The sequence below is a fragment of the Callorhinus ursinus genome, unplaced genomic scaffold (genome assembly GCF_003265705.2).
Source record: "Callorhinus ursinus isolate GAN/ISIS: 27379988/994484 unplaced genomic scaffold, GSC_fseal_2.0 scaffold13, whole genome shotgun sequence".
Classification (NCBI taxonomy): Eukaryota; Metazoa; Chordata; class Mammalia; order Carnivora; family Otariidae; genus Callorhinus; species Callorhinus ursinus.
In genome coordinates, this window is record NW_027397075.1 from 21144516 (window position 1) to 21215875 (window position 71360).

Sequence of the window (71360 nt, forward strand, 5' to 3'; positions counted from 1 at the left end):
GTTTTCTTTAGTAGGCTAACTTTTTAAACATTCCACAAGAGGAAGTGCCTGCGGGTTCCTTTTTTAGAAGCTTTGTGGGTTGATTTTTTTTCTTTTCTTTTTTGTACATTTTTAATTGCAGTTTTAAAGTGAATCGTAAGAGAACCTCAGCATTGTGCACGATAAGAGAATGTGTCAGTATTTCAGGGTTCTACATTTTATCTGTAAAATGTGACTTTTTTTTTTATCACAACAAAAGTAAAATGTTGCTTTGTACCTGGTGTCTTTTATTAAGAATTTACTCCCCCCATTTCTCACAGAGATAACAGTCGGGAGTCATTGTCACAATATAATAGAAATGTTAGCAACCAGATTCATGTAAGGACTAAGTAGTCCTCATGAATTGCATAAGACTCTGTACTGCTCATAGTACACTCCATCCTCTCTGTAGTTTGCTGAGTAGTGGAGGGGGAAGGCTTCAAGAGTAGTTTCCGACAATAACTGGGAAGGCTTTTTCTTTTTTTAAACAATGGAATTGGCATAATTGGGAATGAAGATAAAACTTGGAACCAAGATAGAGAAGATGGAGTGTATGTAGAAGGGCTGTTAAAAATGTAAAACTTGGTTGCATTATTTGTGGAGGCTCAAACTTGTGAAGGTTCAATACCATACTTTTTCCATTTGTTCTGCATTTTGATTCTGAAAAGAAAGCTGGCTTTGCCCATTTCTTATTAAAAAAACTTGTTGTAAATCCAGTTGTCTAATGGGATCTATATGAAGTTAGCTATGTCTGTATGCCCTTCTCCCACAAAATACTGTATAACTAGTGTGCTTGTAGTAGTTTACTCCACCATCTTTGTAAGCTAATGACATTGTGAGTCACCCATTTATATCTTAATTTTTAATCATGTCAGTTCTTGAATGGGTATCTCCTTAGCCTGCTGATTTCTTTTTCTTTCTAAAGAAAGTGGGTGGAGAAATTAATTTAGACGTTTGTTTGCAATAAAAAGAATTCATTTTACTCTCGTTTTGGGATTCTCGCCATCAAGGTTCAAAATCCCTTTATAAAACTCCCAAGAGGAGAAAATTAAGTGTGTGCTTTCTGGACAGCTTATTCTTTACTCTGTACTTGGAACATTTAGGTTTTAAAAACTTAAATGTATACTGACAATTGACTTTGAATTATGAAGTAAAGTTGAATTCTTCCTTCCCCTCCCCCCCAGATGACTTAACATTTTAATGAGGGGAAATGGTGTACTGGCTGGGAGAAGTTAACACTCCGTTTACCATCTTTACCAAATGCTAATGGCTGTCCTCAACCGAGTATCTTATACGCACCTATCTAATACATGAAACTCTGGGAACAGATGCTTTTAGAAGCCATCATGCGAGCCAGTCGTTGATTTCACTACTGCACAACACTGCTAACTTAACGTAGCTATGTGACAACATTAGATCCCCTAATTGTAATTCTATTGGGTTTGCACAGAACACTTAATCTTAAAGGACCCTCACTGATGTGAAGTGAGGAATCAGGAGTCAAACTGTAGAACTAAAACTCGACTTCAGTCTAGTGTTTTGTTGGTGTTTTAGGTTGCTTCTGCTAAGTTTAGGTTTGTTTATATTTCTGTTTGCTTAGATTTTTGTTGTAGCCATTTTAAATCAGATCTTTAACTTCTTCATACTCCCAGGAATTTTGCTACAAGCTGAGCTGGAGTTGAGTTTTAGATGGTGGTGTAGGTTTAGTTGATAAATTTTTGGAACAAAGGCTAATCCTGTAATTACCGTAAGGACACTTAATGGTACAAGGCAGTGTCTCAAGGGCTTTTGGTTTTTAGCAGTTAGCTTACTGGTAGCAACTGCTGGCATGAACTCTTTCTCGGTGTACCTTATAATTATGAGGATTGCATAGACTGACCCGGGGGAAAAGTTCAGCCTTTGTTGCTAATCAGTGTTTTAGGTACCTTTGAAGAATCTTGGATCTATTTTCTAGTTTAAAATTGCTTATTTACAGAATTCATATTCTAATCACAGTGGGAGAGAGTAATGGCCAAATAACACGTTGGTAGACTGTCGTGCCTTGTGTAGCCCAGAAAATTTTGGGAAGAAAGGTGAATAGATGGAGATACTGTCCAGGAAAACATTAAAATTTCCAGAAGCAGTCTAAAGATAGACCTAATATGTATGGGAAGAAATAATCTTAGTGTTTTAAGAAATTCAGAAGAAGGGAGTGTAGCAGATAGCAAGCAAGCAAAAGGGAGGAAAATAAGGAATGCCATTTGGCAGAGTAAGATCTGTCAATGAGAAACTTGGTTTAGTCTTTGCCCCTCCTCTTGCCTGCCTCTCGCCTGCCTCTCTGTGGCAAGCAGAACACCAGATAAACTAAAGACGTGGTTCTGAGCACGTCTCAGCTATGCCCGTGAGACTGCAGTTGCTTTGAGTGGTGCTTTCCCCAGAAAGTTTTGCAGGGAGTCGAACCGACCATCCTGAGTCAGGTGTTGGGTCAGATTGGTCAGCTACAGTCTGGTGCAAACAGCATGAATAGGTTAACCAGGAAAGAAGGCAAAACACTGCAAGATAGAAATGAAGTAACCCATGCTGTCCCGTAGAACATTTTCTTTGTTGCTGGTAGGTTACATCTTGTCACTCTTGTCTGGCCTTTGACAGAGGGCTCTGGCTTGGACTGAGGAGGCCAGGACTAACCTCTGGCCCTGATACCCAGGTCTGTCACACAGTAAGATGAAATCTTAGAATGAAGCATGAGTCAAGTCAGTCTGACATTGAAATGACGAAGCCATGTTAAATGCACAAAACAAGAAGCTCACATTTGCCTAGGATAGATCCTGTCCAACGATAAGGACAATGAAACTAGAGGTCCTGAGCACTAATGAGGTGTTGAAGCTTCTTAAAAGACCGTTGTCTTTAAAAAAGTACTTAAAAATTTTTCCAGGAAAGTATTATTTTTCACCTTCTGGAGAGTTTACATTCATGGACAGATTACGCTCTGTAATGTTTGCATCAGTTTGAGTTGAATGATTTTTCTATAAGGTTAATATAAATTGGCTTTTTATCCTAGGATCATTTAAGTCCCATTGCACAAATAAAAATGAAGTATTTCATAGCTTTTTAAGCAGTGGTATAGACTTGTCTCACATACAAAGACCTGATGATAGGTCTGTGGGAGTCTGATACCTTTAAAAAGCTGAAACCAGAATAAGCTGCTACTGAGGAAGGTGTAAATCTCTTTCATAGCCCAGGTCTTAGTTTCTGATATTAAACATACATGTGCATCTTAAAAACGTTTCCATAATTCCCTCTTCACATGTAACTATAAAATGTGTTTTAAAAAGTGGGTGGAACTTGTAGCAGAGAATGATTCTCCGCTCCCACCCCCCAGAATATTCCATGAGATACTGTGGAAAGATGAATACGGTATTTTCTGTAAAGCCATTTTCTCCTAAATTTTTTTAAATGGTTTGAATCTAAACTTTGTTGTTCATGTTTCTGGGGCTCTGAGAGAAACTTGGTTTCAGTTTTAACATTTTCAGTAATGGTAAAAGCAAAGATATGTAGTGTCCCAGCCTTGGCAATAGGTTGCAGTAGTTACACACAAGAATTAAAGGATATTAAGTTAGGGCTTTGAGAATCACCTGCATTGGCTCTCTCTAAACAGCAATTTGGATTTATTAGTCATTGGAGAGCAGTCTCTTCAAATTGTTAATTGCCTAAACTTACTTAAAACTACAGTGCCCTTTTGATGTGTGGAACCTTTTGTTGGGATGATTTTTAGATTTGAATCTTTTTAGCCCTACTGTTGTTCAGCTGCTTCACTAACCTTTACTAACCTTGATATTTAAAATAAACCCTTCAGAACTATTTTGGAAGTGACCTAAAAGTGTGCTGATGTGGGGGTAGGACAAAAAACCCAGGATCCCCAGTATCTTAACATTCCAAAGTTTTTGTATATGTGAAGTCAAATAGTTGAAATAACCTACCTTAATATTTTTACTATGTTTTGCTAAAAACATGCTATTTTACTTGGTCACACTTTGTTGATTTCAACATGTGGGCAGCTGGAGCCCCCCAAAATAAGAGTGCTTTAGATAGGTGGGAAGTAAGGATGTACTGTCCCATTCTAACCAGTTGACTAAAAATATAGGTGATTGAATATATTTAATTAGGTTGTCTAAGGAACTTAATTTAGTCTGTAAGGCTTAGTAGATTGTAAAATATTATATTCATAACGTTAACCTAGAATTATTTTTAAAATGTGACACCTATGTCTCATGAGGTTACGTTGGGGATGTGCTGTCCATGTGGAAAGCTGAAGAAGGACAGGTTTTTGGCATGACGTAGATAACTGGGGAATTTCAGCTGTGATTGTACAATCAGATCAGTATTTGTAAGGGAACAAATAGATAAACTGCTAGGCCAGCACATCCGTAATCACTGGTTAGGTAAGTTATCGAGACAAGGACCTTAACTATGTGCTTAAATTTGTATTTACTTAGTTATTGCCTGGAAATATTACAATTGTTTTCTCCCTTCTCATGCCAGGATTCAACATACACTTGAATCTTGACAAGGAACCAGGGGTTTTGCTTTTAGACAAAACGATCTTTGGGTATGAGAAACAATATTCTATAGTCGAAGGTGTAATGATAATACCGTCGAGGTAAATAGAGCACTGTCTTGACGGAGAAGTGGGCTATTTGCTGCCCCGTTAGCGAGTGCGTTGTGCACCCGTGGTGTAGCTCGGCCTGCGCTGCCGGCAGTTTTGCAGGGATGAGAGGCTAGAGAGCCGACCTGTCTAATAAACGTGGAGCTGTGGCTGATGGCATGTGCTTTCCTGCCATTTCTGTAACAGTCCGTGACCTTAGAGGAAGTCAGGTCAGCTTTGTACAGTAAAATATTCTGTACTTGCCAAGCACTTGAGAAGCAGATCCACAAATTTGCATCCGTGAAAAAATTAAGAAACAAAAGCCAAGAATGATGAGATGAGCAGTATAGTCCGCTAACCTGTGACTTAAAAGCTTTGAAGAATTAGGGCATGCAGAGAGAAGGAGAGGTAAAATCCATACTTTTGAAGAATGGTTGGGGTTTTTTGAATGGCAAGTAACAGGTAGCTATTAATAGAAGGTATCCTTTTGGTTGTCTGTAGTTAAGGGAGTGGGAGCATCGTGGTCAAGTACAGTAAAAGGTTCCAACTTAATATATATATTTTTAAAGTAATAAAGCAAAAAAAAAATGCTGATTTAAATTTCATCTCCTTTTCCTTAGTCTGTCCATGTGAATGTGCTGTGTGGAAGAGTAAAAGGGCCCAACTAAATGTGTTCCAGTGATTCCAATAGGTATTCCAAATTAATTGCTGCTTGTACATTTAACACTTGTTATATTGGGCTTCCAGGATCACCTTAATTAGAACTCCCTTATTTAAAAGGATGGGAAAAGGCAATAACTGGTAACCCAGATTGGGTAGATTGTATAAACAGGAAAAAAAAGGTTTTCTAACTTTCCTTTGCATACCTGAAATGTGAAGTAGTTGGTGGTGTAATGTTAAGCAGTTGGCGGTCCTCTTGCCTAGGTTTAAGATTGTATGCAAAAGGAGCCGAATCCTTGTAAGGTTCTAATGGTTCAAATTCCTTGTTTTAACTTTTTGTGAGACACTCATTTTAATACTTCCCACTTGCAGAGCTTAAATACTTTAAGTATTTTAATGCAGAAAAACGAGTCTAGGATACCTGTGTCCTTGTTTTTCCCAGCCTTCTGCGTCTGTGCGAAACGCACAAATACTTACTAGCTTATAAACACTTGGAAACTAGATTGAAAGCCTTTTGGAGAATAAGGAGATAGGACTCCATTACCAAAAAGGAAAAATCAACTATAGGAAGTAAATTTAAACTGTAAAGACAGAGGGAATAAAAGGCTCAGTGTGACCTCTGATTGTGCCTCCAGAGCATGTAATTTCTTATTGCCCTGAAATCATTTAAAGACTTGGTAAGAAGCTTAGAGGAAATCTGCTATTCTTCCCACCACATACTCCAGAATAATGTATCTTGGTGAAATGAGAGGACCTGGGTGCTATACTGATTTGAAATGTAGCTGTCAGGATTTGAATACAGTTCTGTGTCAACTAAAAATCTAATGGCTTCTGAAAGAGCAGACAGCTTGGTTTCAGACCAAAGGTAAAAATCGTAACTATTTTGTTCATTTGAGGGAAAAAAAAGTTAAAACTAGAAGAACATCGTTTCAAAAGTAAACTTTGAATTCAGATGGCAAAGCATAGGTTTCATTTCCTATGACTTGTCCTCACAGTCTAAAGGGAAGAAACATTTCTATGGAAGCCGATCCATTAAGAAACCAGTGTTTGCAGATTACTTTGATTTACTAAGGACAGGCCATCTAAGGTGGTTTAATAGATTTTATTTGTTAACTTGATCTCAACTTTTAAAAAGGGAACAGTAGAAGCCTGTTTAAATTCGTACCTGTTTATAATGTCTCTGGTAGTTTTGTCAAGATAGAAATACTTGGGGCAATCATCTGTATTCTAGAAAACTGAAGAGTAAGGCAAATGTAGTTGAAAATTATTACTTGCAACACAATCTGTAGTGCTCATGTTACAAGCTTCAGAATGTAATACTTTAAGACCTTTGTAGTAAGTTTTTGTCCCTAAAGCTTCCTATTTTAAGAGAAAAAGATGGAGCTTACTGCATAAAATGAGCTGTGTAAGATGCCAGTATTTGGGTGGTAGAGGATATTGGTATATTGTCCTGAATGAATGACCACTGGACCCTATTAAGATGCTTCCAAAAAATATTCTAGAGGACTATTAAAAATCAGAATTCTAGCAATCGCTTTAACTTTTCTACTTAAGATTTTGTTTACCCAAGTAAAGTACATATATATATATTAACATGAATTTTAAAGGGGTGCCTTGACCCCCATCCACTACAGATTTTTATCTAGGAATAGAAGGATTCAAACCCTATTTGATCCCTAGCTCTTTGCTGAAAAGTGCATAAACAGGAATCCTGAATTTATTATATAGACCTCCTCGCATTATATAATCGAAGCAAAGGGAAACCAGCGATGGAGTAGAGGTACGTAGACTAAAAAGATGCTTGCGAATCAAATGATGGTATCAGGAATAGTTAAAGTTTTTTGTTGCCAAACTCGGTCATTATAAATCACAAGTCCAGAGAAAAGCTTTAGTTAATTTTAAATTCCCTGAGGTCCTTTTACTGTGATGGAAAAGCCAAGTAGTCAAGGAAAAAAAGGGAGGGGTGAGGGAAAGGGGAAATGCATAGAGTACTAGAAGGATTTAACAAAGTATGATAGATAAAGCCACAAGAAGTTTTTAAAACTACTAATGACCACAATTCTATTTTAATCAGCTATTTAGCTGGTATCTACTGCTATATCACCTAGTGTGAAGTTTTGGAATTAATGGAACAATGAAAGAAGCAGTGCAGCTGGAGGCTCCCAAGTGGGCACGGAAGGTAGGTTACTCTTGCGGTCTGTGATGTGGAAAGCATGTTTGGGTGAGGGGAACCTGGACTCTGTCTCTTTGCTAGTGAACATTTAGTAATACAATTCAGCAAACATGCATGGACGGTTTCATGCCAGACACTTGGCTGGGAATGTAAAGATTTAAAACGGACAGAGTTCTTGATGAGAAACTTAGGCTCCACTTGGAGCACAAGTCCGTGACCAGTAAAAATGCCAGCTAGTAGTATGAGTACCTAAATGAGGTGATCCTCCTTCCCAGAAGTTAGTGAGCAGGAGAAGGGACTGGGAGAAGCAGCAGGAGGAAGGCATTGTTAAGTGGAATGGGAAAGTTTGAGCAGAGGCTGGGGGTGCATGGCAGAGGGGATGGGCACAGAGTACACAGTTTGAGCTTGGAGTTGGGTGGCCGAGTATAAGTAGATTGGGCTGGAGGCTACAAGTGGAAGTATGATCTGTTCGGGGGCTTTTTGGGAGGTGTCCAGCAACAATGGCCTAGGGACCTGGAGTGTGTTCCATAGCCCAGTAATCTGTTAGTGCATTTGTAACCTCTTAATAGTTGGGGAAGAAAATAGGTATTAATAACTACATAAACTTATTAAATGATATTTTAAAAGTTATCCAAGTAAGTACTTGTCACCACTTTGTTTTTATCCAGGTCTCCAATTTATGCAGTCATTCTGCTGTGAAAATGAACTAACCTTGTTATTGGTGAAGGCCTTGGAAATTTTTGCCAGCCGAGAGAGTTTTCTCTTACTCAGGGTAAGATGTAATCATAGTATGGGAGAGCTAGGCGGGAATTCAATTAACTTAATCCAATGGCCCAATTTCATACTTTGCATCCATTTGTAAACTGAAGCTGAGAACCTGAATGGCCTGCACAGACAGCTTGTTAAAGATCAGGTTTGAGGAGTACTCCTCAGGTTTCCCCCTACTCTTGCAGATACGGCATTGCCTTTTAAAATACAAATGACTGGTCAATTTGAGTAACATAGACTGGATTCAACTCTGACTTGTGTCAGAGTGTACACATGGTATATGGTCTTGGAAACTGCCTTTTCCTTTCTAACAACCTTTCCTGATTATTGTCCAAGTCCTACCTTTGGTGGCTACTAGATGATGAGGATCCATAGAAATGTCTTGGGGCATGTGCTTGACAGCGACAGCCTGTGCGCCGTGCCCCTTGTAAGGACAGCCACAGGAAAGGCGGGCCTGGGAGGGAAAACGGGACTGAGCATGCACTCCCCACTTACCCCTTGAAAAGTCATAAGAGAACACAATAAAACTTCAGGACAGCTTCACCTTCTCTGGCTGACCATGATGATCAAGTAATAGGAGCATTAATAATGCCAGAATCCTGTCTGGTGGTCTTTTTTCATTATCATTTCAAAATCAGGAACACCTCTCGCTTGTGTTTTGTGGTATATTTTTTTCTTAGGAAGTAATGTTGACATTAAAACAAAAAAAAAATTCATTGCTTTGGAAAGGGAGAGTGTTTTTCCTGAATGAATAAATGCTATGGGCTTGGTTGGGTGCCTTGTTTTTTTGCCTCTTTTAATGGCAGCGAATTGAATTATAAATGACTGACTTATGTTACTAATGTAATATGTGTGTGATCCTCTGGTGGTTTTGCATCAAACAAGTTCTTAAAATACTTCTATACATACCTTGTGTCTATCCACTTAAAAAAATTAAAACACTGCATACATCCAAAGAAATTTAGAGCATTTAAAAACAAGCTTTACTTTTGGGGAGATCACCTACCTGTTGTAAGAAATGGAATAGGGTCAAGCAGTGAGGACATTTTTAAAAATAGCAATTTACAGGGGTGCCTGGGTGGCTCAGGCGTTAAGCGTCTGCCTTGGCTCAGGTCATGATCCCAGGGTCCTGGGATCGAGCCCCACATCTGGCTCCATGCTCGGTGGGAAGCCTGCTTCTCCCTCTCTCACTCCCCCTGCTTGTGTTCCCTCTCTCGCTGTGTCTCTCTCTGTCAAATAAAATCTTAAAAAAAAAAAAAATAGCAATTTACAAAGTTAAAAAAAAAATCCATTAGTGTTATGTCTTACAATAGCACTGACTAGAAACCAGGAAGTATTGCCTCATTTTTAACAGGGTGCAGTAATACAATTGTGATTTTTGTTTTTAAGGTGAGTTTGAAAATCCAGCTGAGATTCGATTCGATTTCTTGAAATGCCATTATTTACACTCTCTTCTCTGCACTAAGTCTGACAAGGCACCAGATGCTTTGCTGGCAGTAGGTCGAGGACTAGAATAAGCTTGTGGGCATTCATACAAATGTTTTAAAAAAAAGAAAAGAAACTACAACCAACACATCTTTTATTTACTTGATTGAAAGTCTAATGGTACATATGAGGTTTAATCGAGTTGCTCTCCATTTTATTCACACTGACTCCACGGAGTTGTATTTTCAAGCATGATTCCGCTCAACTGCTGCTCTTGCTGGGGCTTTGTTTTCTTTCAGGGTCAAGGTGGGTACTTTCATACAAAATCTTATTTTTAATCCCATCTCTGGCAATTCTTTCCTGGATTCTTAGCTTTGCATAATTATACCTACAATGGAACCTTATAAGAAAAGAACACAAATGTCATTTTTAATAATAAAGTTTCTCTAGAAACCAGCCTGAAATTTGTAGTAACAAAATCTAAGATGTTATAGATGACTACCCCAAGATTTTTTGAAAATACAACCATTCTAATTTGGGAGTGCTATCTTGGGGTGGTTTGGTGTCAGAAATACCTAGTTATTAAGGTAGGTTTTACATAAAATGAGGCTTTTTTTAATTACCTCTAGCTTAGTTTTACTTGTAGAACCTCATCTAGTGGAACTATATATATACTGTGTACTCTTGGCTCTGGCTTTATTTTGCTCAAGAAAACATTCATGCATGTGTTTTGTTAGTTGTGAACACATCTTTAAAGCCTTTCCAGATGTGACGTCATGAGCAAGAAATGAGCATCGGGGTTGAGGCCTTCCTAAATAAAGTAGAAATCATAACTTGGTATTGATGAAATGTCATGCATTTATCTGCTTGTTTGACAAATGGTATACAATGTGTCTACACAGACATACTTAAAGAGGTTTCTTCCTCACGGGTTGGGGGGTGGGGTGGGAGACCGATAGCTTGAAAAGAGCATGTGTTTGAAGTAGATCAATCTATCATGATCCTGGAACTTCTTGAATTAGTACACATACCAGCATCCTAAAGTCACCAGGATAAATCCTCCTACTCCAACGTCACATGATCTTCTAATCCTACCTGTCAAAAAGCATAACCACTGTAATTAAATTCTACATTACATATTAGTCCATTTAGAAAATGTTGATCATACGTAGAGAAAAACAAGATACTCACTAGTTAACAAAAAATGTCCAAGGCCAGCCACAACAGATCCTAATGAACCATACAATATTGAATCCCGTGCACAGGGAATGTTTTCAACATCTAAAATTCCTAGGAGCTTAAAGGGCTAGGATAAAATAGAAAAGAACCTGGATTGAACAAGGAAATAATTTCAGGGTGGTTTGGCAAAGATTAGAGTATGTGCTAGGGTGATAGCCACAAATCTTGCTTACCATCTTTGGTCATCTGGCTTTGGCCTACAGTCTGTAAATGGGAAACCTTGAGAATCTGACCAGAAAACCCCAAAACAGCAGGGCAATTTAAACCTAAACCAATTAAATTGTGTTAATACTGCAATTTACTAATTGGTCTGGAAAGAAAAGCATATGCCATTTTATGAGCCCTTTAAACATCTGTATGAAATGATCTGGGAATCTGGCTATCACTGAAATTAAAAAGCACCACCGTTCTTCCAATTTGGGAAGCATAAAAGGGGAAAAGAACTATTCTAACCATGTTTGCTTATAGTGTTCAACTTCAGATTTTATTGGTATTAAAAACGTGTGCAGTCTCTCCTGGTCTGTTTCCTTACGTGTGATAAGAAATTGTACTTGATTTGATTCTTTAATATGACATGGCAGCTACACCTAGGCGGGGAGGGTAGGTGTGACGGGAAAAGCTGGAAATCCAGAGTTGGGTTTCTGTCTCTGCTCTGCCACTAACTGGGATCACTTGTAGGATATATGTATTTTTTTTAAATTTCCGTGGCCCTCCATCTGTAATGAAAGGCATCGGGCTAGGTGATAATTTTAAGTTCAAGTGCTAAAACGAATGATTCTTACATTCTTTCACTGCAGTCTTCATGGGAATTTATGGACTTGATTTTCCTGGTTAAAAAGATACTGCCAGCTTAAGCTTCACATGTTTTAATGTGAATGCCAAATGGAACGGTTTTAGGGGTCTGGGAGGGCAGGACACATTTTTTTAAAGTCACACTTGTTTCATTGGCATTCCTATTAAGAACTTAGAACTAACTTTCCTAAATCTTGATTAAATGCAAGTTTTCAGTAATGCAGCTCTTTAAAAAAAGGAAGGCAACTTGTCCCTTTAAAGGTTTCAATGAATAGTAATACAGCGTGAAGGCGACTTTGCTAAAACGGGAGGATTGTGTAGGATGAGGGGACACTTAGTAAAGGGGAGACGGAGGAGGGGGGATGGGTTAGCCCGGTGATGGGTATTAAGAAGGGCATGTACTGCATGGAGCACTGGGTGTTCTACGAAAACAGTGGATTGTGGATCACCACATCAAAAACTAGTGATGTGCACTGTATGGTGACAACATAAAATTTAAAAGAGTTAAAAAAAAGAAAAGACGTGAAGAAGTGGGGAAAGGACCATAAAAGGGAAGTCAGATTACAGGCTGAATTATGAAGGATGTTCCTGATTGTATGTGTGTTAGTATTCTTTGGCTCAAACTGCTGCCAGAAAAGACAAAGTGTGATTTGGTTCATAATAAAGCAAAAATTTTATTTTGATTATTTTTTTTTTTTAAACTTTGTCTCTCCCTGTTCCGTTCCCCGCCACCCCATCCCTAACATTACTTGGTGGACATAGCTGTGAAAGCTCTTCAACACAAATCTTAGTAAGAGGGGGATTTAATTACGCTTCTAGGCAAGAAACGATCAGCTCAAAAGCCAAGATGAACATAGTCCTGGCAGGCAGGATGGTTGTGAGCCACTCAGTGGACAGCTGGACTCCACATTCCAGTCCAGGGCTAATGCACCCACCTTCAGAGCAGACTTTCTTAGGGCAAGGTCGGAGGTGGTGACTAGTGTCCATTTGAGGTCTTAGAAGCAAGTGAGAGCAACACCTTCCACCACAGGGTAGGCAGTCCTGATGGCTTTCACATTTGGGCAGGGGGCCGTAAGTAGAATAAAAGGAACTATTGGGCTGGCCACCACACACATCACACCATGGCTTTTTCGTGTGGAGTCCCTTCCGTAATGGAGTCCTAGTGTGACTCCCGGATATCCCCAAATCTGCAGACATTTGTGGGGCACTTGGATAAAATGCTATTAACCTCAGTTCTTTACAAAGTAGAAAATACACTTGCCAAATACTGAAACTGCTGCTCAAGTCAGCTAGGAGACCATCTTTCTAGTTCGGAGGTTTTCAAATCTGCTCCCCTCAGATTCTGACTCGGGTCTGGGATGGGCCATGGGGGGGATCTACGTTTAGAAAATTTGAGGGCTTCCCCCCCCCCCCGCCCCATGAACCTATCAGATTGAGGAAACACCTTTTAGATACTGTTTAGGAAAATGTGGGTCGCCTGGGTGGCTCAGTTGTTGAGTGTCTGCCTTCAGCTGGGGTCATGATCCCAGGGTCCTGGGACTGAGCTCCGCATTGGGCTCCCTGCTCAGTGGGAAGCCTGCTTCACTCTCCCACTCCCCCTGCTTGTGTTCCCTCTCTTGCTGTGTCTCTGTCAAATAAATCTTAAAAAAATGTTTGGGATGCCTGGGTGGCTCAGTTGGCTAAGTCTCTTTTTTGGCTCAGGTCGTGATCTCAGGAGCTACAGCTCTGTGCTCAGCATGGAGTCTGCTTGTCCCTACCCCCACTCGGAATCTTTAAATGTTTTGTAAAGGTCTTAAAAAATAATCAGCTTATTTTGGGGTGTCTGGGGGGCATAGTAGGTTAAGCATCTGACTCTTTTGTCATGATCTCGGTTCCGTGGTGGAGCCCCACACGGAGCCCCAAGTTGGGCTCTTTGGCCGAGAAGGCAGTCTGGTTGAGATCCTCCCTCTCCCTCTGCCCCTTAACCCTGTGCGCTCTAAAATCTTAAAAAAAAAAAAAAAAACCCCCTTATTTAAAAAAAAAATGCCTTAACAGAAGTTACATATGCTTTTTAAAATGGAACCTTTTAAAACCCAACATGTGGATACAGGCCAAGGATGCTGCTGCCAAACATTCTCCATTATATTTATCAGCACCAACTCCAACAAAACTGGTCTTATGTCAGTAGTGCTGAAGTTGAGAAATCAACACTGGTCTAATTAAACAACTGCCAGATTTAGAGGTGGCGGGGGGCTGTTGGTGCCAGACCCATTACATCCCTTGTTCTCCACTCTCAGCCTCTCATGTGAGAACACCTCTGAGCGAGTGCAAGTTGACCCGAACCCCCAAAACCTGTCCTTTCCACTGTCAACCCTTTGGTTTGTTCATAAATGAGAAAACCAAGGCTCGGGGGGAGATGTTTTCCAAAGGTCATGCATCTCGGGGGGCAGGCCTAAGTACATGACTGTATCTGCAATTTGTATCAAAAGGGTGGGGGGGCGCCTGGGTAGCTCAGTTGGTTAAGCGACTGCCTCCGGCTCAGGTCATGGTCCCAGGGTCCTGGGGTCGAGTCCCACATCGGGCTCTGCTCAGCGGGGAGCCTGCTTCTCCCTCTGACCCTCTCATGCTGTCTCTGTCTCTCAAATAAAATCTTAAAAAAACTGGGTAGGAATGCACCGACTAAGAGCATACTCTTCCCTTCACTAGTAGAGAATTCTCAGCCTCCTGGTAAAGTTGGAGTTTACAGATTACTTAAAAGCAAGTACAGGAAAACTAACGAAGAACCAGTCCTAAGCACATAGAATACTTTTAGAAAGTACACTGAATTGTAAGACTCTAGAATGAGTTCAAAACATAAATCCCTTTTAAGTACTTCCATTTATGATGTTCATTTCACATTTTTATTCCCTACGTAATCTGCAACCTTAATGTTTAACTTCTGCCGTTAAGCTTAAGCCTTAAACTAAGGAAATTTTAGACTTGTTCACTAAAAGTTTTATGTTTTTTTAATGTAAACTACACCCAACATGGGGCTCAAACTCACAACTCCAAGATCAAGAGTCCCACGCTCTGCCAACTGAGTCAGTCAGGCATCCCATGAAATTTTTAAGCTTAGATTTAGAAAGGCAGCTGTTCCAGCTCACCCTAAGATGCTCAAAAGATTTCTAAGCTGGAATGCCAGTTTAATAATTTAGGAAAATAGACTGATTTAGAGCCGCCCCATTTCCCACTGCCAAAGGTCTCAGCATTAGTGTTCATAGTCTTTCCTCTTGCTGCACAGGGCGAACTGGCCGCCCCCCCTTTTTAAAAGATTTTTATTTGAGAGAACGAGAGCGCATGAGTGGGGGCGGGGGAGAGGGAGAAGACCCCGCTGAGCGGGGAGCCCGATGCAGGTCTCGATCCCAGGACCCCGAGACCATGACCTAAGCTGAAGGCAGACGCTTAAACGACTGAGCCACCCCAGTGCTCTTGGCCCTATTCCTATTTATTTTTTAAATTTTGTTTGACAGGGAGAGCAAGCGAGCACGCGGGAGGCAGAGGGAGGAGCAGCAGGGAGCCCGACGCGGGGCTCCATCCCAGAATCCTGGGTTCATGATCTGAGCCGAAGGCAGATGCTGAACTGATTGAGCCACCCAGGCGCCCCCCGCTCTTCCTATTTAAACCTAGTCCTAACTGCAGTTGATTCCCCTAGAGGAGTTTGCTTCTAGTTACCCTTTTCCTCATTTGCAATATTATTTTTCCTCTCCAGTATAAACAAAAACAAAACTCCTCCTCGCTTGACCCTCCTCCCCTCCACAAACCTCCTGAGCTACTATCCTCTCTGCTCCCTTTCACTGCAAAACTGAAGTCAACCTACGTGTTAAAAGCCTCTCCTTCGCTTAACTCCCTTCAAAGAGCATTCATCCCTATACCACTGCAGCAGCTTGGTCGAGACACTGTAAAATCCACCATATTTCCATCAGCACACATGGCACAGATAATCATGTTTTTGAAACATTTTCTTGGCTTCAAAGAGGACAAGACTTCCTGGTTTTCCACCTCACTGGCCATTCCCGGCAGTTTTGCGGCTGTTCCCTCCTCTGACGACCTCTCAGGTTGAAGAGTTACCCTCGCCCGCTCAGAAATGTAGGCTTTCAATTAAATGCCTTTTACATGATGATGCCTCCCAAATTTGCAGATCACACCTAACCTCTCCCAAGCTTTTGTCTCCTAATCTCTAGCGACACCTTTTGTATGTCAAAGAAGGGCCTTGATTAGAACTATTTTTCGGGCATCACTACTCAACCAATTTGCAGACCAAAAACTTACGAGTCATCCTTGATTTCTTCATCAAACCCATGTCCAGTGCATCAGCAAGTCTGGGATATACCTGAACCAAATACATCTTTGAAACTAAAACACTTCTCATTTCCGCTGCTGCTACTCCCAGGCTACCATCATCTCATAGGATCTTAAAAGCTCTTGATTCCACTCAAGTAACTAGATCATTGTCCTTGAAAACCCTCCATGCCTTACAACTGCTGGGAAGGCCCTGCACAACCTGGCACCCACCCTCCTTTCGTATTCTTTTCTCTTTTCCTCTAGTCTAGGTACACTGGTTTCTCCTCTGGCAAGTCGAGATGGTCACTACCTAGCACATCCTGCCTTTCTCTAGGATCTCTGCCTGGTTGGCTCAGTAAATGAAATTCTCATTTTTGATTCCTGCAGTAGAATGTGAGTTCCACAAGGAATATTTTGCCTGTTTTGATCAAGGCTATATCTTTAGCTCCTAGTTTAGTGCCTCATACTCAGTAGATACTCTACTTTTTGAATGGATTTATTAATCCATCCAGTTATTAATAAATTTAAATAAATTTAAAATTTAGCTATGGCACTTTCCTGGTAGGCATGTACCAAATTTCATATTTTAAGGTTTCCTGGAGAGCAAAGAATGGGAGCAAAGAGTTTTTAAGAGTTAGTTCTATCAGCTTGATAACTTCCATTTTTACCTTAGGTTTGCTGATGCTAATAATCCCTGGTTTGCACTGGAAGGATCACTGAAAAATTCTTTAAAAACTGCAGGCTTCCTTTTCTGACATTACCCTGGGCTACTAGTTCAGTGATAGCTTATGTTATATAAATTTTATAATCTCCTTGGTAATCATGAGTATAATGATTAATCATGGTATAATCTCCTAGTATTTCATGAGCAGTTTGTTTACAAGCCTTTTGTTTTGTTTTTTAACCTCGCCACACAAATTGGGTAGTGCTCAGTTTTAGGGCTTGTACCTATCCATTTCACCAACTACACAGTATTTTGTTTTACTAATGATGGACCAATTAAATAAGTCAATATTATTCTTTCATTCGATTTTTTTTTAATTTTCAACGGCTAAACCGTACTTCTGACCCTTAAATGATGGCAGTTACCTCCTCTCAAAGGTAACAGATACAAGAGAGCTAAAAGCCCCGTTTAACCTCCCCATGTTTATATAGTTATGGTGCCTCTTGAAATAGACAATTTTAAGATAAGGATACACTTGGTTACATTAAGCATATTCCAAGTAGTATGAGGCATTAAAAACAAAAGGCACCAGTAAGTGTTGGAACTGACACAACGTGTTTTGATATTAAATCTGGAGATAACTTATGGAGTGTTTGTTCATATTAACCATTTGATCTTGGCCAGATTTAAGTGGAAAAGTCCTCAGAGAAGCAGTAACTCTGAATGAATAGGAAAAAGTTCCAAGCTGAACAGAGCGTATCCTAAAACCGTAGTTTAGGTGCATTCCGGCACACAGTGGGTCTTGAGTAAATAGTTGTTCATCACTGATCCAATCAATGTTAATATCTCTATAAGGTTTTCTGAAAACTGTTTTCTTCTATTTTCTGAACATCTGTTACTTGTTCAGCACTGAGGTTATAAATTGGGTTCCCTTGAGCCCAAGGGGCAGAAGACAGAAATCGGGAACTTGCTGTAATGATGCAGTTGAGTAGAAGGCGCCGGGGAGGAGAGGGAACAGGTGCATTTCAGTCTGCTCTGGGGAGTCAGGGGGCCCCCTAGGAGAAACCGCCCTCCCTTCGTGGCCCACCGTCTCCAGAGCCTCTACAGAGTAGAAGAGCCGGACACAGGCTAACAGGGGCTAGGTGAAAGGCTTTATCGTCCAGGCCAAGGAATTCGGGTTTTATACGGGAGCAACGGGCTGTGACGACTGGATCTTAAGCAGAGAGGTGAAATGGTGTGGTTTACAGGTTAGCGCACACGAAAGGGAAAAACCTCAGCCTTTACATCCGCTCCTCCCGCTCTGGATATGCATTCCCCGGAACCTAACCACGTTTTCACTGCTCCGCAGCACTTCTGGGTCCCTCCGTTGCTAAGTGCTGACAAGTATACCACATCAGTCTGTCCTCGGGGAGCTCGGAGACCACGCTTCACCTGCACCAGCCCCTTCCAGCGCACAGCTCTCCTGCACGGGGCTTCAGTTCCCTCCACCCCCTAGTCCCGGCGAGGGAGCTAAAGCGTGTCGGGGTTGGGGGACGGGAACCGTCTCTCTGCCCGCAACGCCGGAGAAGCCAAGGACGGGGCCTCGGCCCGAGGTCTGCAGCCCGCCGCCCGCCCCCGGCCCGAGCGTCCCGCCACCGCATTACCTTGCCCTTGGCGGGCTCGCCGGGCTCCGGTGTGGAAGCCATGGGATCTGGTGGGTGCCTGCGGCCCCGCCCCGCCCCGCCCGCGCCGCGAGCCGAAGCCCCGCCCGCCCCGCCCCCGCGCGCCGGCCGCCATTTTAGGGAACGTTTCTGCATCTCCGCAGTGGCCGCGCTGGGCCGTAGCCTGGGCTGCGGAGCCATCTCCTTTGTTCAAACTAACGGCTTTGACGCCTTCTCCACAACGGGCTATCCGCAGCTCGGGGGGCCGGGGCAGAGAGAGGAGGACGGCTCGTGAAACACCCCTGCACCAGGATCCTTGACGGGGCGGGGGCGGAACAGCGCCCTGGCGCCTCGAGCCTGCGCCGTTTCCCGCCCCAGCCCCAGCCCCAGCCCCCTCCTTCCGCCCCAACCGCCATTTCTAACCGTCGGCCGCGGGTTCGCGCCCGCGTGCCTGAACACCGGGCGCGCGCGAGGGGAGGGGCCGCGGCGGGGGGAGCGGGCGCGCCGCCGCCGCTTTGTCCTGCGCGCGGGCCCCGCGGCCGGGTCGGCGGCCCGGCCCGCTCCCAGCCCTGGCCCACCGGCCCGGAAGTTGGCCTGCGCTCCCTCGCGGCCCGCGTCCCCTGCGTGTCCTTTGTCCTTCCGGCTCCAGGACGAGCCCTGGGTGCCGCCTGCAGCTCCACCCGGCGCCGGCAGCCAAGTAACCCCGAGCGCCAGCCCCCTGCACTTCGTGGTCCCACGCCCGCCTCGCCGCCTCCCCTTTTCGGTCCATGACTTAGCGGCTTTAAAAATAGCGCCGCCCCGCTCACCCGAAGGAGACTGGGGACAAAATGGAGGGAGCGCTCGTGGGCGGACGTGCGTCAGGGCGTGCGGGCCCGAGCGGGGTGGGAGGGCGGGTGCGGACGGGGGGTTCGGGGCGGAAGAGGCCGGGCGGTGGATCTGCCCGTGCCTTCTGTTCGCCCTCTGGTGAGTGCCCCGCCGTGGCCGCACGCCTCCCATTCTCTGCACCTTATGTCGCACGGGCAGCCTTTGTGCCCTTCCCGGTGCGCGCCTCGGCATGCGTCTACGTGGCGTGCGCGGCGGCCATGTGGCAGTCCCGGTCACCTGGCTCCGGCTCGCGACCTCGCCTTCGCCTGACCCCTTTCTGCTGTCCGGGTGCCACGCACGGTGGAGGACTCGAGTGTGGCTGACGATTGGGTTTGCCAAGTGAGTTGCTCTGGGGAGCTCGGACAGTTCCTACAGACCGCTGTTGTACGTACTAGGGCCCGGAGGAAAAGGCACCCACCCCTGCGATCCCGCTCGGGGCGGGGGGGCGTACTCCCCTGAGACTCCCGGGCTAATGTGCTTTGAGCTCTTGGTCTGGAAGGTAATATTCCATAAAGGAGGGAGGAGTTCTTGTGAAGTAGTTCCTAATTACGTTGTGAAGGAAGGAAAACTGGAAAAGTACCAGGTGAAACATGTAAATCGTCCTGTTTCTTATTGTGACTTTGAAGATTGTAAACCCATGTTGTTTGTAAAAATTGTAAACTCATTGTCTTTGAAAAGTATTTTTGTGTCATTTCTATTAAAAGTTTTATTTTCACGAAATTGCGTAATACTTGCACGTTTGTTTTTCACAGTTTACAGAGAATGGAAAGTAAAACATTTTTTCCACTCTCCTCCCTCCCTTGTCCCCTAAGGTACACTCACCAGTTTTGATGTGTCTGTTTCCAGACTGTTCTTTTTTCTTTTTTCTTCACTGAAACAATGTTGGTATTTAGGATTAAAAAGCGGAAGTCTCTCCATGCGATCCTTGCCCCTCTTCATGCGTACGCATGTGTCTGTGTATGATCCACATACGTCTAATTATGCACTGTGTGATTTGCATTCAATACTTTTTACCATTTAACACTGTTGCAATTTTTTCATGCAAGTACCTATAGATTTTCTTACTCATTTTAAAGGCCGCTCATCAGGCCTTCATCAAACCTCATCTTCCTTCTGATTGACATACGGAAAATTTCCGTATGTGTGTGTGTTTTTTTTCCCACTAATCTCTCCCCGCCCCAAATCTTGAGGAGCATCTTTAGGTTTCTATCTCTGTGCACATGTTTGAATATTTCTGTAGGATGGATTTCTGGAAGTGGCCTGATCCGAAGGGGTATGCACATTAAAAAATTGAATACCTACTGCTAAACGGTCCTCCAAAATACTACCAATTTACATTCCCAGTGAGAGTCTTTGAGAGTGCCTGTTCTCTTTTAACCTTTTTAACACTGCATGTTATGTTTTAAAATTTCTGCGGAGGGCGCCTGGATGGCTCAGTCGTTAAGCAGCTGTCTTCTGCTCGGGTCACGATCCCAGCGTCCTGGGATCGAGCCCCGCTTCGGGCTCCCTGCTCCAAGGGAGGCCTGCTTCTCCCTCTCCCACTCTTTGCTTGTGTTCCCTCTCTTGCTGTGTCTTTCTCTGTCAAATAAAATCTTAAAAAAAAAAAAAAAATTTCTGCTGATCTGTCGGGTGAAAAGTGCAATCTTAACTGCTTTAAACTTTACTAGTATGGGTGACATTCTTACAAATGTTGATTGGTCATTCTTTTTCCAAGAATTTGTGTATCAGTTTTGTGCATTAAAGATAGTGATTAGTGTATGTGATTTCCTTATTAGTTTATAGCAGCTCTTTACAGTTTTGGCTTTTAACTCAACAGTTATTTCTATTTCATTTGTTAATTTTGTTTATAGAGACTTTCTTTTTAACTTTTTTAAAACTGGAATCTGTCAATTTTTCTTTATGACTTCATTTTGTGTCTTGCTTGTAAGCCTTCTCAGAGTAAGGGACAGGCGGGCTAGGTAGGCAAAGATAGATAGGGGGCTATGTGATCAGGCTCACAGAAATCCCAAAATGTGGAGGTGTGGGGAAACCAGAGATATGGGGACAAATCGGACCACCCTACCCTAGGTGTGTGGGGTGGGTGTCTTTATGATAATCACCTGTGACCAACAAAGAATAACCAGACCCTAAAAAGGAAGTAAACCACTGAAGGTGTTATCAATAGAGATTGTTAAAAGGATTTAAGTTCCCTGGTTAGCTTTCTATAAAAGACCAATCCTAAAGGCCCTCGTCGGCAACCCTGTGGGGACCCCTCTCACTCTTGAGAGCTTTTTCTGTATCTTCACTTAAACTTCTATTGCTTTACTCACTCTCCGTTGTCCGCGAGATTCATTCTTCGACTCCGTGAGACAAGAACCAGCTCTCCCGCATCATCTCGACTCCCATAATTAAAAATGCTCTGATAATTTTGAAATTATCTTCATACACTCCCTTTCTCAATAATTTTATTTATTTACTTTTTAAAAAGATTTTATTTATTTGACAGACACGGCGAGAGAGGGAACACAAGCAGGGGGAGTGGGAGAGGGAGAAGCAGGCCTCCCGCGGAGCAGGGAGCCCGATGCAGGGCTTGATCCCAGAACCCTGGGATCATGACCTGAGCTGAAGGCAGCCGCTTAACGACTGAGCCACCCAGGCTCCCCTCATTAATAATTTTAATCATTTATGTCTTACTTCTTAAAAGACCAACTTTTGGCATTATCGACCAAGATTATTTATTTTATCCATTTTATTTTTTATTTTACATTTTTTCTATTTACCTCGTATCTTGTTCTTCAAAAATTTTATTTTGTGGGATGCCTGGGTGGCCCAGTCGGTTAAGCATCTGCCTTTGGCTCAGGTCATGATCCCAGGGTCCTGGAATCGAGTCCCACATTGGGCTCCCTGCTCAGTGGGGAGTCTGCTTTTCCCCCTACTTGTGTTCTCTCTGACAAATAAATAAAATCTTATTAAAATATTATTTTATCTTTTTTCTAGCTTTTTGAATTGACTCACTACTTGTTCTCCATCTTTCTTGGTTTCAAATGAATGTATTTAAGGTTATAAAATTTCCTTTGAGAATCATTTTATCCCATGTTATGTCCTAGACTTTGACAGGCAATATTCCTATTACCCTTTTTTTCTTAAAATTTTAATAGTTTCAGCTTTTCTTTCCAAGTAACAAAGTGTGGATATGGTTTTGGAATTAATTTTCAGTTTTTTGGTTTTGTTTTACACTGTGGCACATGTATTTCTACTTTTTGTAATTTATTGATTTGTGTATGTGTGTGTTACCGAAGAGATCATTTTGTACATGTCCCATAGGTATTTGAAAACTGTGTGTTCTGTATTAGTATTAAGTTAAGGTTATTAATTATAATAGTATAATGGATATAGTATAAATATATGTATATAGAAATTATTAATAGTGTAAAATTAAGCTTATTATCATTCAACCATCTTTTTGTACGGTAAGGGTTTTTTCATTGCCAGCAACAGACTCTGACTCTAATTAGCTTGAACAAGAAATGTACTGGGAAGATGTGGAGAAACTCACTGAAATGATAAAAAGTTAAAGAGCCAGGTCTTGAAAAGGACAGCATCCAGAACAGTTCCGGGGGTCTCAGAAGCAAGAGGTAAAGAGGAAAGTGACCCGGGCGCCTGGGTGGCTCAGTTGGTTAAGCTACTGCCTTCGGCTCAGGTCATGATCCTGGAGTCCCGGCATCGAGTCCCGCATCGGGCGCCCTGCTCCGCGAGGAGCCTGCTTCTCCCTCTGACCCTCCCCCCTCTCATGTACTCTCTCTCTCTCATTCTCGCTCCCTGAAATAAATAAATCTTAAAAAAAAAAAAAAAAAAGGAGGAAAGTGACTCTTCAGGATAACAATGACGGCAAGGAATCACGATACGAGGAACATGATACTGGATCTGTTCAGCCTTCTTCCCACCATGGTGCTTTGCTCTGTCAACCATGCAGTCTGTTGTAAGACTCCCTGTTTGTTTGGCAGTGGATGGTGCCCTGAATGAGGTGGTACTTTAGCATCGTGGGTGGAGTGGAACCGGAAAAACTCTTCTCTACCTGTTCCTTCCCTTGTGGTGGCTATAAATCCTCTGGCTCACTGCCCAGAGTCTGTGCTTTCATTTTCTCAGCTGGGAGAGAGTGTCCAGTATCAGTAATCCCATCCTAGAGAGCAATAGTCATCTGCTGGTGGGAGGAAATTGGGAATAACATTTTAGGGGTTTGGCAGGGCCGTGCTGGCCAAACTCACCTTTTGAGGTTCTCTCTTAGGCTTGTGCGGGGTTTTTAAATCTAGTGTACTGGCTTTAATAATCTGATCCCAACTCCTCTGTATTATCAGGAAATTCCTACGGTCCTGGTTCGCTGCTAGTGCATTCTCCTGTCTTTCCAGCAGAGGTATCAATTTATTTTTATATTCCTTTCGTCATTTCAATAGGTTTTGGAGAAAGGAGTGGTAGAAAGTTGTGTTGTCAGACCTCTATAACCAGAAGTCTGAATTTTCCTCCTCGTCTTTCCTGTTTGTGTGTATGTGTGTGTGCACGTGTGTTGCATATGTGTGTGTTTAAGCTGAATGGACTCAGAAGTGCAGCTACCTCACTTTACTTTGGAGTTCTGCACCCCACAGACAGCGACTTGGATCTCTTTCGGCCCTTTATTCTGGTAGTTTACCTTTGTATTTTTAAATAAAATGCTCATTCTCTTATTTGTTGATTTTTCAATTTTAGGCATTGTCTATTAATAACGACAATTTGGCTCTCTTCTCCACCCCTTTCCCCGCATCCTCTCAACATGGATGCATCAGATTTTAACAGTGTTAAACCAGCATTCAGTGTAGGCATTGTTATGACAATGTAAGTGTCCGTAGCTGAGCCGTGTAGAGTACTAGGATTCCATTTCTTTTCTTGTGAAAATTTTTATTTTTATTTTTTTGGAGTTAGTAATTGCTTAATTTGTTTATTTGCTTAATTTTGTTGGAGCTAGGTCTTACTGGCTCTTTTCTGCATAAGAAATGATCTGAATTTAAGCATATAATACTCATTTGGTTCTTGGGACAAATGAATATTATATACTCATTTCTTTTTCATAATGGCTCTTGAGAGCTGATGCTGGGCATCTCTTGTCAACTCTGTTCAGTGACTTCGTGTTGGTAGCTTAAAATCAGCTATAATGGAAGTATTTATGCCATGAAAATCAACAAATGCTACAAATCATGGCGTTTTTCTTTCTTCTTTTCTCTTCAGAGAGACGGTTTACCAATACACCACTGAATGCACCCATCACTAACTTTTCTCTCAGAATTATCCTACAGAGTGATAAAATTCCTACCATGTAGTCAAACACATTGTATAATCTGCCTGTCAGGGTTTTTTGTTTTGTTTTGTTTTGAAGACATCTCTCCTGGAGCTTTCCTCTTCGTGATCCAGTTCAGAATGGTTCCTTTCTCAGACTGATTCCCAGCTATCATCTTGGAGACTCTCATCACCTCTTGTCGGTGATCACCTGCCTCCTCAATTCCTCATCTTCCTCTTTGTTGGCTTACTCATTTTCGAGGACTGTATCCTCTAATGGCTTCCTGGAAAAAGGTTGCCTAGAAGATAAACATTTGGGGATCATCATGCCCCCAAATATTTTTTCTCCTGTCAACTTTGATACTTAGATAAAGTTGCATTTCTAGAGTTATTCTTCCACTGGAATCATTATCTTTCCTACAAGTAATCCCCTACATAATCATAATGCCATTTTCACACCCAGGGAAAATAAGCAATAATTCCTAATTCGACTAGAATGTAGCACATAGGGAGGCCTGGGTGGCTCAGTCAGTTAAGCGTCTGCCTTTGGCTCAGGTCATGATCCCAGGGTCCTGGGATCGAGTCCCACATCGGGCTCTCTGTGGGGAGCCTGCTTCTGCCCACTTCTCCCTCTGCCTGCCACTCCCCCGCTTGTGCTCATGCTCTCTCTCTGTCATGTCTGTCAAATTAAAAAAAAAAAAACTTAAAAAAAAAAAAAGAATGTAGCACATATTTAAAGTTCCCCAGTTGTTTAGAGAAGTTTTTCCCAATGCTTTTGTTTTTGTTTTCAAACAAGCAGTACTGCTTTTGATTGTTAAGTATCTTTAGTCTTTGTCTAGGACAATCTCCCCATCTTATTTTTTCTTATGACAATGAATTTTTGGAAACTCTAATAAGAGAATTGTTTTGCAGAATGTCCCACATTCTGGGTTATCTCTTGGTATCATTTAACTTGTGTGTTTACTATCCCCTTTATTTTCTATAAACTGGAAATGAAGCCTAGGGTTGCACCATCCAGTATGGTGGCCACTAACGTCAGGTGGTTGTTGTACACTTGAAATACGTGCGGCCAATGCAACTAAGAAGCTAAATTTTAATTTAATTTCACTGGAAATAATTTGAATTAAAATTTAAAATTCATGCGTAATTTACTTATTGGAAAAATTTTAAGTGTGTTTGGAAAAACTTAGGTATGCAAATCTACTTTTTCAATGGTAAATTTTATGAAATCTTAATACAGATCAAATATTTCCAATGAAAATTTAGCATCTGAATTGAAATGTGCTTTAAGTGTAAAAACATGCACTGGATTTTGAAGACTCACTACAAAAAAAAAGTAATACATTAATTTTTTATATTGATTACATGTTGAAATACTAATTTTTTTATATTGGGGCTAAATTAAGTATATTAAATAAATTTCACCTGTGGGTTTTTTGGTTTTGTTTTTACTTTATGTGGCTACTAGAAAATTTAATATTACACTCGTGGCTCACATTATATTCCTATTGACATGCACGGTCTAGTAGCCTGATAAAATTCAAGTTAAACATTTTTTTTAAGATTTTATTTATTTATTTGAAAGCGAGAGAGGGAACACAAGCAGGGGTAGTAGGAGAGGGAGAAGCAGGCTTCCCACTGAGCAGGGAGCCCGATGTGGGGCTCAATCCCAGGACCCTGGGATCATGACCTGAGCCTAAGGCAGACGCTTAATGACTGAGCCACTGAGGCGCCCCTCAAGTTAAACATTTTTGATAAGAATATTTCTAGATGATGTTGTGTATTTCAAATTGCATCACTTCAGGAGGCTCCTATGTCAGATGGTCCCACTATTAGCTATGCTAACTTTGGCCCCTGGTTAAGATGGAGACATTGTAAAGATTCACTTACCTTTTTGCAATTAAAAATCTATGCAAATATCCCCCAAATCTGTTCACCTAATGGTTTTGGCTTTTTTTTTTTTGTGATCCTGCCTTGAACTGATGATTACATTGGAGGTTGTCAAATGGTGGTTTTCTTATTTTGTCAGTCCATCTCTGTTTATTAGCTGGCTTTGGTCCTCCCCTTTAATAGATCTATATTGATATGACTTTAGGTATGTATGTATCTAATGTGTTACAATTAATTATAGTCATTCTTTTTACGCTCAGTACACTTCTGTGTACATTCCCTGCCCCAGACCTGTAATCAACCAGACCTGTCATCAACCGTTTCTTCAAAGAACTCTTGTTCTTTTAGTGGGGATTACATTGCTTCTTAAAGCCACTTGAGATGAATATTTTTTAAGCATAGGAAAAACATCAATGGCATTTTATTCAAGATCCTTACCTAATGCTTTGTACACACACGTTATTCCATCTATGTAGCTGATCACAGAATTTAAGCGTTACATCGCAAACCATTATTTTCCTCACTGCATGGTTAAACTGAATCTTGGATAGCCTTAGCTTTCACATCTTTGAAGTGAGGCTAAAACAGCCTCCTGCACCCATTCACATTAGTGTGTACAAGGATTGTCAGCTCTCCCAGGCCTCTGCGCCTCCTAGCATTATCATCTCCCCGCAAGTAACCCCCACCCCATTTTTTAAAATTTCAGTTTGTAACTCCCCAGTTTATTTGGAAACACTCTTTTCTGAAATATATTTATATGCATTTGAGATTAGTTATCTCAAAGGAAACAGAAGTTGCGCATATTTTCCTATAAATTTATTAAACACTGATGAAAGTACTTATTAACTTACTGACATATTAATATTCAAGCACTTCAACATAATATAATTCCTTTTTCAATCTTTACAGTGATTTTTTCCCACCTAAGCCAACAAGCATTTCCATTTGGTGTATGTGTGTATATGAAAACAGACCCACTCCTCAAAATAACCGTAAAATAAGCCAGCATGCAGTGTCCTTCTTTCTGTATATATTAAAATTTCAGAGGTATGGTGGTGCACATGGGAACAAATAAGCCAATTTCCTTAAGAAATAAAATAAGCATATGAAATTTAAGAAGTATTAAGGTGCTAATGATCAATCCACTAAGTCTTTCTCTCTTTCCTGTCCTTTTAATAGACAACTGTGGTACTATGGGTTATGGGTGTATGAATTAAAACACTTCTAATCTAGATCGTGAGCTCCCGTGGATGGGGCTATTCACATATCTTTCTTATTCAATAAAAGGCCCTAATGTAAAAAGATGAGTAGTAATACAGGTGAATAGAAGGCATTTGTTCTTCATCAAATTATCTACATAAACGTCCTGAAGAGGTAGCATAGATTATTTGTGTCAGTGAGCTCAGAGGTTGACCTGAGCCTTGACAAGCTTTTATTTACTTCATTATGTTCTATTGTGCTGGTCTACTATTTTGTTTGGTCCACTATTTTTGTAATTGGGGCAAAGTGGGAGGTTCAACTGGCCGGAGAATACTTAATAATGTACTCCAGAAACTGTCTGCATCAAAGATTTTTATTTATTTTTCTGCCCAACACGGCAACTGATTTCCATCTACAGCTATCTTTTTAAGGTAAGAAACAGTAAGTCAACGGGAGAAACACCTGTGGCCTTGAGCTATGGAATGTGATTTCCCATTCACCCTGGGCCTGAGAAATGCTGAGCCTCACTGTGGGGTCGTCCAACCAGTGCTGGTCTTCAGCCATGAATGGGTGCAGCAGCATCTAATACACTGCCACATGCACAGTCTCAAAATTGGAGTCGTTCCCATAGCAGGGGTCTTCAATAATACGTTGTTTTTGTGGATCAGAGCTCCCAAGTAGTTCAGTTTTAGCTTGGTGGTCTTGAACTCGATTACTTTTTCTATTCCAGCCTTTCAGATTGCTCCATACATGCATAGTTAGTGTATAATTGAATGAGGCAAAGTCTTCTTTGATACAAAACATCCATGTGTAACAGATTGAAATGTAAAAACCAAAACAGAACTGATTCATCATAAATAATTTGAGAAGTACTGCTTCTGCTAGCCCACTTTTTCTTATATTTGTTTTGTGCCCATAAATCTCCTGGAAGTATCGTTAAAATGAAGATTTAATACAGTAGGTCTGTTGTGGGGCTCGAGATTCTGCATTTCTAGAAAGCTCCCAGCCAATGCTGATATGGCTGGTCTTGGGACCTCACTTTGAGTACACTCTGAGTACAATCTAAGACTGTAGATTCAACTTGGATTCGCATATGAAAGTGAGAATTCTCACATATGAAAGTGAGAATATTCAGAGCAGTATGTCTGTTAAAGCATAAATACCAAAAACAATCTAAATGTTCTTGAATGGGAGAATGGTTAAATTAATTGTGGTGAAGTCATCAAAAACATATACATCAGTGAAAACCAACTAGATTAAGGTCAATGTGGATGATTTATACAAACAATTTTAAACAAAATGTAAATTGCACAAAAATATGGAAAGCATTTATATAAAGCTTAAAATTATGCAAGATAATACCATATATGTAGGGATGCATATATATGTAGTAAAAATATAAAGATACACCTAGAAATGATAATACCAAGTTCAGGCAAGTATTTCCACTTGTGGGGAGTAAGGGGTATGTCACCGAGGACAGGCAGCCAAGAAGATTCTAATCTATTTTATAGTTTACTCCCTAAGCTGGGTGATAAAGGTAAATGTTGTGTTTTGTACCTTTGAATGGCTTTAAATATTGCATAATTACATTTAAGAAGCAATTTAAATTCATCCAATGTAAGTTTACCCAACTTAAAAACATTCATGAGGGAAATCTCCAATATATGCTATACTTCTCAAAGGTCTTGTGGGGTAAGGGCAGAGCAGAGAAATAGAAGAGCTCCTTTAAATTGGGAAAAGAGATCTGAAAGAGGAAAGAGGGTGGTTTTGAGAATTTTGGCTCCCCTCCCCCCAGATTTGTTTATGGCCAGTTACAGTCAAACTCGGATACTGAGCTGTTAATAAAGAATTCCTGCACCCTGTCGTTCCTGAGCATGGTTAATCCAGCACCCACCTATTACACAAGAGCTGACCACCCTCCTTCAGGCACCACCAACTCCTGCGTAGATTACTGGCAACCCCCTGGTTGGCCTTTCTGCTTCCACTCCTGACCCTCAGATGGTCTTTCCCTCATGATGGCCAGGGTTATTCTTTCAAGACAAATCAGAAAAGTCATTTACATACTCCCAGCCGTCATTGCCTGGCTCATCATGGTATCTAGAATGGAGTCCACAGTCCTTAGCACGACCTTCTCGGCTTCCATGAGCTGGCCTCTCCTACCACTCTGACCTCATGTACTGCTCTCCCCTCTTGATCCCACACTCAGGGGCCCCGGCCTCCATATTGTTTATCCAATGCACAGACATTCTTATTTCAAGGCCCGGAGTGCCCTTTCCCTGCCTGGATTTTCTCTTGGGTCTTTCCTTCCCACCATCCAGGTCTCTGCTCAAATGCACTTCCTGAAAGAGGCCTCCTCTGACCATCCCATGAAGGGGGCACTCCTCCGACATTGATCTCGCTCCCTTGAGCCACTTTATTGTTCTTCCTAGCCCTGATTGTCACAGACATTGCATTAGATCTCAGTTTATCGTCTGCCTCTGCTTAGGCTTGACTATAAGCTCTTGGAGAGCAGGGACTTAACTATTTCTTTTTTTCTAAGATTTTATTTATTTATTTGACAAAGTGATACAGAGAGCACAAGCAGGGCGGGAGCGGAAGGCAGAGGGAGAGGGAGAAGCAGGCTCCCTGGTGAGCAGGGAGCCTTATGTGGGACTCAATCCCAGGACCCTGGGATCATGATGAAGGCAGATGTTTAACTGACTGAGCCACCCAGGTGCCCGGGACTTAACTATTTCATTCTGTGCTTTATCTCCGGGGCTTGAGATGGTGCCTGGCACATAGTAGGTAGTCCATAAGTCTTTGTGGAATAAGCAGATGTATGAATCAGTGAATGAGTAAGCCAGGGACTTTTGATTACCTGCTGGGGCTGAGCTGGCCACATTTAATCTACTAATTGGCAAAACTCAGGAACAATCTTGACATATTTTATCACCAGTTTAGAAACCAATAGATACTTGATAAAACATATTGGTCATTGATTGTTCTTGGAACTTATGAAGTTATTAAATAGCCCCCTTTCCCAGCATACAGTTGAACAAGTTTGTATTAATAAGCAGGATTTATACATTCTCAGGAAAGTATTAACATTTAAGTGCTCACCATGCTCCAGGTACTTTGTATATATTATGATTTCATTTATTATTCAGTGTGATCTTCCCCCCCCAGCAACTCTATGAGACAAATGTCATCATTTTGTACAGAAGAAATCTGATGTTCAGAGAGGTGAGCTGTTTGCTTAGAGTCACAAAGTTGGTTCCACAATCCATGTAGCCTTACATTCGACATAAAGTTGTCTATTTTTTAAAAAGATTTATTTATCTATTTAAAAGAGAGACAGAGAGAGCAGGGGGCAGGGCAGAGGGAGAGGGAGAGAAAGAATCTCAAGTAGACTCCCCACTGAGCACGGAGGCCGATGTGGGGGGCTTGATCGCACAACCCTGAAACCATGACCTGAGCCAAAATCAAGAGTCTGATGCTTAACTGGACTGAACCACCCAGACGCCTCTACATAAAGCTGTCTATTGCATGATCATGTGAAGGTTATTAGATGCATCACTGAATGTTAGTGCTGGGAGGAAACTGAATCCAGACTTTTCCCTGCACAGCCAGGATATTGACTGGATACTTGTCCACTCACCTCCTTACCAGGAGAACCCATCTGAAGGCTCATGGCCTCTTCTACCTACCTCTCTGTTCCAAGCATGTACAGCCTTTCCTACAGTTCTTCGCAGATTCTGTATTTGTGAATTCATCTCCTCGCTAACTTTTATTTGTAATCCTCAAATAAGGTCCTGTGTCATTCACAGCCACACAGAGTGGTGAAAATTCTGAGTTGTCCAACGTGCACGCTCCCAACCAAGGTGGAACAAGGTGGCCCTCTGCTTTCTTCCATTAGCTCAGATACTGTAAGCGACCCTTTCGTGGTCTCTCGAATGCCACGCTTTTTTGCATCATCGCTCTGCTTTCCGTGAGTGAATGATTATGCTGTTTAAAGTGGCCCCCGAGTGCAGTGCGCGGTGCGATCCGGCATCCCTGAGCGCAAGAAAGCCGCGAGGTGCCTTGCGGAGGGAAAACGTGTTAGATACTCTTTGCTCAGGCGTGAGTTACGGGGCTGTTGCCCATGAGTTCAATGTTAATGAGTCAACGATGTGAATTAAGTAAGGTGTCTTTAAACAGAAACACCCATAAAATACGGTTATGTATTGATTGGTTGACAAAAATGTCACCGTCAGAGGCTCACAGGAACCTAACCCCGTATTTCCCCTAGGAATTCGCTGTCGGCAGTGACTTTCCTGAACATAACTGTGGTGAATAATGAGAATCGACTGTATTTTTGTAACACACTGTAGAGCTGCATCTGGGCACAGAGGCTGGTAAGAGGGAGTGGTGTTAAAAACGAAGGAACAAATAAACCCCAATCCCAAAGAGAACTACTTAGCCGTAACTTAAAAGTATTTACAGTACTTTGTTGCTGGTAAACCTTAGTCAAATCTCTGTGCTTTAGTGAATGATCTGTCTAGAATGGGGACACTGTGAGAATGTAGAAACAGTATTGGTTTTTTTTTTTCTAACACAGGGAATTCTTTTTTTTTTTTTTTTTTTTTTTTTTAGGGAGAGGTGGGGAATGGGTGGGGGGTGGGAGAGACAGAGGGAGAATCCTAAACAAGCTCCACGCCCAGGGGGGAGCTGGACTTGGGGCTCGATCTCATGACCCTGAGATCATGACCTGAGCCAGCATCAAGAATCAGACACTTAACCCACTGAGTCACCCAGGCGCCCCTAAAAACTGTTCTTGCTGTCAGTTTCTGATTGCATGCTCTAATTTTATTATCCTTATTTCTGACCTTTTCTGAGCGCAGCCGTACATTCTTATGGTTAAAATAGGAGATAACTGTAGTTCGGTGGAAAGAGCACTCAATTTGGAGTCAGAAATTCTGGGGATGAGTCAAAACTCAGATGCCTACTGGCTGTGTGATCCTAAGCAAATCTCTGACCTTTTCTGGCTCTCTTTTCTAATCTGAAAAAAGAAAGACAATAAATAGCCAATATTAGCTAGCTCACAATTCTTAGGTGTTCAAGGCCTTTTCCCTGAACCTTCATGACCCCGTGAGGGAGGCATCGATACTTCATTTTATGGGGGAGGAGAATGAAGCCCAGAGAGGTCAAGTGGCTGGCTCAAGATCACACAGCTGGAGAAAGCAGAGCTGGGTCTGGGAGCCTTCCCCACAGCCCCCACCTCGGTGGCGCTCACCAGCTGCCATCTCAAACAATGCTAGCTGCTGGGTGGCATACACTTACATATATAATACATAATCCATGTAAGATATCACTATTTTTTTCACTAGGTTAGCATTTTGAATGTTAGTATTTCAAAAGGGAGTTTTCCCTTAAGATACATGGTTTTCAAAAAGTTTGTTGGAATCATTAAGTATGCTTTTATTCTTCCAGGGACCAACTTTTGGTGGGGGGACGGTCAAGACTCATATCTGATTTTAAATTGAAAGTGAATTGAAAAAGAGAATTTTAAGTGGACATTTTCTTTAGAGTGACCCTTTGGTGAACTTATCTTTTGCATTTAAAGATTTTATTTTTTATTTTAGAGAGACAGAGAGAGTGCAATTGGGGGGAGGAGCGGAGGGAGAGGGACAAGCAGACACCAAGCTGAGCATGGAGTCTGACGTGGGGCTTGACCCCACGACCCAGAGATCATGACCCAAGCTGAAACCAAGAGTCAGATGCTTAACCAACTGTGCCACCCCTATCTTTTGCATTTAGAGTAGGATTTTTGTGTTTATATTTGGGGGTGATTTTTCAAAGGCACAGATGTGAAGTCATAAGTCTGAGAACTGTTTCGCTGGCAGCAATATAAACCGACTACGCTGTTAGAAGAAAGACCAAAGAAGAGGGCTAACAAGACAGCACACAATTCAGGAGCCACTGACCTCCTGTGCAAACTAACACATCAGCCCTTGGACACGCCATCCCACCCTCAAAAAAAAAAAAAAAAAAAGCTTGTCACTAAAGCAGAAACTAAAACTTTCTATGGTGGGTTTCACTCATTGACTGGCTTGCAGATGTTTTTCGATCATCTGCTATGGGCCTGGCCCTCCTCTAGGTCAAGAGCATGCAGCAGTGAGTGAGACGGATCCATCCTTCTCTTGGGAAGCTTACTTGCTGTGAAGGGAGGCGAGTAAAAGCAGGGGAAATGATTTGACCTGATGGTGAGTGCCATGAAATGCCACTGTCGGGCTGGGGCACTCTGTGTGTGTGTGTATGTGTGTCTGTCCCCCTCCAACACACACACCCTGTTCACGCAGGGGGAAGCAAGTTACCATGTTATAAGCAGCCCTCTGGAGAAGCCCAGTGGAGAGAATGGTAGCCTCCGGCTGGGTCACCAGCCAACTAAAGTCTGCCCACCCAGGTCCTCATCCTGAAGATGACTATAACCCTCGAGAGGGACCTGCAGCCAGAGCCCCTCCTGGATTCCTGCCCCTCACAGGCCATGTGAGATGGTAGATATTTGGGGTTTGAAGCTGCTGAGTTTGGGGGTAATTTGTTCTGCAGCAATAGATAAAAATTCTGGTGTTCAATCCTTTTATTCGTGTCCTTGGCCAACCTCCAACAACTGGGCAAATCTGAGCATCCTTCCTTTGTGAGCTCAGAACCAGACTGCCTGGTGCTGCTAAGAAACCCCATAGGAGTTTTCACGCTACCCAATGTCTTTTGGACCGTCCACACAACTCTACGACATTCTCCTAGGAAGTTCTCTCCTCTTCAAACATTCTTCCCTGTTGTGAAGCCTCGGACCCCTTCACCTCACTCGTGCCCCCTGTGGGTGCCTCCCTGTCCAGCTGAAGGGGGACCACGCACCTCCTGCACCCTCACCCACCTCCCCTTTTCTTCTGTGCCGAGGGGAGAGCTGTCTTCTCTTCATCTAAGCCTGGTTTCTTTGTTGGGAAGCTTCATTCCATCCCCTACCTTCTCAGGCTCCTTCCTCAACCAACTTCTTATCCACTGGCTCAGCCCTATCAGGATCGAAGCAAACTCCAATCTACCTCCTCTGAAAAAGAAAAATCCTCTTCCAGCCCCACATCCTTCTCTTGCCTACTTCTGGTCTCCTCTGCCAGGCAGCAAGATGCTTTCAAGTTGTCTGTTGTTCACACTGAGCAGCTTTATGGCCGAAACTTCAGTTACTGCTTCGTCCATTCAGTCTGGCTTTTAGCTGGACGGGGAGATTGAGCCCCACAACAAGCTCCGGTTTCTGCCCTCATGGAAGCTATTTATGCAGAGGTTATTCACGATCTCCATGATGATAAATCTAGAGGCTCCTTTTAATTAAATTAATTAATTTTACAGATTTATTTATTTATTAGAGAGAGAGAGAGAGCATGAGCAGGAGGGGCAGAGGGAAGAGAGACTCTCAAACACACTTGATATGGGCTCAATCTCATGACCCTGAGATCATGACCTGAGCCGAAACCAAGAGCTGGATGCTTAACTGATTGTGCCACTCAGGTGCCCCAGAGGTTCCTTTTTATCATGGGAAAATAAAAACTTTGTGATGGGAAGTTTCAAACACATGCCCAAGTAGAGAGAACAGTGCAGTAAATCTCCATGCGCTCAGCACCCAGCTCCCACAATTAGCAGCTCGTGCTCAGGTCCCCGCTGCCTCCCACCCCACCCCAGGATTATGTTGAAGGAAATACCAGATAGCGTATCTTCTGTCCCCAAATATTCAGTATATATTTCAAAAATATAAGAACTCTCAAAGACCATTTTCATGTCTTCACCTTGACCATCCAACGACATCTAACATTGTGGTTTATTCCTCCGTAAACTTTTTTTTTTTTTTTTTTTACTGAGGTATAGTTGACACACAATTACATTAATTTCAGCTGTACAACATAGTGATTCGGCAAGTCTGTACATTGTGCTGTGCTTGCCTCAGGTGTAGCTGCCATCTGTCCCCAGATGCTGCTATTACAATCCATTGAGTGTCCTCCCTTTTTTTTTCTTCAAATTTTTATTTAAATTCTTATCCGTTAACATATAGTGTAATATTGGTTTCAGGAGTAGAACTCAGTGATTCATCACTCTCATATAACACCCAGCGCTTGTCCCAAGTGCCCTCCTTAATCCCCATTGCCCATCTAACCCATCCCCTACCCACCTCCCTCCATCAACCCTCAATTTGTTCTCTATAGTTAAGGGTCTTATGGTTTGCTTTCCTCTCTTTTTTTTCCTTTCCTCTGTGTTCATCTGTTTTGTTTCTTAAATTCCACATATGAGTGTACAATATTTGTCTTTCTCTGACTGACTTATTTCAGTTAACATAATACCCTCTTAGTTCCATCCACGTTGTTGCAAATGGCAAGATTTCATTTTTTTAGGGCTGAGAAATATTCCATTGTCTATATATACCACATCTCTTTATCCATTCAGCAGTCTATAGACACTTGGACTGCTTCCGTAATTTGGCTGTTGTGGACATTGCTGCTATAAACATTGGGGTGCATGAATCAATATGTTTGTATCCTTTGGGTAAATACCTTGTAGTGCAATTACTGGGTGTTTTATCCTCCCTAAACCTTGATGATACTATGCTTTCTTACTCTTCTTGGTTGCTCTCTGGCCTCCACTTTGAGATTTTCTTTGTTGGCCTTCTCCCCCAACCCCATCCCCTCGCTTTCCTTGGGTCTTCTCCCTGGTACTGATGCCACGTCACACACTGCCCAGCAAGCTGGGCACTTGCCAGGCTGCACTCAGCATGTGCTCCCTGGAGTGGACCCTCCTCCCCTCTGAGTTTCAGGCTGTCTCCAGCTCCTTGCCTGACAACTCCCCCCAATCTCTCCCTCGGACTTCCGCAGCATGGCTTTTGGAACTAAGCTCACCATTTTTCCCTCCTCTCTGTGGTGATTTCCCTCGTTAAGAGGCACCACACCCACACAGGTGCTCAGTCCAGAAACCCAGGAACTCTCTTTCCCCTCTCCCCCTTATTTCCTCCCATCCCTACCCTGTAGCCCATCATCCCATAAATCTAATATCTACTTGCTTCCTCCCCGACCTTCCTGATCGCCAGCAGAGTTACTATGATATTCTGGCTGGATTCCCAGATTCTTGTAGTTTCCTAACTGGTTTTCTGGCTTCCACTCCAGCCCCAGCCCCACCCTACCCCATGTGCAGCCATGACATTTAAAATCCTACCCCGTAATCTACCACATCACAGCCTTTCAGTGACTCTTACTGTTTTTAAGGTAAAGACCAAAATCCTTGACAAGGTTCAGGAGTCCCTCACCTCCTGGCTCCTGGCTCTCTAGTCTCAGCCAGTGTGGATCCCCAGCTCTCTAGTTATTGCCAAGGTTTTACAAGTATTTTCTGTAGTTTATTGAAAAAGCTGGATTTAGGGGGCGCCTGGGTGGCCCAGTAGGTTAAGCCTCCAATTCTTGATTTCATTTCAGGTCATGATCTCAGGGTCATAAGATCAAGCCCCAAGGCGGGCTCTGCACTGGGTGTGAAGCCTGCTTAAGATTCTCTGTCTCCCCCTCTCTCTGTCCCTCCCCACCCCCCCACTGCTCACATATGCAAGCTCTCTCTCTCAAAAGAAAGAAAGAAAGAAAAGAAAAAGCTGGATTTAGTAGGTAAGTATAATATTTAATAATTTTAGTAAATTTAATTTACTAATTTTAATAATTAAAAGAAATTTTAATTGCTAAGTTTACTCTGTGGACCCATTCTGCCTCTCTCTTGGATGAAATTAATATGTCCCATAGCTTTTTTGGTTTCTGTATCTGTCACCTGAATATTTAAAGTCCCATTAAGAGTTAGACTGACCATCATGGGATGGAGCCCTGCACTGGGCTCTGCACTGGGTGTGGAGCCTGCTCAAGAGTCTCTCTCTCCCTCTGTCTCTCCCCCCACCTCTCTCTTAAAAAAAAAAAATTGGGCACCTGGGTGGCTCAGTCATTAAGCATCTGCCTTTGGCTCAGGTCATGATCCCAGGGTCCTGGGATCAAGCCCTGCACTGGGCTCCCTGCTCCGCGGGAAGCCTGCTTCTCCCTCTCCCACTCCCCCTGCTTGTGTTCCCTCTCTCGCTGTGTCTCTCTCTGTCAAATAAATAAAAATCTTTAAAAAAAATTAATGTTCCCTTCAGCTGATGGTTTTAGTAGCTATTGATGATTGTGGCCTAGACCCATTATTTAATTAGTGGCTATCATTGCTTCTGGATTTATTAACTGGACTTATTCTCAGAGAAGACCTTCCTTTCATCACCTGTTTGGTTACCTTGAAATACAAGCTGAATAGGAAGGCAGGATAAGTGCTTGACCCTTCCTTCATTTACCAACTTTCAGGAAAGTGTGTTGGTACTTTAATAACCTCAAAGACAAGCAATGCAGGCTTTTTATGGTGGTGGTGGGAGTTGGGTGGGGGGAGTATGATCACTGTCACGAATGCTTGGATTTTTATAATTTTGTTGTTTTTAATCCACTGAATCATTAGTCTTTTTGGCATTCAAATTGTCCCATTTTTGGCCTCATCAAGTTGGATCCTGTATCTTTTTTTTTTAATTTTAAAGATTTTATTTATTTGTCAGAGAGAGGGAGAAAGCACAAACAGGGGGAGGAGCAGGGAGAGGGAGAAGCAGACTCCCCACTGAGCAGGGAGCCCAATGTGGGGGCCGATCCCAGGACCCTGAGATCATGACCTGAGCCGAAGGCAGACGCTTAACCAACTGAGCCACCCAGGCGTCCTGATGGAGATATTTTTATTACTACTTTTCAGATGAAGAAACTGATTCTCAGAGAGGTCAAGTAACTGTCCAAAGTCACACTGTTAGGAAGTGAAAAGTCCAGAATTTAATCACAAGTGTGTCTTGTCTAAAACCCTGTATTTTTTTTCTATTCTGCCATGTTACCTGGTCAGTAATAACCCCATTAACATGTGTGATACTTCAGTCTAGAATTTGTTCTGCCCTACTTCAGGAGAGGGTTAGTGTGTTTATTTTCTACGTCTTAAGACTACATCTGGCATGTTCTAGCAGCTTTCTTGGTAACGGCCCAAACTGGAACCAGCCCAAGTGCTCATCGGCAGTAGAATGAGAAGGAAAGAATACAACGTGGGTGAATCTCAGAAATAGAAGGTTGAGTGGAAAAAGGCAGACATGAAAGCATAGACGCTGTAGGTGACCGTCTGTGTAAAGTTCAAAAGCAAACAAAATAGATCTGTGGTCTACAGGTCAGGCGCCAGGTTGGTGGGGACAGCAGTGCTGGGCGTTGGCCGCTCTATTTCTTGATTTGGGTGTTGGTTCCAGGAGAATGTTTGCTTTCTAAAAAAAAAAAAAAAATCAATATGACATCAATATTATTATCCTTACCTTCCTTATTTAATGGAAAAGGAAAACCGAGCCTTGGAGAGGTTAGATGATTTGCCCAAGGTCGCACAGAAGTGGCTCAGCTGGGACTCTAACTCGGTTCTCTGCGTTTCTTAACCACGGCAAGTGCGTCAGAGGAGGGGCTCCTGAGGAGGCATTCCGGGTGCAGGAGGGGGCATCCGGGCGCGAGCCGGGAAGGCCAGGAGGAAGCCGAGGGGTTGGGACACCGTGGGTACCCAAAGCAGGGGCAAGCCCAGAGCACAGTGTATGCCTGAGGCTCCTGGGTATGTCCTCAAGTGAGAGAGGCTGGATTTTGGCTCTGGGTGGAGGCATGGCGTCCCTACACGGCACCAGGGAGTAGGGACAAGCCTTGGTGTCCGCGGAGCAAGGATTCCTCAGCAGTGATGCTCCAAACATGGTCTTGCAGCCTAGCCCCTCCTCTTTCCTTTCCCCTCCCTCCGTCAGCATCCCACCTCTCCACCCCTGAGGTAGTGTCCTCACGGCGGGAAGGATGTGTCTCTGATGAACTAAGCTGTCAAATCTCAAAAACTCACCAGAATGAGGGCGCTTGGGTGGTGCAGTCGGCTAAGCGGCCAACTCTTGGTTTTGGCTCAGGTCCTGATCCCAGGGTCGGGGGATCAAGCCCCATGTCAGGCTCCAAGCTCAGTGGAGTTTGCTTGAGACTCTCTCTCCCTCTCCCTCTGCCCCTCCTGCACGTGCTCTCTCTTTCTCAAATAAGTAAATAAATCTTAAAAATAAAAAAACTAACCAGAATGAGTTTTCTAATGCATTCTAACAAGTGTATACACATACACACCCACGTGCCCTATATCACACCTATGGCTGGAGATGTATGGCAAAACGACAGGGTAACAATTAGGTTCTTAAAGGCCAGGATTCACTGTTGTATTATCTATTGCAGCCTTGTAGAAAAATTGTAAAACCCAAAGCATCTTTTTTTCTTGGTCTATGAACAATTCATAAGCTATTTCCTTAGCGATACAAAGCACCTGAGGCCCATGATTTATTGAGAGAAAGAGGCTGTATTCACGCCGTTTGAGAAAAGCGGCTACTACAAGGGAGCCACTCTCTCACCTCAGATGCAGGCCTGTCAAACCTAGCCTGAGCTCAGAGCAATAAAATTCAACGAACAGCCATCCTTCCCACACTGTGCAACAGGAAGGACGGTTCTTGGATTAGTGGTCCCACTGGCCCCAGCTTTGCTCTAAAGCCTTGGCCCTTCAAAGACCATCTCTCATCCCTCATTGGCCCTCAAAGGCTGCCGTGTTATTCGCTGTCCTCCCAGAGCTGGGTGACATGTTTGATGGAGCATCTGAGTATTCCCTCAAGAGTTTCTGATCCAGGGGCGCCTGGGTGGCACAGTGGGTTAAGCGTCTGCCTTCGACTCTCAGGTCATGATCCCACTGTCCTGGGATTGAGCCCCGCATTGGGCTCCCTGCTCAGTGGGGAGTCTGCTTCTTCCTCTCCCTCTGCTCCTCCCCTCCCCCTGCTCATGCTCCCTCTGTCTCTCTCTGTCTCAAATAAATAAATAAAATCTTAAAAAAAAAAAAAAAGAATTTCTGACCCCGCCACCAGTGTCCTTTCATCTCTTATTCAACACGGCTCTGAAAACCATTCACCTTTCCTGCCCCATATGGTAGGTCCTAATGTTTTGTTATGATGGCTCATGAGGGTTTATTATAATGATTTATTAAAGGAATTAAAACTTACTCTAAAGGAGGAGACAGCTACAGTATTTTCAGTATCTCCACTGTATTTACATGGTGGATCTAACTTTCCAAATGAAATTTGCCGGTACTGACACTCACTTATGTAGATGGCGATCAAAGGACAATGAATAATGGCTTGCTTTATCCCAATCCTCACGTGGCATTACAGAAACCTTGAAAAAAACAAAACAAAAAACCAAACCAAACCCAAATCCCTCTTTCCCAGTGCAAGCGCAGACAGCACACCCTAGTGGCCAACCCACATAATTGTCACTACCTTACCAACTACCAGACGAAGTTACAAAACCCTCTGTGTGCTTGTGTTGCTGGAGGAGATGCCACAGACTTCTGCCATCCAATTTCCTTATGTGATTTTAGGGCTTTTTGTTGGAAAACAAAACACAGATGCAGAAAGTCACACAAAACAAACATATCGCTTAATCAATCATAAGGTGTATGTTAGTTTTTAATTTAATACTTAATATTCAAAATTGAGTTGTTAAATTAACATTGAATTTAAGATTGACATCCTAGTGTATTGATATTTAATTATAAGGCATATATTCATGAACCATTATAACACCCTTGCAACTACTACCCGGGTCAAGAAAACTGAGAAGACCCTCCATGTGCCCCATCCTGATCATACCTTTTTCCCCCAAGTAACCAGTAAGATAATAACGTGCTTGTGTTACCTTGTCCTCCTTTCCCCCAGGTGACTACCCTGGGACTTTACAGTTGTCCATTTAAAATTTTTGATATGATTTTAAGTCTCTAAATCTTCAGGTTTCTCCTTGATCCCTTTCTCAGCCTTAACGGTTTATCTGCTGAAAGAAACCCCAGTTCTTTGGCTGGTGAAATGCCCTACGGTTTGAATGTTGCCGATGACATACTCTGGGTGTAGTTCAGCATGTTCTGGATTTCCTACCACTTGGCAGCTGGATCAAGCTGAGGCTTGGTGGAGACTTAAGTTCATCCCTTTGGCAAAACCACTGATGGTGACATGATCTTGAATCAGGAGGCACAAGACCGGCTGATTCCCTTTTGTTATGTTAGCAACCATTGATGCTTAATGCCTAAATCCATTAATTCACTGGGAGTGCAGAGTGGTAATATTCCATTTCCATCACTTCTTTTTCATTTATTAGTTGTAATATTTTCATAAAGAAATGCTACCCTTCATCTACCATTTGGTAGATGGTACCAGTTGTACCACTGGGTACGATTCATGTAGGGAAGGTAGGAAAAGTGCTTCATTCTTTCAGATTATGTACCAGTTTTTCAAAAGAAAATATTGGTTCCCTCGCATCCTCCAAATGTGATGATTTAAGGTTTTTGTTTGTTTTTTTAAAGTAAGCTCTATGCCGTGGTACTTGAACTCACAACCCCGAGATCAAGAGTCACACACTCTCTTGACTGAACCAGCCAAGTGCCCCAAGTTTTTAAAAAATATATAACTATGAACCTATGGATTTAAACAATTTCAGTGCCTTTAATTAGTGAAGCAGAAATTGCCCCATCTTTGGCAAGTGGATGCCTCTTACAATTGGCTCCTGAATCCTTTTGACAACATCTAGTGGTCTACCATAGTTTTGTTGCAGTCTGATATGATTAGGTGATATGATGGGACCAATGTATACATTTCCTGCCCCAAACCAGGAATCAGCCATTTCTTCAAGAAACCTTGGTTTCTGTTAGTGGGAAATGGCATTTCAAAATAATAATCAGTATTAAAGATGCTCATTGCTACTGTGTTGGTTACTATTTCCTTTCTGAGCCTTTTCAGTGGAGGTTATATATAATAATATAATATAATAAACATAAATAGCCCTTGTGTTCATACTGATGCTTCAAATTCAGAACTACAAGGCTTCTGCCAATATGATTATTCAAAACCAGGGGCACCAGTCTGTTAAGCATCTGCCTTCAGCTCAGGTTATGATCCCAGAGTCCTGGGATCAAGTCCTGTGTTGGGCTCCCTGCTCAGTGGTGAGTCTGCTTCTCCCTCTGCCCGCTCCCCCTCATGCTCTCTCTCTCTCGCCCCTCCTCAAATAAATAAATAAATAAAATCTTTAAAAAATACGGTTACTCAAAAGAGTTTAAAAAAAAAAAACCCTTTTTTGAATGCTCCCTCACCTTGTTCTTGTCCTATTTTTTAAAAAAATTGTCAGAGCATGTGGCCGTTACAAATTATACTCACTCTCTTTTAACGCTCTTTTATTCTTTTTTTAAGATTTAATTTATTTACTTGAGAGAGACAGAGAGAGCACACAGAGGGAGAGGGAGAAGCAGACTCTCCCCTGCTGTGCAGGAAGCCGGATGTGGGACTCGATCCCAGGAATCTGGGATCATGACCTGAGCTGAAGGCAGATGCTTAACCGACCAAGCCACACAGGTGCCCCAACTGTTGTTTATTCTTAAATCTATATGTATACATACACATATGTATAACATAATGTTCATACAATTCACAGAACACTTTTCACTTACACTGTTCAGAGAATTCAGTAGGGATTGTTAATTTTTCCTATCTTCTAGATGAGAAAGTGAGGCCCAAAGTGGCCAAGTGTCTTGTAGGAGGTCAGAAGAGCTAAGGAGCTGGGTGAACGACACATTCTTGATTCTGCTCTCAGTTTTGTTGGTGGTGTCATGGGTCGTTTCTATCCTCCAAACACAAGAAGGTATACACATGTGTGCATGTGCACACACACACACCTCTTCTCCTTGTGGCTAACTATGAAGTGGTTCTTAAATTTTCCTTTTTAATTAATTTTCTTCAGGGCTAAACCAGGAATCCGCCATTGTAGGAGACACATGATGTTATTGCACATCTTACCACCAGGTGTCGCCATAGCACATCTACGCGTGTTTCTTCCGTTGGTGAATTCCAAGGATTGATATTTCAGCGAATTTTAAATAAATACACCATGCAACTTAAAACAGCCCAAAGGGCGTAATGGGGGTTAAAGGGGTGAAAAGACTGATGTTGTACAAGAAGACCAATGAAACAGGAACCATGATAAGAGGCGATTATTTTTTCTACTTTGCATTTGGCTTTACATGTAACAGGAAGGCGGATGCTTGACCTTCATTGCGATACATAATTCTTTTCAGAAAAAGAGTTGTTGTGAACTGAGTGTTTGTGTCTCCCCCCACAATTCATATGTCGAAGCCCTAATCCCCAGTGATGGCACCTTTGGGAGGTAATTTTTAGATTAGGTCATGAGGATGGGACTCTTATGATGAAACTAATGTCCTTGTAAAAAGAGGAAGAGCCCCAAGATCCCTCTCTCTTTTTCCCACCAGGACCTGGATCAGGTGGCACCTCGCTCTTCGACTTCTCAGCCTGTAAGAAATAAATTTCTATTGTTTAAGCCACCCAGTTTGTGTGGTATTTCGTTATATCAGCCTGAGCATTTGAGACAAGTGTCCATATTTTCCCCATTGTCATTTTCAAATAATGTAGATACAAAATTTCTAAGGCCCTTTGCATGTTTGCTTTTGTAATACTAAATCCTTGAGCGTAATTCAGAGCAGAGTGTTGGGACGGAGGGTGGGGGAGTGTGGTATGGACGCTGAAGAAATGGAACAGCAGCTTCTGCTCTCAAGAAGCTTCCAGTCTACCTGCAGAGATAAGCATACCCTTGTGAAAACAAAGTACACAAGGCAATTTAGGGTCCAGGACCAAAATGACTTCGGGTCACAAGGGCTGCGTTGCAGGTTATATTCCACAGAAAGCCGACTCTGAGTCAGCCTTTGATGTGCAGAGTATTCATCAAGGATTGCCCTTGGGATCCGCATCTGTGGAAGGGAGGGGTCAGGAGCAGGACTGGGCAGAGGAAGAAGTCAAGCTGGGAGGCAGGCTCAATGACAGCCCCGGCCAACCCTGGGGGGATTCTGGAACTAGAAGGGCTACCACCTTCAGAGAGGTCTTGATTCGGGCCGAGATGACTAGATCATTGTACTCTGCCATGTATCAGCAGTGAATGTGGGTGACCCCAGAAAAGGAGCGAATTTTTGAAAGTGGACATAGAAATGTTAATGCTAAATCAGAATGACATGCTTGAGTATCACTGACATTTTTATGCTGCTAAGACAGATGAGTGATCACATTGACCAGTGACCAGTTTGTGGATGCCATAAACATAAATGACAAGGAAGTGGGCTAGTTGGCCTTCCCAAGGTCAGGACAAAACCAAAGCCAGTGAGCAGATTTGGGCCAGATACTGAAACCAAAGCCCAACTTGTGTGCACCTCTGACCTTTTGATATGGAAATCCCATTTGGAGGCTTCTGTTCTAACCGTAGGTGACAAATGTTGATTCTGTCCAGCATCCATCCTTGTGGGGACAGCACCCCTTCCCTTGGGAAGGTTTCACCTTGGACTAGGAGGCTCTTTGTGGCAGAGCCCCACAGCACTCGAGCAGCTGGGACAAAGAGTTGAATTTCAAGGGGACACACAGTGTCCCCCACAGGCTGTCAGAGATTGCTGTCACAGGAGGGAGGAGCTGTGTGGGCAGGATGTAGGGAAAGCTCCTGAGGGCAGTGGGCTCGGATGACAGGGAAAAAGGGAAGGTCCTTCAGGGGAAGGGGCTGGATGTGGGAATGCCCAGGAGCAGACAGGGACAGGGCACGCCAGAGGAGGCCACTGAGGACGGACGAGTCATCACGTCTTGCTCATTTGTGTGGAGGGTGGAGGGGAAGATCGTCACAGTTTGTCTCTAAGGCTGTCATGCCCTCAAGGGCTCTGGCCGTTGCTACCTCCAGATGAAATCCAACTTTGCAACTGGCCATCAAAAGACACAAGACCCCTAGCTTCAGACTTGCTTCCTCAGCTGCCATCTCTTGGTGTGGATATACCACCGGCAAAGGGTAAAAGTTTCGCCATGTTTTCCCCACTTGGACGGATTGTTATTGAATCAGTAATGCCTTAGAAATTGCACGGATCATAGAAGTAGCTATGGTTTCTACCTAGCTGACTCAGATGATGTGAAGTCACATACACCTCCTTTTTAGGGTTCAAAGATAAAATACATGCTGGCGAATGTGAAGATGAGCTGGAAGCATTTATTGCTGTTTTGAAAAAACAACCTGTTTATTTTTAAATTCGTTGTAAAGAAAATATATACTAACATTTAAAAATCATGACGAAATGATCCCAGGGTCCTGGGATTGAGTCCCACATCGGGCTCCTTGCCCCGCAGGGAGCCTGATTCTCCCTCTGCCTCCCACTCCCCCTGCTTGTGTTCTCTCTCTCTGACAAATAAATAAATAAAATCTTCAAAAAATAAATAAAAATTATGACAAAAGACAAATACCGCTTGATCTCACTTATATGTAGTATCTGAAAAGAAAAAAAAGCGAAACATCAAAGTCATAGGGAAAGAGATCAGAAGCAAGTTTACTGGGGGGGGTAGGGGATGGGGAGGAAGGGGGGCAGAATGTGCAATCTTCCAGGTACGAGATCAATAAACACCGGGATGTCCAATACAACACAGTGACTGTTGCTGACACCGTGGTGTTGGATGTAGGGAAGTTGTGAAGAGAGTAGGTCCTAAGAGTTCTTATCACAGGGAAAACATTTTTTCATGGTATTGTATCTACCTGAGGTGACGGATGTTAGCTGGACCTGTTGTGATCACTGTTCCACGGCACATGTAAATCAAACCATCACGCCGGACGCTTAAACTTACAGAGTGATGCATGTCAATTCTTGCTCCGTAAAACTGGAAAAAATAACGAAATATTATGACAAGACACAAAAGCATGAAAATATAATGCCAATCACCAGAAATATTCCACTTTCCCAGACGTGTGTGTTTTTGTGTGCATCCATACACGTAAGTTAGAATCATAGTATTTATTTTAGTTTTACACCTTCTTTTTATTTCACAGCATAAGCATTTCCAGATCATTGAATATTTTTAAAAAACAATTTTTAGGGATGACATAACATTCTGTCAACAGATAAACCATACTTGGTTGAACGATTACCCTTGTGAGGTCTTTTCTTTAAAATTATGCATATCGTGACCATGAACATTCTTGGTATGCATCTCTGATAATGTCCTTAGGATATTAATGAGAACCTCTGTGGCAAGTGACAGAAGCCCAACTCAAAGTAGCTGAAGCAAAAAAAAAAAAAAAAAAAAAAGAGGAAAGCATTTGCTTCTATAGTGGACGGAAAAGGAGCTGCCCCAGGGACATAAGATGGTCCCAAGGGCTCAAACAAGGCAAGCTCTCTCTGTCCGGTCCATTTCTCTCTGGGCTTTGTCTCATTTCCTCCTATGTTATATAATCTTCCTGCACGAGTCAGGGATATGCCGTGAGGTAGCTCTGGGTGGAAGTCATCCCACATCATAAACTCCAGAGGAAAGAAAATACTTGATCTTCACCCCAGTATAGCACAATCCCTGGAAAGGGCTCTGATTCCCTGGCCTGGGGTGTGTGTGGACACCCACTTTGGACCAACCACTGTGTCTAGGGGGTGGTCACTGTGATTGGCAGATTTCACAGAACCACACAGTTGAAAAGGAGGAGGAAAAATTTACCAAGGGTAGGGGTGCTGTCCCCACAGGAATGGATGCTGGACAGAATCAACATTTGTCACCTACGGTTAGAACAGAAGCCTCCAAATGGGATTTCCATATCAAAAGGTCAGAGGTGCACACAAGTTGGGCTTTGGTTTCAGTATCTGGCCCAAATTTGCTGAGCAAACCTGCTGGCTTTGGTTTTGTCCTGACCTTTGGAAGGCCAGCTAGCCCACTTCCTTGTCATTTATGGTTTATGGCATCCACAAACTGGTCACTGGTCAATGTGATCACTCATCTGTCTTAGCAGCATAAAAATGTCAGTGATACTCAAGCATGTCATTTTGATTTAGCATTAACATTTCCACATTTACTTTCAACTATAGGCCACATTCTTGACATAACTTCGAGTGAAAATCTCCTTATCAGTTCCATTAGTTAGTGGGATATACATGTAACACACAGGCTGCTCCCCAGCTAAGGTCATGAGCATGGGAAGGAGGAGAGTCCAAAGGGCCTCGGCTGACCTTGGATGACCTTGGATGTTGAGCTCCATCCATCCCTGTTCAAGAGATCAAGAGGCAACAGTTTGAGAGGTGGAGGAAGGCTTTCGTTGAGTGGGGAGAATATTTTAAGTTTTACAGTCTTTTAAGATGATTATTTAAAATGTTTGCACTGATCAAATTTCTGTGCCTAGAAGCAAGTCCCCCCTGTCATTCCTCGGCTGTGATTCTGTGACTAGGGTATGGTGCAAAAAGACCTACTGGAACCAGATCTTATACCCTGTTCCTTAATATTTCTCCCATGGAGAAGGGAGGGAGAAACGGGGAGTTACAGTATTCAGTCTTCTAATCCAGGGAGCATGATTTCTGCCTCTGTTTACTCAGGTAATTTTTAAACCTTTCAGAGGGTTGTCATCTTTCCCATACGGACGTCTGATTTTTCATCTGTAAATAAAAGATTTGAGGGTCGTTCCCGATGATCGGTTTTGCCAATTCTATACATTCCGCTGTCCGAACTGCGGATGAAGTTCTACCATTGCTACTGTCTTATTTGGTTCTGTCACCTGCCTTGTGGGACCCAATTCAGAGTCACATGGGGCCCATTCTGTTGTGCCTTGTGTTCATGTTTATTTCAAGGACATTATGAGACCACCAACGCAGTGTTAGCGGTGTTAAAATCCTGGCCCCCAGAGACAGCTGAGATGAGCTTAAAGAGATTACGGACTGTCGGCAGCATTTGGGACCGTGCTGGTTGTTGTTATATATGACATGGTGGCCTTAAGTCGGCAGTACATTTTTCAAGTTTCTTTTATTTTGTTATTCATATTTTTACTCGTGGTAAAATACACATAACATAAAATTTGCCATCTTGCCTGTTTTAAGTGTACAGTTGAGTGGTGTGAAGGATATGCACATTGCTGTGCAACCAATCTCCAGAGCATTTTCATTTTGCAAAACTGAAACTCTGTATCCACTAAATAATAACTCCCATTTCCCTCTCTCCCTAAGGAGGTCTACAGGGCCCTTTCCCTTGAATCCAGGCAGGCTCCGTGCCTGCTTCAACCAATAAAATATGATGGGAGGGATGCCGTGCCAGTTTGGGGTCCATGCCTTAAGGAACTGGCAACTTCCACTTCCTGTCCATTTGAACACTTTTTGAGTGGATGTGAAGTGATATCTTGTTCTGGTTTGAATTTACATTTCCCCAAGGGCTAATGAGCCATTTTTGAACATCTGTTCATGCGCTTATTGGCCATTTGTATGTCTTCTTTGGAGAAATGTCTGTTGATATCTTTTGCTTATTTTTAAATTCTGATATTTGTCTTTTTATTATTGAGTTGTAGAAGTTCTTTGTATGTTCTGGATGAACATTCCTTATCAGAGATAGGATTTGCCAATACTTACCCCAGTCTCCGGGTTGGATTTTCACTTTCTTTCTTTTTTTTTTTTTTAAGATTTTATTTATTTATTTGACAGAGAGAGACACAGCAAGAGAGGGAACACAAGCAGGGGGAGTGGGAGAGGGAGAAGCCGGCTTCCCGCGGAGCAGGGAGCCCGATGTGGGGCTTGATCCCAGGACCCCGGGATCATGACCTGAGCTGAAGGCAGACGCTTAATGACTGAGCCACCCAGGAGCCCCAAGGATTTTCACTTTCTTGATGTTATCCTAAGAGGCAGAAAAGTTTTTAATTTTGATAAAGTCCAATTCATTTTTTTCTTTTGTAACTTATGCTATTAGTGTCACATGTAAGTAGTCTTTCCCCAAGCCAAGGTCATGAATATTTACTCCTGGGTTTTTTTTCTAAGAGTTATGTAGTTTCAGCTTTGACATTTGGGACTATGATCCATTTGGAGTGAATTTTTGTGTGTGGTATAAGGGGACACCCACTTGTCGCTGTGCAACTTGTTGAAAAGATTATTCTTTCCCCATTGAATTGTCTTGGCATCCTTGTCAAAATTCAGTGGATGAAAAACCAGTCACAAAAGTAAGGGCTTATTTTTAGACTCTCAGACGTATTCCATTGATCTCTCCATCTGCCCTCATGCCAACACCGTGCTGTCTTGATCACTGTAGCTCTGTACTAAGTTTGCAGTTGGGGATTGTGAGTCCTCCACCTTCGTTCTTCTTTTTCAAGATTGTTTGGCTATTCTGGAACCCTTGCAATTCTAGATGAATTTTTAGGATCAACTAGTTGGTTTCTACAAAAAAAAGTCAGCTGGGATTCTGACAAGGATTGCTTTGGATTTGTAAATTAATTTGGGGAGCGTTGGCCATCTTAACAATATCAAGTCTCCCAATCCATGAACATGGATGTCTTTCTCTTTACACTATTCAGGTCTCCTTTAATTTCTTTCAACATGTGTTGCAATTATTAGAGTACAAGTTTTATGCTTATTTTGTTACATTTATTCCTATTTATTCCCTTTGGTGAAATTGTAAATGGAATTATTTTCTTAATTGCATTTTTGCATTGTTTATTGTTGTTATAGAAATACAATTAATTTTTGTATATTAATTTTGTACCCTGCAAATCTTGTTAATCTATTAATTCCAAGAGTTTTTTTAGTGGCTTTCTTAAGATTTTCAATATGCACGATTATGTCATCTTCAAATAGAGATAGTTTTGTATTTCTTTCTTTTTTGCCTAACTGCCCTCTCATCAGACGTTTAGGGCCATCATGATCACCTTGATTGGTTAAGTCCTTGACATTCCAGTTGTTACATACTTGGAATCATGAGCCCAGCTTTGGGCTTCTAGGCTGAGAAGAGCCTTTCTTTTAATAAGCTGGCTGTCCCTATCAGAGTGTGCGTGTTGGCTGTCTCCCAAGATCTGCCAATTAATACCATTAAAAAGAAAACCATGGGGCCAAAATGGCATTACTTAGGCCAAATCAGCAAAGACTGAATACCTAACCTAACTTCCTCTTCAACCCTAAACCTCCCCCCCGTAACCTTTAATCAGTCCTAAAAGTAGGACCTTACTAAACAAAACTTTTACCACCAAAATAAAAAGGGTTTTGGGGTTTGTGAAATTATGTATGAAGAGGAATTATAGCTGTAAATGGCATGAGTTTGGATTAATATCATACTTTCTTCCATGCTAATGGACCCTTCCTTCATTTATCAGGAAAGCCCTGACAAAAGCAAGTGGAAAACTGTCCCCATAACCAGGATGTATGTTCATTTGGCCATGCCAGTGGTTTCTTTTTTTTTATTAAGATTTTATTCATTTATTTGACAGAGAGAGACACAGTGAGAGAGGGAACACAAGCAGGGGGGAACGGGAGAGGGAGAAGCAGGTTTCCCACTGAGCAGGGACCCTGGGATCATGACCTGAGCCGACGGCAGACGCTTAACGACTGAGCCACCCAGGCGTCCGTTTGCCGGTGGTTCTTGACCCCGGTCGCACACTAGAACCATCTGGGTATAGTTTAATACAATACAGGTGCCTGTACCCCATCTCCAGAAATTCTGATTTGATTGTACCTGGCCCAGGTGGGGGCTAGACCAGACCTCCCAGGTGACTGTACTCACTAGTCATTAGCCTGGCTAATGGCCATCAGGTGATCCTACGATGCAGGGGGGCAGAGTGCCACTGACCTGCAAGTCAGAGCTGAGGCGCTGGTCATTCCGATCTGTTAGTGCTATTAATTCAAGTGAGACACAGACTCTCAAACTTGTGTTTAAATACAAATTCAAGGAAGTCCTGAGTTTTATCTCCTTGCATTTGGGAGGGGAGGGACAATCATCCTCTTCTTGCTTAACACATGAAAACTCACAGGTGTTCAGAAAATGGAACTGTCCATTTTGATGGCATTACTACGAAGGAACAAATCATTAAGTGAGATAATCGGTATTAATAGGCATCTTAAAGGTTAAAGGTTATTTTCAAAATGCTCTCTGAAATCCCAGGCTCCTACCAGATGTTTGACCAGAAGTAATGTTTGCGAGGATGGTTTATGATGCAGAAGAGCATCCACTTGCCTCCAGTGTCGGGGGACATGCGTTTCTCTTCTCATCTTGATGAGATGTCTTTCGCCTGCCCTTAGGAGAGCCTGCAGTTTTCAAGGCTAAGTGCTTGAACTCCATCCGTGAGCACCAAGAGGGGAAAAATGCAAACCAAGAAGATGAAAACTTTTAAAATATGGTCCACAAAAGGGGAAGAGAGGTGAATTAACAAAGGGAGGATTGTGGGGTCTGCGGTTAGAATGTGCATCTGTCAGCTTATGGAGGTCTGGCTGCCCATTTCGCTGTGGAGGCCACAGCATCTTGAGGAAGCACCATGTTTGTGGCTCCTTTGTGATCCCAGACTGCTCAACCAGAAAGGTTCAGGGAGCCTGTGACTAGACAAGCCAGAATATACTAGTCTTAAAGGTCTGTATTAATGAGATGTCACAGCTTCTCTAGCTAAGCCTGCTCCCGTGGTTCCTCCCGTTTCAAACTGGATGCGTCTTCTATTGGGTGCCCTTGATACCTGACACTTCCCTGTTGTGGCCAAAGCACATTCACTCTGTGGAGACAGCAAGCAACCCATCTGCTTCCTTTTGATGATAGCCAATCTTAAAGAGGTTCTATGCTCAGTGGGGAGCCCAACAGGGGGCTTGATCTCACAACCCTGAGATCATGACCTGAACTGAAATCAAGAGTTGGGCACTTAACTGACTAGCCTCCCAGGTGCCCCTATTTTTTTGTTCTATGCTCAGTGGGGAGCCCAACAGGGCTTGTTTGACGTGTTAGGAGGCTGTTGCAGTGGTCTAGGTGAGAGATGACAGTGGCTTGGACAAGGGTGGTGGCGGTGGAGAGGGGAAAGTGGTTGAATTTTGGATGTTTTGATGGTGTGCCCTAAGAGTTTTGCTAACAAACCGGGTGTACTGGGGGAGAAAAGAACAGTCAAGGATCATATCAGTGTCTTTGGTCTGAGCAACAGAAGAGTGTAGTTGCCTTGAATGAGATGGGGAAGATGGCCAGAAGGACTGGTGAGGGAGAATCAGGGGCTCTGCTTGGCACCTCATTAAGATGTCAGTTAAACAGCCAACTGCGTATTGAGTAGCACTTGGATGTGGGGGTATGGTGCTCAAGGGAAAGGTTCTTGCTGAAGATGAGACATTTGAGAATCATCATCATATACAGCTGACCCTCGAACAACACGGGTTTGAACTGCACAGACCCACTTACATGTGGATTTTTAAAAAAGATTTATTTATTTTAGAGAGAAAGAGAGAGTGTGTGTGTAGGGGGGAGGGGCAGAGAGAGAGGGCATCTCAAGCAGACTCCGTGTTGAGTGTGGAGCCCAACTTGGGGCTCAATCACAACCCTGAGATCACGACCTGAGCAGAAACCAAGAACCAGTTGATTAACCGACTACACCACCCAGGTGCCCCATGTGGATTTTTTTTTTTTAAATAAATACAGTACAGTAAATGTATTTTCTCTTCCTTAGGAGTTTTTAAATAACATTTTCTTCTTTCTAACTTACTTTTTTTTATAAGAATACAGCATATAGGGACACCTGGGTGGCTCAGTCGGTTAAGCATCTGCCTTTGGTTCAGGTCATGATCCCAGGGTGCTGGGATGAGTCCTGCATTGGGCTCCTTGTTCAGCGGGGAAGGGGGGTAAGGAGTCAGGAGAGGACACATGGAAGCTGGGGGCAGACAGAAGGTGGTGGAGTCCTGGTGGGGTGAGAAGATTGTTGAAGTGGGTCACTGAGGTGTTAGCCAGACACACAGAGTACATGGTCCGAGAATAAACATCAGAGGGGTGTAGGTATTGGTCACGACAAAGGTCAGCATGCCTGGCTCTGGGGGGCTGAGACAGGAGGGGGGCAGGTAGAGGGCCAGCCTGAACCCTTTGTGAAGGTGCAAGCCGCTGTGCTTGGGGAGGGAACCTCCAAGGTGACCATAGGGAAGGACAGGAGAGTCTGCTTTTGCCCTGAGCACCGTATTTATGATTTTGTCTGCATAACTGTATCTGCCACTGTGTACTCTGAGGCAACAGACGAATGATTTTTTTTTTTTAAAGATTTTATTTATTTATTTGACAGAGCGAGAGAGCACAAGCACGGCGGAGCAGGAGAAGCAGGCTCCCCGTCTAGCAGGGAGCCCCGTGCGGGGCTCGATCCCAGGACCCTGGGATCATGACCTGAGCCGAAGGCAGACGCTTAACCATCTGAGCCACCCAGGCGCCCCTTAGACGAATGATTCTTTTTTTTTTTTTTTTTTTTTTAAGATTTTACTTATTTATTTGACAGAGAGAGAGATAGCGAGAGAGGGAACACAAGCGGGGGGAGTGGGAGAGGGAGAAGCCGGCTTTCCCACGGAGCGGGGAGCCCGATGCGGGGCTCGATCCCTGGGATCATGACCTGAGCCGAAGGCAGACGCTTAACGACTGGGCCACCCAGGGGCCCCAAGACGAATGATTCTTGAGGGAGTGGCTGCCCAAGGCCATGAGATGTTTTCTTCCTGTGTGCGGCCTCACAGCTTGAGGCTGGGGCCTGAGGAGGGATACTATGCTCACCTTGGGCCTCACAGGTAGTAGCTGGTTTGTTTTGCAACAAGGAACCCACAGCCCTGAGCAGAGAGGAAGGTATCCAGGCACGAGGGTGTGTGCGTGCGTATCTCGGGGCCAGGGGCCACGGGGACAGCCCCGCCCCTGCCCGGTGAGAGGAGCAGAGCTGAGCGGCTTGTGTGTACTGAAACCCTCCCTTAGCGGGGGTGTCCTCCGCGCCTGCCCCTCTCTGGCGGCCTGCAGACCCCGGCAACGCCTCCCTCTGCCTGACGGCGCTGCTCTGGGTCCTGCACCATGCGGCGGCTTTGCAAGTTGCTGTGCGCTTTGCCTGCAGCACCCATCGCTCCAGCCTCCTGCGGTGATATCAGGCAGGCGGGGGTCCATCGAGCCCATGGGGGGCTTGATTTCCTTGACTTGGTATAAGGAGGTGTCAGATCTTTGGGAAGTCACTTAGGCTTCCTGATGCCTCGCTTCCCAGCCTGGAGAATGGGTACTAATTTATATTTTCCCATAAAGTTGCTAAGGTGCTCAAATGAGGTAATTATGAAAGTCCTCTGTTAACTGTAAAGCTCTAAACAAAAAAAAAAATGACTCATTAATGTTATCTTTGTAGAAATAACAGCAAATGGAGGCAAGAAGTGATCGGGAGAGAGAAGAGTGAGCAAGAGTTACATCCTACGTGGAAGAAAGCCCTAAATAACGTCAGTCTTAGAGGAGCCGGCCAGCCGAGACCAGATTCCCATAAAAATCAAACTGCAAAGAAATAAAGAAAAGAAGTTAAAGTTCATGGCAGAAAAGCCATGTTTTTCTGCTGGCCCCTGTGGGAGGGGAGTTATTATTTTAGTGTGGGAATAGGGATATAAAAGAGTCTTTCCCAATCAGAGCCTTTGGATGGGTTACTATGATTCACAGGCTGTGACTCACATATGAAAATTCTCACCAGTGTATTACTAATAGTTTATATCCCTTAAGAAGGAGATAAGATGAAGCAGAGGGATTACATAATTAGTTTCTTTTCAGCTTCTACCTTGGATTTATCTGACACGAAAATTTCAGGAAGAGAAACTTTCCTTCCTGCAAAGAAAAAAATCTCATTACTTTTTCAGTAATCACATTTTCAAAATACTTGTTAAAATCAACCTCCATGCTGTTGTTGTCACACTTTGCAAACCACCGTGTAAGAAATTAATTTTCTGCCGTGGTGTCACTTCCACCCGGTCAGCTTTGATAGGAAGAAGGTTACTATATATATATATATATATATATATATATATATATATATATATATATTATATATGATTCCTCTCCCCAAGATTTCTTCACTGCCTATAGTTATTCTAGAATGCATGTATCATGTAATTTGAATTATTTGTCATTTTGAATTATGTGTATCGAGATTTAAAAATCCATCAGTTCATCAAAATGCAATTAAGTAGACTACTTCCCTACCACTCATTCATATCATCAAAAGGATTGATCGAATGTAATACAAACATCAAGCCAGCCATGTTAAAGTGATTTAAAAATAAATTCCATTTGTTCTGTATTATTAAAGACTTAAGCATACTTAATCACGAATACTCTAATCTGGTAGATTCCAGACCTACTGATGATTTGAACCTTGTCTAGATTCTATTGAAGTGCATCCTGTTGAACATAAAGCTATAAACTTCCTGAAGAATAAAGGAGTTCATGCACTATTTTGTTTTATTAAGATTTTATTTATTTATTTGGAGAGAGACAGAGAAAGTGAGTGAGAGAACACGAGCAGGGTGAGGGGCAGAGGGAGAGGGAGAAGCAGACTTCCTGATGAGCAGGGAGCCCGACATGGGGCTCGATCCCAGGACCCCGAGATCTTGACTTGAGCCAAAGGCAGATGCTTAACCGACTGAGCCACCCAGGCACTCTATTTGAAGGATTTTAACAAGGCCCTTGATCCAGGCCAAAGTGTTCATTTGGAGGCCAAGGAATTTATTTATTAATTTTTAAAAAGATTTGATTCGTTTATTTATTTATTTAGAGAGAGTGTGAGCCAGGGGCGGGGGGTGGGAGGGAGAAGGAGAGAGAGAGAATCTCAAGTAGACTCTTCACTGAGTGTGTAGCCCCACGTGGGGCTCGGTCTCATGACCCCCAGTGCCCCTGGAGGCCAAGAACTTTAGATTGGCCCTCTGCCTTGGTTAGCCTAACCAGTCAATTTCTGCTTCACTGGGTGCCTATGGACTTGAGTCTCAAAGAATATGCACTTGGAAGAATTAAGAGGGAAAAAACTTTTTTTGGCCAGTATGTGTCCAAAAAATTACCCAAAGCTCCCTTTATGCTATGGGTCTCCCCCCAGAGCCAGATATAAATCAGATTTTAAATCAACTTCTTTCTGCCCAGAAATTTCAAAACAACCAAGGTCACTCAGAAGGAGGCTCAAGGAGAGCAGGACAGCAGGATAAATGGAAGAAAACTTGGCTGCAAAGTTCTTGCACTGTGTCACCTTGACCCCGTCAGCTTTGTGGGGGTTTTCCAGCTGTGGCACCCGCTGGGACTGGCCTGGATTCCTGTGCTTCCAGCAGTAGTGTGAGTGTCCCATGGTCAGGATGAGCTGTTGTCCTTCCTGTCAGGGACCCCACGTAAGGCACAAGAGATGCCCCTCAACGTTGATAGCTGGACTTTAGGGTAAGGGAAGCAAACCAGGAGCCATATCCATCACTCTACTTCCAAGCCAGGAATTTTGAGAGGCTGAAAGATATTAGTCAAGAAAACACAGTTTCTTGGAAGGAATTGATGGCAGGATTATCTTCTATTATCTAGACGTTTCAATAGATGTTTCCAGAAGACCAAATACTCACAACCCCCTCACTGCCCACCTTTTAAAATACATTGAATTGAAACATAACATACGTTCAGAAAAGGGTATAAATCCCAAATGTATATAAATTTTCACAACAGGAGATATCTATGTAACCAAATTCAATTCAGGAACTACCACTAACTAGAAGCCACTCTCCTGACTTAAATTGTTACACAATAGATTTATTTTGCCTGTGTTTTTACTTTATATAATTAGGATATGTTGCTGTTGTACCCTGTGATGGTTACTTTTATGTGCCACCTTGACAGCGCCATGGGGTTTCTGGACATTTGGTCAAACATTATTCTGGGTATGTCTGACAGGGTGGTTCCAGATGAGATCAGCATTTGACCTGGTAGACTGAGTGAAGCAGACTGACCTCCCCAGCATGGATGAGCCCCACCCAATCAGTTGAAGGCCTGAATACATCAAGAAAGGCTGAGGAACTCCTACTGCCTGCCTTTTAGTTCAGACTCCCTTTTCCTTGCGCTTGGACTCAAACTCTTCCTGTGTCTCCAGCCTACCAGTCTTGGGCTGGAACTTACATCATTAACCCTCCTGGGTGTCCAGCTTGTATACTGCAATCCTGTGACTTATCAGTCTGTATAATCACACAAGCCAACTCCTTATAATAAATGATAAATCTCCCTCTCTCTCTGTCCCTCTGTCTCTCTTTCTCTCTATACGTATATGTAAATATAATTGGTTCTCTTTCTCTAGAGAACCCTAATACATACCCTGCTTGCTTTTGCTGTATTTTATATAATGTAATGAACAAGGTTAGTGTTAATTAACAAACTGGAACTGTGTATGTGGAGTACTTACCTAGCATCTGTCATGTCCTATAAATGAAACACTCATTTTCCCCATTGTATCTTTTCTTGGATTACAATATAGGTGAAATGCACCGTACATCCCATTTTCAGTCTAGCTGAGATGGCAGTATTCACGCCTCCGTAAATGAGGACACTTAGAAATCATGGAAGCAGTAAGTGCGAAATTCCACCTACACCCTGAAGACACAGGTCCCCCGCATCCAAGCCAAAGAAATATGCCCCCTGAATGGATGGTTGACCCAATCTTGAGGCGATCTCAACATCAAATCCAATTCCCTGCAACATAGTCCAAGTGAGTCTTATCAAATAAAGACTTGGGACAGTCCTATACTGAGGGACTTACTTGGTCTTCACTTTAACACTTCCTTAAATAGACGGTAGCGGAGTGGAGGAAGAGGGAGGAAAAATACATCTGGGGCTGGTGTGCCATCGCCAGGATTTCCATGATAATCGTCCACACTGGTCAGTCATTTATGGGAATATGCCGAATGCCAGCCAAGGCCTCCCTGTCCCTCTGGCTCCTGAACCCATATAATGTCTTAAAGCCCTACACCGCCCCCGGTATAAAACTTGGCCCCTTCACTGGTTTCCGTCAGAAATCTATGTGTACCAGCTAGTTTGTGAGTCTTAACAGAATTTTCCTGAAGGTTTTGGAGTAGAAGTGGCTCATTGTAACGCAACACACGGTATCTCTGTCTCATTCCTCATGGCCTTTTTGCTCCCCCTCTTTCTCAGAAGCTCCATAAACAACTCTCCTGATCTTACAGGTAGCAACTTAACAACCCTCTTCTGTTGTTTGAGAATGCCTTGGGATGCCTCACTCTTAGCCTCAAGGACTTTGTCAAAGTGTTTCTTCCAAACACACCCAGTGCTTTCCCAAAGAGATCTAATAAAATAAAAATGTCCCGTGTCATTATAATTTGACCAAAAGACTCAAATTTTCTATATGCTCTGCATTTGTCTGGGCCCAGGGAGGATACTGGAGCATATACAATAGGCTTCCCTATCCTCAAGGCATTGACAGCCCGGTTGGAGAGACCATGTGCCTGAAACAGCCAGGAAATCCTTCAATGCCCAGCTGGGTGGTAACATTCACGAGAGGGGGCTGAGAGACGGGCCAGGCCAGGGACACTCAGCTGGGGGAAGGGTCTCTGGCTGGGTCCTGTAGGATGGGCAGGATTCAGTTTGACTGAATGGTGAGAGGAGAAGGGTTCAGGGGGCGGCCACAACATCAACATAGTGGTGAGTCTGGCAAGGAGCGTGAGCCTGAGTGTGAGCGCTGTGTGTGTGTGTGTGTGTGTGTGCGCGTGCAGGGAGGAAACCAGGCACTTGCCGAGAGCTGATGAGAAACAACCTTGTCTGGGAAGATGGGGTGAAATTGTGAAGGGCCCCGAAAGCCTGAAAGAGATGTGGCCTCGGGACCAGTGACAAGGGAGAGTCAAAGCAGGTATATCTGGGTGGAAAGGGAGACACAGGGAAGCCCCACGAAGAAGCCTCACCTGGAGGAGGTGAACAGACTACACTAGAGGGGCGAGGGGGACCGGCTGTCACTCAGGGTCCCCACGGGCGGGGGAGGGGGCAGAGGGGTGGGAGATGGAGCGGCAAATCTGAGAGGAAAGGAAGAGTGGGTCGCCGGGTGGCACGAGCTGGGGGCAGCCCCTCTCTGAGTAGGGGGGTCCTGGGTGGGTGACAGGTGCCTCTCAGCCTCCTGTGGCTCTGCCTGGACCTGACTCCTAAGGACCCAGTGAATAAATCATAAATGAGTTGATCCTATGTCCCGCTGGGAGGGAAATCCTACGTTATTGACAGCCTTGAATGGTTTGCGCTAAGGAAGGGATGCTTAACTTGGGGACTAGGTTTCAGGAGGTCCATGGGCTTCGAAAGTTTACGAACCTCCAGCCAAAAGGCAGCATTTCTTTCATTATAAATGCAGGCGACAAACGACAGCTGCCTCAGCAGTCCCCCGGGCTGTGTCACTAACGGAGTTCAGAGACACTTTATATCACATTACAGCTGTTTTGGATGTCATGAGTTCGGGCGCTTCCTCAATTTTGATAGTTCTATTACACCTGCTGCCCAATATTGCGATTAAAATATGTTCACAATGAGGCAAGTACAGTATTTATCATAAATTATAAAAATATTTGATTTGATGAGTTTCTTTTTTCAAGTTTTTATTTTTGTAAGTCATCTGTACGTCCAACACGGGGCTCGAACTCACGACCCTGCGATCAAAAGCGCATGCTCCACAGCCAGGAGGGCCGGATTTGTTTTCTATTTATTTGCTTTTCCCTTTTAATATATGTAGAAACATTATTCTTAGAAGAGGTCCATGGACTTGATGGCCAGACAGGTCTGTGGCCAAGATGGTGAAGAACCCCGTGCTAAGTTCTCATCAGTCAGAGTCTAAACTGTGTGCAGAGTTGCTGCAATTCCCCGAAAATATGACTCACGCATCCAAACATGGGACTCAACGGAACACGGTTGCCTGGAAACTAAAGCCCGCTTAGATTGTTCCTTTTTTTTTTTTTTTTTTTTTTAAGGAAAACAAGCTTCTGATGCCTGTAGAAGGCTGTCAGGTGGTCTCCTTAGAAGACCACCCCCGGGAACCTCCAGCCCCCGCCAGAGGGCAGAGGGCACTCTCCCTCCTGTATTCCCCCACTTGTGCTCTCCTTCATTTCATGCTCCACCGCTGGGGGCTGGGGAGGGGGATCAGCATACTTTAAAATAATCCTAATAATCCTCCTTGTCCTGAAATATTGGTTAAGTACTTCCTACCTTTAAAAGACCCGGTGCTGGGGACTAATATATTACAACGGACCTCGGGTTCCTCGTGAATTCATATCTCACAGTTTATTGCCCTTTACGAAGTACTTTCATGTTTCCCATTCAATTCTCTCACTTTTGAAGATGATTTTATAATAACCCCATTGTTACAGATGGGGAAAGTGAGTCTCAGAAAAGAGCAGACACTTGTCCCTGGCCAGTAGCAGACACACGACTTGAGAACAAACTCTTTGCTCCCAACTGTCCTCGTGATGCTTTTGCAGGGCTGGGGTCTGGTGCTGGATCCTGGTGCAGGGACAACGCCCCCCCTCCCAACCTTCCCGCCGGGATCGGGTTCTCTTTGGACCCTGGTGACTGGTGTCCCCACATCTTGACTTCTAGCCAGTTGACCTCTGCCACAGATTATCTCCATTGGTTCTGTGTTGATGATGCTGGAGTGGAGGGGATAAAGAAAGTCAGCCCAGCTTGAGCTGAGTTTAAGGAGACCCCAAAGGACTGTGTCTACTTGTGAGATGGACAGGAATTCGGTGCTTTCCTTATAGACATCAAAGCCACCAGTGAGACACTCTGTTGCGAACGCAGGTCTGGCCCCACTGCGTACCTTCGGATGTGAAGGAAAACCAGTCCTTAATTGTTTCAGACTTCCCACCAACTTCAAGCCTGAAAAAATGAAGGGTTCACGATTTCACTTACGGACCTTGGGGAATGTTCCAATTACAAAGTGTTAAGTATCCTACTATGAAGAATTTAGGAATCTATTTGTGTTACCTTCCAAAAATAAAACAGCGCGGCCTGAGAATTGTAGCATTTCTGCCTCAGAGACACCAGGTGAGTGGTTCACACATAATAGATTCTGCCACAGAGATTTTCTCTGTTCTTACAATTCCTTTTGTAGGATGGGAGAGCTAAAAATAGAGTTGAAGATTACATTCATCACCTAAAATATACATAATTTGGAAGGTGGGCTGGGTTCACTGATTTCAGGGGCTGGCAATTTTCTGCTGGATGCTGGCTGTTTTGATAGCCCCCCACCCCACCCCAGATTTTCAGGTTACAATGCTGCTGAGCACTTTGCGTTGCCAGACATTTTAATTCACATTATCTGGGTAATTGAAGCTGTGTACATGTGTCTTGCCAAGGAAGGTAGCAGTTCTCATTCATACGGTATAAGCTGACTTTGGATTTGAGAAATCCAAATTCCAGTTTGATTTTCTAGTGAATTACTGTATGACCTTGAGAAATTGCTCCACATGTCTGTTGAAAAATCTTTGTCATAGTCAACAGAATGAGTATTTCTTGCTGGAAAGGGTGGGTTTTTTTGTTGTTTTTTGAAGGTTTTTTTTATTTATTTTGAGAGAAACAGAGAGAAGGAGAGAGCATGAGCAGGGGGAGGGGCAGAGGCAGTGGGAGAAGCAGACTCCACGCTGAGCAGGGAGCCCAATGGGGGACTCGATCCCAGGACCCTGGGACCATGACCTGAGCCGAAGGCAGATGCTTTTTTTTTTTTTTTAAGATTACATTTATTTATTTGACAGAGAGAGACACAGTGAGAGAGGGAACACAAGCAGGGGGAGTGGGAGAGGGAGAAGCAGGCTTCCCGAGGAGCAGGGAGCCCAATGTGGAGCTCAGTTCCAGGACCCTGGGATCATGACCTGAGCCGAAGGCAGATCCTTAACCGACTGAGCCACCCAGGTGCCCCTGGAAAGGGTTTTGAATACATCGAAGGGATAGATACCTCTCACATATATATTTAAAGGTCAGTATGATGGTGCCCTCATTCCTGAATCGACACGACTCTCCAGGTCCTGCACCCACACATATCTAACCAGAAACCATCCGGATTCCAGTTCTTGGATGAGACCATTTCTGGGATTCAGTTTGGGGTCTAGCCTGTGACTGGGGAGGAGCAGGGTCATTTAGCGCAAGGGCTGGAGGCTGGGGCAAGACTCAGACGAGGAAGGGTCAGTGGGGCCAACACCCCTCTCCATCTCCCGGGGACTCCCCTGGCATCTGTTTGTTTCAGTAGAAACAAATGTTTTGGGCTTCCTAAAATAAAACATTTGCCAGAATAAATGCAGCCCTTGGCCTGCTCTTCCAACAAAGTCGAGACTGGAACGGGCTGCTTATCCAAGCCACTAGGGCTCAGCCCCTGCCCTTGGAATCCCCTGGACTTTGTGCCCAGCTACTTGGGGGTTTCTGACAGCTCCATGCCAGCCAACTCGCCATCCTCCACTTGACGTTGGCAACAAAAGCTTTGGCACCAAGCACAAGGGGACGGCACCTAGGGCGATGTGTGGCTTGTCATTGGTGTCCATTTTGCTGCTTCCTAATCCTGGCTGTCTCTCAGAGCCTCACAGCTGTCCTTGGCAGCAAGCAAACTTGGGTGTGCCCATCTTGTTAGTTCCCGTTTTTTTCCAGATGTAGAAACTGAGACATGGCGAGAACGTAACTTGACTTTATGGTAATCATTTTGATTTTGCGATTTAGAAATGCCAAGTAGAGTGAGAAATTGTCCTCTGGGTTTCTGGAAGGACTTACCAATTGGCTGGCCTGGACTCCACTGCCCGTGGCCCTTCCGCACACCCCCTTCCTCTGAGATCTTGCCTCTTGGGATGTCCTCTGGCCCTTGGGATTTCCACTTTTCAAATTGGGTGAAAATCCTAGTCAGTGTCCCAAACAAATCTCACTTACTCTTGAAAAGGGCTCATAGTTAGGTCGGTGGTTTCAAACTTCTGTTCAAATCACCTGAGAAGTTGTCTCTTCCCCCATTACCACACTGCACTAGTGACCGCAGTGACGAACCCTCTTCACTCCAGCCTCTCCAAAGGTTTCTCTTTGAAATTTTCCAAATATGCAAAACAACAGGGAAGATAACAATTCCCACGTACCCATCACTTCACCTTTAACAATCACCAGCATTTTGCCAGACTTGCTTCATCCACCCATCCTCCCTCCTTTGTTTCTGGATATTTTATTTATTTATTTATTTATTTCTGGATATTTTAAAGTAAAACCCAGTTTCGAACTTAAATTCTTAAGTATTCATCTTAAAACTTTTTTTAATTGGAAAATTATGATGCCACTATAGCACCTCATAAAATTAACAAGAATTCCTTAGTGCCGTCTACTACAAAGTCCATATTCAAATTTCCCCTCTTACAGTTGATTTATGTAAATCATAACCTCACAAGGTCCACTCATTGTATTTGGTTGCTTCAACCTCAAAGTTTCTTTTTATTTATTTATTTGAGAGAGAATGCAAGAGGGAGAGAGCACAAGTGGGGTGAGAGGCAGAGGGAGAAGCAGACTCCCTGCTGAGCAGGGAGCCGGATGCAGGACTCGATCCCTGGACTCCGGGATCATGACTTGAGCCGAAGGCAGACGCCTAACCGACTGAGCCTCCCAGGCACCCAACCTCAAAGTTTTGAGTGGAGAACCCAGGGCAGAGGGTAGAGGAGTGTGGCTGTGTCAGTGTCCCAGACCTCTTCTCTCTGAATTTCATCTTTCCTGTAGAAATTCTCTCTGAATTCCCTTAGCCATTCCCTTGCCTGTATATATGTTGTACATAATTCCCATTTAAATTTTTTTTTTTTTAAGATTTTATTTGTGAGAGAGAGAATGAGAGACAGAGAGCACGAGAGGGAAGAGGGTCAGAGGGAGAAGCAGACTCCCCGCCGAGCAGGGAGCCCGATGTGGGACTCGATCCCGGGACTCCAGGATCATGACCTGAGCCGAAGGCAGTCGCCCAACCAACTGAGCCAGCCAGGCGCCCCCATAATTCCCATTTAAAACTCTTTCTTAGTAACTATTTTTTAAAAGCCCCCCCTTCTCTATCTTCTTTGTTGAAAATAAAGTAAGCTGGCATCATCTAAAAGAACATTACAAAGACAGTAAAAAAACTGAAATTAATAAGCCACAGAAAGAACTCAGAGTGTACAAAATTATGTTTCCAAACTGTAGGTCACTGATGCCACAATAGCTAATGTGAATAACAAGCAAACAGCTGGTTCCTTTGCACACCCTGGTTTAAGACAACTGTATTCTCTTCCCAGAAACCCGCTGCAGCTTTGTCTTGGGCCCCTTTCTCCCAGCTCCCTATCTTCACAAGGCCAGGGCCCTCTACTTCCCAACACAAGGCAACATCTAACTGTTCTTGGCCTTCTCCAAGAACAATATAAAAGCTCCTTCTCTCACAAAAATCATATATCTTTGCCTGCTTAAAATCATCCAGCACCACCCCACCCCCCACTTCCTGGTAGCCCCTGGTTTTCCATCTGGAAGGGCAAGATGAATTCCTAATCAATTCATAAGGCAGGAGTTACATTTGCAGGCTCTTCCTGCCTTAGCCTATTGCCTCTGCTTAGCTGTAGTGCCTTCAATAGCAGTTTACACTTCAGTGTCCTTGCCTGTGAAATGGGATGCTGTTTGTATTGCCTCCAGGGGCTGTTGTGATGCTGAAGTGACATGCGTATTACACCCTTCTGTTACAGTGTAATGGTCGGAGCCACTGAATGGGAGTGATGATGATGATGGTGGAGATGATGGTGGTGATGACAATGACGGTGATGATGGTGACGGTTATGATGATGGTGATGATGGCAATGGTGGTGATGATGATGATGGTGATGATGATGATGATGGCGATGGTGGTGATGATGGTTATGGTGATGATGGTGGTGGTGATGATGATGATGGTGATGGTGGTGATGATGATGATGGTGATGATGGTGGTGCTGATGGTTATGGTGATGATGGTGGTGGTGATGGTGGTGATGATGGTGATGATGATGATGATGGCGATGGTGGTGATGGTGGTGATGGTGATGGTGGTGGTGGTTATAGTGATAACAGGGATAGTGATGATGCTGATTAAATAGTATTCCTCCTCCTTCCTCACTTACCCACCCACCACCTCTGATCCCACAGGGAAGTTTCGAAGGTCTACATTATAATAATAGAAATGTAGTTCATGGGGCACCTGGGTGGCTCAGTTGTCTGAGTGTCTGACTCTTGATTTTGGCTCAGGTCTTGATCTCAGGGTTATGAGTTCAAGCCCTGCATTGGGCTCCACGCTGGGCATGGAACCTACTAAAAAAATAAGAAATATACTTCATGTAAGGAGATGAAAAGTTATTCTTTTTAGGTGGAAATATCCATATTTAAGGAAAATATCAAGCTGATTGAGGTAAGATTCTGAAGTCAGTTGTCCCCAGGAGTCAGTATATCAGTGGAAAACTCCTTTGCCATGAACACGGCAGAGGATTTTGTTTTTCTTTCTTCTTTAAAGGAGGAGGAAAGAGACATTGAGAGGAGTGAGTGGTAGGGTTGAGAAGAGCCAGGAAGAGTGAGAAGGCTGGGTTGGGAGAGGAAGGCCACTGAGGTTCCACAGAGGTGGACACCCTGAGCTGCAGGACACTTACTGTCTTTAGGGAAGTCATTTGTATTTTTACATTGTGAGCCCCTTATCCATCTCACTCTCTGAGATTTCCATGAAAGTCTACGAATTTCAGAATGTTCCTGCTTCAAGTGGTAAGGGGTTTTGTGAAAGAGAGAGATGTGTACATATACAGAGAGAGGAATTGGAGACAAAGAATTTGTAGAAATCTTGGGGGGGATGTTATGAATTTCCCCAGGCCATGGTTTTGGGGGTCTACTAAGGGGAGGCCTTGTGTGACTTCAAGGTTGCACTAACATTTCAGTAGCCTTAACACACTGAGGATAGGATCTACCCACACACAGCAAAGGGGAGAGAATCTAGTTCCCTTATGGTTACTGTAATAGCATACAAACATTCAAGGGTGTAATTATCCAATGTCCTTGGACACAGACTTTGCTCTCCTGATATGGGAGCCAGGCTTTTCCTAGGATGCATTTATTTCATCAAATTTTATCTCAAAATATCTGGGGAAAACATTTGGTTCTTATAGTAAAGGACAATTGCGAAACAGTCACCTTGTCAAGTCGGTATACTAGAATGAAGGCCATATCCATAAAGAGAAGAGGCAAAATCTGTTCTGTTTTGTTCAAATTCCACACTCCAGGGGCGCCTGGGTGGCTCAGTCAGTTAAGCAGCTGCCTTGGGCTCAGGTCATGATCTCAGGGTCCTGGGGTCGAGTTCTGCGTTGGGCTCCCCGCACTGCCCGCTCATGCGCTTGCGCTCTCTCTCAAATAAATAAATAAAATCTTCAAAAAAAATTCCACACTCCCCTTCTGGCCCAGTTATCTAGGTAATGGCAGGTGCTGCCCTGGGTGATCTCACTCTCCCGCTTCACGTGTCTGCTTACAAACATGTCACCTTTCATATATAGGGATGATGTCACTGGCTCAGCCTTGATGGAACTGAGTGCCTCCTTATTCTTCCAACACTAGGGTTTGGCTGGCGCTGCTCCACCTGTGCCTAGCTGCATAGTCCGCAGGTGTGTGAGGCGGGGGAGCTGGCTGTAGACGTGAGGAAGAGGTCTCATGGGCTGGGTTCTCTTGGCACTGCCCTCGCTCCTACAGAGCTACCTGACCTTTCACTGTCCATCCTTCAGAAAAACCAAAGCCATCTGTTTTCTCCTATCTTGCGTCTCTGCATCCCACATTTTCCTGGGAAAGTTTCCAGGAGTTTGAGCTCGCAGAGCTTGTCATTAGCTCTGGGGCTTCAGAAACAAAGGCACTGCTGGGACTCATGTCCGGAGAACCGTATGTGCTGGGGAGCGTTTGGGGCAGGAAGGGCAAACTGGCCAAAATGGAGACGATTTCAGGATAGCAGTGTTATATTTATGGAGCAGTGGCTTTGTGTCGGGTGCTAAGGCCCTACATGCCTGTCTCGTTGCTTGTCACAGTGACGACAGGTAGGAGTAGTATTCCTATGCCCCAATGGGACGTGAGGCAGAGAGACGGGTCCATAACATACTCAAGGCCATTTTGCTAATTCTGTCAAGTTTGTATGACCCAAACCTTATGCTCTTAATTGTGCTATCCCTCTTTTCTGGATTTGGGGGTACCAAATCTTCTGTCACTTCCTTCAAATCCTAGCGGGAAGAAAAGGGGTTCCCACACCCCATTATTTTATAACGTGAGCTCTTCTTAATGTTGGGGACCCTGGGTCTCTGGTGCTGTTCTGGGTACCTGGGTTAGGACAAGCTGGCATGAGAAGCTGCTCCTGCTTGGGGTTGGGGAACGTGGACAATGGTCCAGCCTCTGGCCAGTTTTTAAGATCTCCTGAGAGACCTGGAGGAGAACTGGCCCCAGAGAGCCTTTATGAGGTGTGCCCTTGACCCTCCCCAGGACGCTGGTGGGGTAGCGAATAAAGATACAAATGGCCAGTTAAATAATTTATAGTATAAGTAGGCCTATGCAATATTTGGGATATACTTATAATCAAGAGTTGTTCTTTATCTGAAATTCAGATTCAGCTGGGTGACAAGTATTTCATCTGGCAACCCTAGACCCAGGGTTCCCCAGGGCTAGTCCAAGCAGCTGTGGATGGTGACAGGTGTTGGAAAACTCCAATCTCTAAGCCAGGCCTGAGGCTCTGCCTGAGGCTGCCCAGATCTTCCCTGGTGGCCTGGTCAGAGTTGTACAGAGAGCATCCCTAGAGGGAGCCTGAGCACTGGGGTGCCAAGGAAGTGCCTCCTGGTGTTGTGAGAATGGAGGGGTTTACGGCAAAATAAAATGGTAGGCAAAGCCGGTGAGCCAGGGATTTTGTTCACTAGGGCCATCAGAGAGGCCTCTCCAACCCCTCTAGGGCTGGAGAGGGAGAAGTGGTAAAATTACCACATTACCACAATAAATGTGGTAACAATACCACATTTATTACCATTATGTGGTAATAAAACACCACACTGTGTGGCTTAGCCACCAGAAATTTATTTTCTCACAATTCCGCAGTCCGAGAGTCCAAGATCAAAGCTTTGGCACGTTTGGTTTCTTCTGAGACCTTTTTCCTTGGCTTGTAGATTGGCCACCTTGCCCTGTGTCTTCACACGGTCTTCCTTCCACGTCGGTGTCCTGTTCTTCTTATAAGGACACCAGTCATATTGGATTAGGGTCACCCTTCGGACCTCGTTTTAACTAAATTACCTCCTTGGGGCCCATCTTCACATTCTGAGCTTCTAGGGGTTAGTACTTCAAGATAGGATGTTTCAGGGGACACAGTTTAGTCCATAACGGCCAGAAAAAGATTCAGGAAGCACGTGAATTGGTCTGTGTAGGTGAACGGCTCTGTCATGGTGCCCCGGGGACCCTGTACGCATCCACATAGGCCACATGAGCCAGGTTTGAATGACAGCTTCATCTCAGTCTTGACAGAACCCTTGGTAATTGTCCCAGTACAGGAGGGCATGGGGGGCTTGTGAGGAGCTGCCAGAGCACATCTCCCTTGCCTCCTAGCTGCCCGGGAGGCTGTTCCTAGACAGTTCCACATCACCTCTCAGCTTCTGATGATGCATGAGGCTGTCTGCCCTTGCCTCTCCCCCCCCCCCCCCCGACAGGGCACAGATGCTCACTGGACACTAGCTGCAGCAGCCTCAGCAACAGGGTGTCCCACCACTGCTGTTCAAGTCCCCAGGTCCCTTTCCTTTCAGGGTTGCCCTGAGTGCGGGCTGTCTGCAGGGAGCTTCCTTTCACTGTCCATGTAAATGATCAGTCTGACTTGGGGCTTGTTTCTTTAACCAAATCTGTCAGTCAGGATTGACCTTGGGCTTGAGTTTCTGGCTCGGGAGGCAGGAAGCTCACCTAGAAGGAATAAAAGGAGGAGGTAACCATGGAAAACCCGGGAAGGAGCAAATAAAACAAAGTCGTTCTGAAAGGGGAATGGCTGGTGGGGGTGGCTCTATGCAGTCACTCAGAGGGGAGGGAGCAAACGAAGGCCACTGTTATAACGGATATGCTCAGGGAACATGGAGACCAAAAGGCTTCTGCCCAGATGACTGTGAACTTATAAAGTTGCTAGAAAGAAGGACTGGACAGCTGGGCGGGGGGGGGGTTTCCTCCTGTTTTGTGCACCCAGAGTCTACACAAACATTAAATGCTGACCCTTACCCATTGGCTGTGGACATTTGGGACGATGGGTGTACTAGAAGAAGGGACACAGAACTGCTAAGGTGAGTAGGTGAATGCTCAACAGCAGTATGGTCACTTCCTATCCTGGGGCTCAAAGAACCTGGGGTTCAAGTCATTTCCCTTAACTTAAAAGCTATGTTATCCCAGATCAAGGATTTTTACCTCTTTAGGCTTTACTTTTCTCAGCACAATGGGAATATGCACTTAGGAAACACTTCACTTGAGTTGTCATTAGGTTTGCATAATAATAATTTACTCGTGTGCGCTTACTATGTGCCCAGTGTGTACTAGATGCTTTATGTATATTATCTCATTTAATTCACATAACACCCTCCCAGAGGTAGGATTGCTATTACCTCAATTTTACAGATGCGCAAGGCGAGGCACTGAGAGGTTGACTCGCCCAAAGTTAAAGCTGGTAAATGTTGGAGCCAGAATTCAAACTCAGGCGGACTTACTCCAGAGCTTGCTCACTTGCCGGTGGGCTACCAAAAACAACAAACAAAAAACAAAAACAGCCAAACAAACAAACAAAAAAACCCAAAACAAAATGAGAAAAACATACAGAATGTTAGGTGGAGTGCTTAGTACATAGTAAGCACAAGATGAGCTAGCTATTGTTATTTTAACGTGTCCTTACTTGAATTTGAGAAATTGACAAGTGCAAAAAATTATATAAAGCAGGAAAAAGATGCTTTCTTTTTTTTTTTTTTTAAGATTTTATTTATTTATTTGAGATAGAGAGAGCACAAGCAGGGGCAGCTGGAGAGGGAGAGGCAGACGCCCTGCTAAGCGGAAAGCCTGGGATCACGACCCTAGCCAAAGGCAGACACCCAACCGACTGAGCCAGCCAGGCGCCCCAAAAGATGTTTTCTTTGTTGTATTTGTGTTCTTTGATTTTTCCACAAAAAATCTTATGTTTGCAATCAGAAAAAAATACTGGAAAAAACGTCAGTCATCATCCCACAAGGAAGAGGTCAGATGAAGATCAGGTTTTGAGGTCTTTCCGGAAACTCTAGCGGAAAATTACAGAACCCCTAAGACCAGTCCCCCCAAATGACCAGCCTCCGGGGCAACACAGACCTGGGGCTGACATCCAAGCTGGGATGCGGTGGTGGTGGGGGGGGGGGGGCGGGGAGTCGTGCACATGCTCAATGTGGGAGTCAAGGGGGGCCGGATGGACCCCGAGGAACGTCCTAGATCCCTTCCCGCCTGTCCAAGGCCAGTCCGGGGATCACCCAACAGAGACTCGGGCCGACTGACCCCCTTCGCGGCCCGAGGGCTCATGTGGGCCACCGGCGTGTCCCCGGGTGCCCAGGGTGGGCCGCGCGCTCGGCCGTGCGGGGGGCATTGTGGGGTCAGCGTTCGGGTTTCCCCGGCGACCGGAGCCCGAGCGCAGGCCGCGGCGACCCCCGGGAGGCCGCGGAGAGGACCCCTTCGCCGAGAGGGGGCCCGTGTGTGTGCGGAGGCCGCGTCCGAGCGGCGGGAAGGGGCCGGCAGGCATGGCGGACGCGCGGCCCGGCGGCCCTCGGCGCGGCGGCGCGCAGCACGGGCTGCCGGAGGGCACGGCGCGCCTGAAGCGCGGGGACGCGGGCGACGGCGGCGCGGGCCGCTGGTGCTGGCGGCAGCTGTTCCGGCGGGGCGCGGCCCGCGGCTGGCGCAGGAGGAAGGCCAAG

At 44.0% G+C, this 71360-nt stretch overlaps 3 protein-coding genes across 5 annotated transcripts in view; 2 read left to right on the forward strand and 1 right to left on the reverse strand.

Annotated features, from left to right (window-relative positions):
• The window catches only part of HNRNPU (heterogeneous nuclear ribonucleoprotein U), a 10302-nt gene extending 9572 nt beyond the window's left edge, over nt 1–730 (forward strand). For both annotated transcript variants that reach the window (XM_025877822.2, XM_025877823.2), the window contains exon 14: nt 1–730. This exon is cut by the window's left edge and continues 112 nt beyond it. The gene's annotated coding sequence lies outside the window, so the exon portion shown is untranslated.
• Nucleotides 731–9799: 9069 nt separating this feature from the next.
• Nucleotides 9800–18803, reverse strand: COX20 (cytochrome c oxidase assembly factor COX20). Of its 2 annotated transcripts, none has more exons than XM_025877824.2 (4): nt 18303–18683; nt 10857–10971; nt 10697–10760; nt 9800–10065 (listed from the first exon to the last, which is right to left on the reverse strand). In XM_025877824.2, exons 1-4 carry the CDS (start codon nt 18498–18500, stop codon nt 9927–9929), a joined length of 516 nt encoding a protein of 171 aa, XP_025733609.2. In that variant the 5' UTR covers nt 18501–18683; the 3' UTR covers nt 9800–9926. The 2 variants fall into 2 exon arrangements, with proteins under 2 accessions (XP_025733609.2, XP_073756002.1); XM_073899901.1 differs by having other exon boundaries at nt 9931–10065; nt 10697–10756; nt 18303–18803.
• A 52277-nt stretch (nt 18804–71080) lies between these two features.
• Nucleotides 71081–71360, forward strand: part of CUNH1orf202 (chromosome unknown C1orf202 homolog) — a 572-nt gene continuing 292 nt past the window's right edge. Inside the window, exon 1 of the mRNA XM_073900287.1 lies at nt 71081–71360. This exon is cut by the window's right edge and continues 292 nt beyond it. Within this exon, the coding sequence (XP_073756388.1) occupies nt 71187–71360 (174 nt within the window). The 5' untranslated portion in view covers nt 71081–71186.

Coding starts and splice junctions, on each gene's coding strand:
- COX20 (XM_025877824.2), bottom strand. CDS start 18,500: ATGGCTCCGCAGCCCAGGCTACGGCCCAGCGCGGCCACTGCGGAGATG. Junction 10,972..18,302: donor GCGAGCCCGCCAAGGGCAAG/GTAATGCGGTGG, acceptor ATTTTATCCTAG/CCCTTTAAGCTCCTAGGAAT. Junction 10,066..10,696: donor CTGGTGACTTTAGGATGCTG/GTATGTGTACTA, acceptor TTTTCTTATAAG/GTTCCATTGTAGGTATAATT.